This window comes from Cololabis saira, chromosome 12 (assembly GCF_033807715.1).
Source record: "Cololabis saira isolate AMF1-May2022 chromosome 12, fColSai1.1, whole genome shotgun sequence".
Classification (NCBI taxonomy): domain Eukaryota; kingdom Metazoa; phylum Chordata; class Actinopteri; order Beloniformes; family Belonidae; genus Cololabis; species Cololabis saira.
The window spans coordinates 15,511,710-15,583,798 of NC_084598.1; the positions used below are offsets into that span (position 1 = coordinate 15,511,710).

A 72,089-nucleotide genomic window follows, 5' to 3' on the forward strand; every position below is an offset into this window, starting at 1 on the left:
TGTATGGGAGCAGGGGCTCCCGGGGAAAAACCAGCGGCATTTCGGCCGGATCTGCCCCGGGGATGGTGCGCCCTGGCCCGGCAAACCCGCGGCGGGAGCCTGGCGGCTCCTGAGCGCATCCTCTGCATCTTGGTTACTGGAGATCAAACCGACAGATTTGCCTGAAAATCTCGCAGGTTGAAGTTGATCCGACCTGGGACAGACCCCTGAAATCTCTGCTCGCAAAGCGGCCGGGAACCAGGTCATCGGACCCCGCTTGGGGAACCAGGAAGTCGGCTGCAGCAGCGCTGATCACCGCGCTGCGCCAGCCGCTGCTTTAACCGGGGAACGTGGACGGTTCCGACCAGCCGGGACCGGAGGAGCCCGCCTGCACTGTTGTAGGGGCTCCCGGGGAAAGAGCACTGGAATTTCAGCCGGATCTGCCCCGGGGATGCGGCGATCGGACCCGCAAACCCACGGCAGCTGCTTCCTCGGTTCCCGACATGCAAAACACACGCGCGCTGCAGAACAAGTGTGCTTATTTAAATAGAGCGGAAGCAAAACTTAGTTTGATTGTATTTTATTTCACTTTACACATCAAGCAAATCCTTAAACGTTTTCATCATCTGTTTCGCATTAATCAGCTCAGTGGAGTCTCATTCACGTCGCAACTCACTGGGGCTTCCCCCGCCCCCTTCTCTTTTTACCATTCACATGGTGGCCGGCCTTACATTACCGTAATTCAGGTAATAGACACGGCGCACCGTTTCTTAAGGCGCCCGGCACATTTAAAAAAAAAAAAAAAAAAAGTTGCGCCTTATGGTCGCGAAAATACGGTACTAGTCAAAATCTTTATTGGCCAAAGCTGATTCAGCATCTTTTATGCAAACTGGCAGAGGACACCTTAGTATTTCCTGCAGAAGTCTAGGAGGCAGCTTGGAAGACCTTTTTCTGCTGCACAGAACCATGGTTGTCAGAAGCATGCTCTTTCAAGTAGTGGATGGCCTGAGAGTAGTCTTTGCCCTTCTCATGGTGCTGGCTGAAGGTAGTCTGGGTGCCAGGAGGGTACAGGCCGTAGAGGAGGTTGTAGTCAAAGTATGGATAGGGGGAAGCCGAAAAACCACCCACACCAGACTGGGGAACCACCACCACCCCACTTGTGAATCCCTGCTGTCCTTGGCCCAGTTGGTCGGCAGGGTAGCCAAATTCTTCCGTCTGCTGCTGGAAGTTGCCAAGTTCAGCTTCCCTCGTAACACTGGAAGCTTCTCCTGCCTGGAAGCTAGGTTCAGGTTGTGGTAGAGGGGCTGAGTGTAGAAAGTCACTGTCACCCATGGTCTGGGCATCATCTGCTGCTTCAGTCAGGCTTTGGGGAGGAACAGCCCACTGGGTTTCTGTGGAAAAACAAGTCAGAATAAACTACCCAACCACAATAGTACTATGGCTCTACAGAATTTGGTGGACGAGACTCACCAGCTCCAGCTTGTCCTGGACCAACAGCTCCTGCTTGAAAGGGTACAGCCGAACCTGAGACAACATAGCCAGGCTGAAGGGGTACAACTGAGACAGTGCCGACAGCTCCAGTCTGAAGGGGAATATCAGACCCAGTACTGACGGCTCCAGTCTGAAGGGGCATAGCAGACCCAGTACTGACGGCTCCAGTCTGAAGGGGCATAGTGAAGCCAGTACTGACGGCTCCATTCTGAAGGGGCATAGTGAAGCCAGTACTGACGGCTCCAGTCTGAAGGGGCATAGTGAAGCCAGTACTGACGGCTCCAGTCTGAAGGGGCATAGCAGACCCAGAACCAACATAGTATCCCACAGCAGGTGCAGTCGAGTCCAGGCTGCTCACTACTGGAGTTGTGTAGCCAACACGATGATGGGGGTTAGCATGTTGGACAAGTACTGGTGCAGAGACCAGTCTAGGAGCATTGTACAGTACTGGTGCTGAACGACCTGTGGATGCTCCCTGGTAGGAGGCAAAGTTACCACCAGCACTGCCGTCACCACCACTCTGTTGGTGAGATTTTGATCCTGAAGAAAGAAAAACAGATGATTTAAGCCGAGTGTGATACAACTACACATCGTATCTTCAGCAGATCAAAGCCTACCTTTCAAATGCATCCCACATGACGCTTCAAACAACAATGAACAGAGGGAAACCCTGAAAGCGTTAAAAACAAGAACACGATTGAATTAGAAACTTCCAGAACCAGCCGGAAACAGTTGCTTCAAACCAAGACCTCAACAAACCTCAGGAAGAAGCCTGCAGTCTTCATAGTGAAAGCCCGAAGTAAAGGAAGCAGCACGGCTGATAGTTTTTAGATGTTTCCAGAGACCAGTTCTGACCAATCACAGCTTAACGGGCTAACGACACACAGCTGCTGTTGTCTGCCTTCCAGTAACCGTTGTCACCTCAGCTGATGCTCCAACTGTCTACGTTTCAATTGACCACAATACTCCAATCATAGTCAGAACAAGGAAAGACTTGGATTAACAAACTTTCATGTAAATAGCAACTTTAAACTAATTAAGTCTCTTGGCCGTAACGTATCACCGCAATTCCTGTTTGTTGTTTGCAGTCTGTTGCTGTTTGCACGGTGTCACAGGCTCTGATTCTTCAAATCTTTTTAATCTAAACTTAGCTTTTGGACAGATAGAACAGTTAACTATTCATCGTTGATAGGCGATACAACATAGGCGATACAACAGTTTCTTCCCTGCTGCAGTGAGACTGATGGCAAAAGCAAAGTACCATCAGTCCTCTTGACTAATCTACCTCTGGTCATTGACAATCAACCAGGAAACGTGCAATATCCGTAGGTGAAATGTAAAGTGTCTGATATTTATTGTTATTTTATTAGTTATTGTTGTTGTTTTAGTTTTTAAATGTTTACTCCTACTCATGTTTGTACTCTAATTGTCCTCTGCACAAGAATTCCTATGTACTTCAACAAATGTACAAATGGCAAATAAACTTGATCTTATCTTATCTTATTCATGTATATGAGGTTTCTTTAGAACAAACGAGGGTCTGCTATGGTGTTCCGCAGGGTTCAGTGCTAGGGCCAATCTTGTTCAGTTTTTACATGCAGCCCTTGGGAAGTATCACGGCATAAATGTTCATTGCTATGCTGGTGATACACAGCTGTATTTGTCTATGAAGCCAGATGAAAGAGAACCGTTAGCAAAAATTCATGCATGTCTTAGGGACATATAGGCAGGGGTGGAGCAGTGATTTTAAAAGTGGGGGTGTTCTAGGGGTGGCAGATGAGCACCGCATCCTGGCTGCCAAAATATACATTATAGCACCACGCCCTTTATTCCAAGATATGTAGCTACTAATGTTTAACATAAATAATACAATGCTCCCAGACTGTATTCAGAGGCTCTTCCAACACAGAGTCAGTAATTATGAACTGAGAGGAAATTTTCAGTAATGCAAAAGTGTCATGCATTCTGTATTCATTACAAATCAACTGAAATATTGCAAGCCTTTTATTATTTTAATATTGCTGATCATGGCTTACAGCTTAAGAAAACTCAAATATCCTATCTCAAAAAATTTGAATATTCTGGGAATATTCTTAAGCTGTAAGCCATGATCAGCAATGTAAAAATAATAAAAGGCTTGCAATATTTCAGTTGATTTGTAATGAATCCAGAATGTATGCCTTTTTTTTTTTTTTTTTTTTTTTTTTAAATTGCATTACAGAAAAATAAAGGACTTTATCACAATATTCGAATTTTCTGAGACAGTCCTGTAAACTTGCTTGCGTGGTTGTGCTTGAACCACTTCTGAATATCCATCGTTACTTTGTGTTAACGGAGCAGCAGAGAGCAGCGTCTTGCTGCTGCAGGAAACTGCTGGACGCAGATGAGTGACGGACACTGGCTGATTTATGGTTCTGCGTTGCACCAACGCAGGGCTTACGGCGTAAGATACGTGGAGACGCGAATGTACCTTGCGCCTCGCCGCGTACCCTACGCCGTGGGCTACGCCGTCGATTTAACGCGGAACCATAAATCAGGCTTAACGCGCACGCATTTGTCAGTTTTCTTTTCGTCTTTTCAACTGAGCAAACACATAAACTGAGGGTGAAAATACATTCATTTGGTGGGCAATCTGTTTAAATGTGCTTTCTCAACTTCTAGAATTTTGATTTGAAGGGGCAAAACATTTCTACATGGTCGTAGAGCTGGCTTCGTCTGCATTCACTTACATGACAACTTGACTTAAAAAAGTGGTCAATCCTCTGCTGCTGTCTCTTCCTTTTAGGCATCTCTGCCTCCTCTTTCTCTCTCTTGCTCTCTCAAAAAGAATATACTGCTGTTCACTGTCAGCCAGCCCAGCAGCGACTAACAGTAGCTCCGAGTTTACTTTCCCGAGCGGCAGCCGGGCTGGTTTTGGTTAAAGGGCTGTGATTGGCTGGATGGCCATTCAATCAATCTAATTTGACCAATGATTTTTCATGTAGCGTATGGGGACCTGAGGTGCGCTCCATTTGGGTTTGCTGATGCATCGCAAGGGTGGGCACAAAACGGTTTTACCTTGGGAAAAAGTGGGGGGGATGAAATCATCTTTCTGTAAAAGTGGGGGTGTCGCAACACCCCCATACCCCACGGGTGCAACGCCCATGCATATAGGACTGGTTGTCCACTAATTTTTTGCTTCCAAATTCTGATAATAAAGGTTATTTCTGGTCTCAAGCATCTTAGGAAGGGATTATATGGTGTTGCGATGGCCTCCACTACAACTGTGCGAAACCTTGGTGTTAGTTTCGATCAGGATTTGTTTAATCAGCATATTAATCAGGTTTGTAAAACAGCGTCTTTTTTTATCTCCGCAATATCGTAAAGATTAAGAACATCCTCTCTAGGAGTGATGCGAAAAAATTAACTCACACGTTTGTATGTTCAAGACTATATTACTGTAATGTATTATTAGCAGGATATCCAAGTAATTCTCTGAATAGGCTCCAGGTGATCCAAAATGCAGCAGCGCTGTGCTGACAGGAATCAAGAGAAATCACGTCTCTCCAGTGTTAGCCTCACTCCATTGGCTCCCCGTAAAACTTAGAATCCAATTCAGAATGTAATTACTTGCGTATAAAGCCCAAAACATCCTAGCTCCGTGATATTTGCAAGACCTGATAGTATCTCTGACTAAACCACCATCAATCTGCAAGCCATTGAAGTCAACATATAAGCAACATCCACGCTTGGACTGCACAGCTTTGCTTCCACCCTGGGGATATGAAATGCAACGCCCAACTTTCAGGACACGCATTGGTGCGTGGGGGAGTAGTGTAACCTACATTCCCAATGGTAAGTTTAGTTTACCTCAGCTAGTTTCAAGTTGTCTGTTAACCAAAGACTCGGGTCACAGGTGGGAGTGCCAACATGTAGCTGTAAGGCGAGTCCTTTCCAGACCCACTTGTTCTGTGGCCAGCTTAGGTGGAATTGGCCTACAACACAGCAGGTCCCAATACAGTCCAGTGACCTCTAGACATGCCTTGCCCAGGTCCTCACTGGTCCCCCCCCATTTCTGTACCTTGATTATAAATAAGAATTCCCAAAACCATGTACTAGTCAAAATCTTTATTGGCCAAAGCTGATTCACGATCTTTTATGCAAACTGGGAGAGGACACCTTAGTATTTCCTGCAGAAGTCTAGGAGGCAGCTTGGAACACCTTTTTCTGCTGCACAGAACCATGGTTGTCAGAAGCATGCTCTTTCAAGTAGTGGATGGCCTGAGAGTAGTCTTTGCCCTTCTCATGGTGCTGGCTGAAGGTAGTCTGGGTGCCAGGAGGGTACAGGCCGTAGAGGAGGTTGTAGTCAAAGTATGGATAGGGGTAAGCCGAAAAACCACCCACACGAGACTGGGGAACCACCACCACCCCACTTGTGAATCCCTGCTGTCCTTGGCCCAGTTGGTCAGCAGGGTAGCCAAATTCTTCCGTCTGCTGCTGGAAGTTGCCAAGTTCAGCTTCCCTCGTAACACTGGAAGCTTCTCCTGCCTGGAAGCTAGGTTCAGGTTGTGGTAGAGGGGCTGAGTGTAAAAAGTCACTGTCACCCATGGTCTGGGCATCATCTGCTGCTTCAGTCAGGCTTTGGGGAGGAACAGCCCACTGGGTTTCTGTGGAAAAACAAGTCAGAATAAACTACCCAACCACAATAGTACTATGGCTCTACAGAATTTGGTGGACGAGACTGACCAGCTCCAGCTGGTCCTGGACCAACAGCTCCTGCTTGAAAGGGTACAGCCGAACCTGAGACAACATAGCCAGGCTGAAGGGGTACAACTGAGGCAGTGCCGACAGCTCCAGTCTGAAGGGGCATAGCAAAGCCAGTACTGACGGCTCCAGTCTGAAGGGGCATAGCAGACCCAGTACTGACGGCTCCAGTCTGAAGGGGCATAGTGAAGCCAGTACTGACGGCTCCAGTCTGAAGGGGCATAGCAGACCCAGAACCAACATAGTATCCCACAGCAGGTGCAGTCGAGTCCAGGCTGCTCACTACTGGAGTTGTGTAGCCAACACGATGATGGGGGTTAGCATGTTGGACAAGTACTGGTGCAGAGACCAGTCTAGGAGCATTGTACAGTACTGGTGCTGAACGACCTGTGGATGCTCCCTGGTAGGAGGCAAAGTTACCACCAGCACTGCCGTCACCACCACTCTGTTGGTGAGATTTTGATCCTGAAGAAAGAAAAACAGATGATTTAAGCCGAGTGTGATACAACTACACATCATATCTTCAGCAGATCAAAGCCTACCTTTCAAATGCATCCCACATGACGCTTCAAACAACAATGAACAGAGGGAAACCCTGAAAGCGTTAAAAACAAGAACACGACCGAATTAGAAACTTCCAGAACCAGCCGGAAACAGTTGCTTCAAACCAAGACCTCAACAAACCTCAGGAAGAAGCCTGCAGTCTTCATAGTGAAAGCCCGAAGTAAAGGAAGCAGCACGGCTGATAGTTTTTAGATGTTTCCAGAGACCAGTTCTGACCAATCACAGCTTAACGGGCTAACGACACACAGCTGCTGTTGTCTGCCTTCCAGTAACCGTTGTCACCTCAGCTGATGCTCCAACTGTCTACGTTTACATTGACCACAATACTCCAATCATAGTCAGAACAAGGAAAGACTTGGATTAACAAACTTTCATGTAAATAGCAACTTTAAACTAATTAAGTCTCTTGGCCGTAACGTATCACCGCAATTCCTGTTTGTTGTTTGCAGTCTGTTGCTGTTTGCACGGTGTCACAGGCTCTGATTCTTCAAATCTTTTTAATCTAAACTTAGCTTTTGGACAGATAGAACAGTTAACTATTCATCGTTGATAGGCGATACAACAGTTTCTTCCCTGCTGCAGTGAGACTGATGGCAAAAGCAAAGTACCATCAGTCCTCTTGACTAATCTACCTCTGGTCATTGACAATCAACCAGGAAACGTGCAATATCCGTAGGTGAAATGTAAAGTGTCTGATATTTATTGTTATTTTATTAGTTATTGTTGTTGTTTTAGTTTTTAAATGTTTACTCCTACTCATGTTTGTACTCTAATTGTCCTCTGCACAAGAATTCATATGTACTTCAACAAATGTACAAATGGCAAATAAACTTGATCTTATCTTATCTTATTCATGTATATGAGGTTTCTTTAGAACAAACGAGGGTCTGCTATGGTGTTCCGCAGGGTTCAGTGCTAGGGCCAATCTTGTTCAGTTTTTACATGCAGCCCTTGGGAAGTATCACGGCATAAATGTTCATTGCTATGCTGGTGATACACAGCTGTATTTGTCTATGAAGCCAGATGAAAGAGAACCGTTAGCTAAAATTCATGCATGTCTTAGGGACATATAGGACCGGTTGTCCACTAATTTTTTGCTTCCAAATTCTGATAAAACAGAGGTTATTATTTCTGGTGTCAAGCATCTTAGGAAGGGATTATATGGTGTTGCGATGGCCTCCACTACAACTGTGCGAAACTTTGGTGTTAGTTTCGATCAGGATTTGTTGTTTAATCAGCATATTAATCAGGTTTGCAAGAACAGCGTCTTTTTTTTATCTCCGCAATATTGTAAAGATTAAGAACATCCTCTCCCTTCCCTTTCATACATTCTTCCACTCTCTCCAGTCCCTGCCTCCTGATTGACGGATCCCCCCCCCCCTCCCTCTCTTCTCTCATTCCTCTCTTTCTTCCTCCTTTTTATTTATCTTTTTATTTACTTTATTTATTTACTTTTCTTTTGTTTGCCCTAATAAAAATATCAAAACAAAAAAAAAAGACTGTTAAATCTTAATAAGACCATTTAAAGCTCAGGAAGTTAATTTTTAATGCTCTTTAATTCACTTTTTATTGCTCTTGGTTGCGAGTGAACAGTTTAGAATTTTAAATTATGCTCAAACAAATTCACACTCTTACAAAGCAAGAGCACAACTGTGTTCTTGTCTTCTATTTAACATTTCAGATTATGATTTACATTGTTTATCTACAGATGAGATTATTCCTCTTTTGAAATCATTCACTGACTTTCCTGTTTCTTGTTTCTTTCCTGTTTCTTGCCATGTTCAAGGCTGGTTTAAATCCTTGCTGGGGCCTTTTTCTGTGTGGGCTTTATTTGTTCTCCCTGTATTCCCTGTCCTCCTGCATCCTCTGACAGTCCAAAAGAACATGCATGCAAGGTGTTTCTACGATAAATTGACCCCAGGACAGGGGCGAGTGTTTGCAACAGTTTTTCTCTGTGTTGCAAAATAACACACGTGATTGACTTTGATCTCTCCAGGATGTACCTCTGCTTTTGCCCTGCTGATGGCTGGGAATGGCTCAAGAAAACTCCCATGAACCTGAAAACGACTACAGCAGTTGATGTCAACTTAGTTGATGAGGATCCACATCAAATTGTGAATCATATTCCTCTAAAAATAGTATCATCATCCCCCAAAAGTTTTAACATTAATACAAGCAGACCAGCCTGTGCGAATTTAATATGAATTTTAGATTTCTGTACTTAAAAAAAAATAAAAAAACTTCTACAAATTATTTTAATTAATTCTCCTAAATTAACTGCATTAAAATGAAATGAAGTCAGATTAAATCGGTGTAAATCAATTGACACTCTACAGAAAGTTTGGATGGGTAGACTGCAAACATTTCAGACATATAATTTAACCTAACTTTTATATTTAAGTAAATGAATGTGAACAATATTAAAACATGTTTCAGGAAGAGTGACTGTCTCACCAATTAAAAATAAATAAGCTGATATTTAAATGGGGAAGTAGTGAGTAATTGCAAGAATCTATTTGGAGTCATGCTGTGATGGAGACCTTAACAACAGTTCTTTAACTGTTTCCAGTCTGTTTTTTTGTTGTTGCTGTTTTCTTGAAATAATTGGACAAAATAACACCACAAATGTTTCATTTCTTCATATCATCCGTGAATGTAAAATGGTATAAATGCCATGAGAAGGAATGGCAACATTACAAAATGGTGAAACTTTCTCCTGTCCAGCTTTATTTGAAATGTATTTCATTATTCTTTTTTTTCACATAAATAAATGTTACGTGAAATATATAATATGAAATATCTGTTTCTGACTGTTAAAGAAAAACATATGAATCCAAAAAAAAAAAGAACATCCTCTCCCAGAGTGATGCGAAAAAACTAACTCACATGTTTGTATGTTCAAGACTATATTACTGTAATGTATTATTAGCAGGATATCCAAGTAATTCTCTGAATAGGCTCCAGCTGATCCAAAATGCAGCAGCGCCGTGCTGACAGGAATCAACAAGAGAAATGACGTCTCTCCAGTGTTAGCCTCACTCCATTGGCTCCCCGTAAAACTTAGAATCCAATTCAGAATGTCATTACTTGCGTATAAAGCCCAAAACATCCTAGCTCCGTGATATTTGCAAGACCTGACAGTATCTCTTATTCCTAACAGAGTTCTCCGTTCTCAGAAGGCAGGTTTACTCGTAGTTAAACTTCCAATCTGGGTTAAGGAGGCTGACACCACCTCCACCTTTAAAACCAAACTTAGTTAGTGTAAACTCTAATGGGCCAGTAATCATAGCTGCAACAACAGGCCAGGACTTAAATAGTTCATCTTAAAGATAGCTTAATTGTAGATATACTGCCATAGGCCTGCTGCTGACATCCTGGTCTGCAGTCCCACCCTTTGACCACCGCAGTGTCTGCTGTGTACATGTGTTTGTATAGTCATCCCTGTAGTGCACTAGTTAGCCATTGTGTCTGTGTCTCTCCTTTCTCTGTTCTTCATTCTCTCTGCCTATTCTCTTTTCCTGCTCTGCCCAGCTGGCCTTCGGCAGACGGGTCCCCCCTTATGAGCTAGGTCCTGCTCAAGGTTTCTTCTCTCTCAAGGGGGAGTTTTTTCTTAGCACTGTTTGGCTTTAGGTTTTTCTTCCACTAGGGGAGTTTTCCCTCTCCATTGTTTAAGTTTATGTAATATTTGCTTGGGGTCATGTTCTGGGTCTCTGGAAAGCGCCTGGATACAATTGAAGTTGTTTTTTTCAGTAAGTAACAATCACATTAAGGTAGGTGGAGCATACTGATCATAAAGTACATTTACATGGACAACAATCTGATTGACTGTAACCGAATTAAGACAACATTCTGATGAAAACTTTTACATGACGTGGTTTAAATGTATTCCCTTCATAATCCAGCTTTAGATTTATTCTTGAGTGGCAACAATTTTAGCACACTTTCCAAATCTCGTGGATGAGACAGCTTTTCAACAACTGAGGGTCAAAAATGAATAAAATGTTAATATTTCACCTCAGTGTTGGCGTTAATGCACTAATCCTCAGAAACGCTCACTCCTTTACATGCATCTTGCCCCCGTACGGGTCTTTCACTCCTGACAAATTCACATTTTTAGGTTTAATATTTTCACGTTAGTTCACTGCTGTCTGGATCTACACCACCATGGCCAGCTTTGTGAAATGTCTTTTTGAAAGAAAGCCTGTAACTAGGTGTTGTGCTAGCATAAAAAGGAGACATTTTAATGGAAAAACTAAAACGGGATGGGCATTCCCCATTCAGATATATGTGTGTAGGCATAGCTCCATAGAACATTTGAACCATTGCCTGCCCATGCATGTGGTAGTACACCATGTACAGTGCTGTGGTAATGTCTGCTTTACTAGTGAAACTCTTGACGTGTAGCTATCCCACTGCAGGCTTATATTAGCCATCTGCTGCTCCCCATTTGACTAAACCACCACCAATCTCCAAGCTAGTCAAGTCAAAGTATAAGCAACATCCACGCTTGGACTGCACAGCTTTGCTTCCACCCTCAGGATATGACATGCAATGCCCGACTTTCAGGACACGCATTGGTCTGTGGGGAAGTAGTGTAACCTACATTCCCAATTTGCATTGGTAAGTTTAGTTTACCTGAGCTCGTTTCAAGTTGTCTGTTAACCAAAGACTGGTCACAGGTGGGATGCTGGTCACAGGTGGGATGACAAGAGTGCCAACATGTAGCTGTAAGGCAAGTCCTTTCCAGACCCACTTGTTCTGTGGCCAGCTTAGGTGGAATTGGCCTACAACACAGTAGGTCCCAATACAGTCCAGTGACCTCTAGACAGGCCTTGCCCAGGTCGACCCATTTCTGTACCTTTATTATGAAAAAAATTCCAAAAACCATGTACTAGTCAAAATCTTTATTGGCCAAAGCTGATTCAGCATCTTTTATGCAAACTGGCAGAGGACACCTTAGTATTTCCTGCAGAGGTCTAGGAGGCAGCTTGGAACACCTTTTTCTGCTGCACAGAACCATGGTTGTCAGAAGCATGCTCTTTCAAGTAGTGGATGGCCTGAGAGTAGTCTTTGCCCTTCTCATGGTGCTGGCTGAAGGTAGTCTGGGTGCCAGGAGGGTACAGGCCGTAGAGGAGGTTGTAGTCAAAGTATGGATAAGGGTAAGCCGAAAAACCACCCACACCAGACTGGGGAACCACCACCACCCCACTTGTGAATCCCTGCTGTCCTTGGCCCAGTTGGTCGGCAGGGTAGCCAAATTCTTCCGTCTGCTGCTGGAAGTTGCCAAGTTCAGCTTCCCTCGTAACACTGGAAGCTTCTCCTGCCTGGAAGCTAGGTTCAGGTTGTGGTAGAGGGGCTGAGTGTAGAAAGTCACTGTCACCCATGGTCTGGGCATCATCTGCTGCGTCAGTCAGGCTTTGGGGAGGAACAGCCCACTGGGTTTCTGTGGAAAAACAAGTCAGAATAAACTACCCAACCACAATAGTACTATGGCTCTACAGAATTTGGTGGACGAGACTGACCAGCTCCAGCTGGTCCTGGACCAACAGCTCCTGCTTGAAAGGGTACAGCCGAACCTGAGACGACATAGCCAGGCTGAAGGGGTACAACTGAGGCAGTGCCGACAGCTCCAGTCTGAAGGGGCATAGCAAAGCCAGTATTGACGGCTCCAGTCTGAAGGGGCATAGTGAAGCCAGTACTGACGGCTCCAGTCTGAAGGGGCATAGTGAAGCCAGTACTGACGGCTCCAGTCTGAAGGGGCATAGCAGACCCAGAACCAACATAGTATCCCACAGCAGGTGTAGTTGAGTCCAGGCTGCTCACTACTGGAGTTGTGTAGCCAACACGATGATGGGGGTTAGCATGTTGGACAAGTACTGGTGCAGAGACCAGTCTAGGAGCATTGTACAGTACTGGTGCTGAACGACCTGTGGATGCTCCCTGGTAGGTGGCAAAGTTACCACCAGCACTGCCGTCACCACCACTCTGTTGGTGAGATTTTGATCCTGAAGAAAGAAAAACAGATGATTTAAGCCAAGTGTGATACAACTACACATCGTATCTTCAGCAGATCAAAGCCTACCTTTCAAATGCATCCCACATGACGCTTCAAACAACAATGAACAGAGGGAAACCCTGAAAGCGTTAAAAACAAGAACACGACCGAATTAGAAACTTCCAGAACCAGCCGGAAACAGTTGCTTCAAACCAAGACCTCAACAAACCTCAGGAAGAAGCCTGCAGTCTTCATAGTGAAAGCCCGAAGTAAAGGAAGCAGCACGGCTGATAGTTTTTAGATGTTTCCAGAGACCAGTTCTGACCAATCACAGCTTAACGGGCTAACGACACACAGCTGCTGTTGTCTGCCTTCCAGTAACCGTTGTCACCTCAGCTGATGCTCCAACTGTCTACGTTTACATTGACCACAATACTCCAATCATAGTCAGAACAAGGAAAGACTTGGATTAACAAACTTTCATGTAAATAGCAACTTTAAACTAATTAAGTCTCTTGGCCGTAACGTATCCCCGCAATTCCTGTTTGTTGTTTGCAGTCTGTTGCTGTTTGCACGGTGTCACAGGCTCTGATTCTTCAAATCTTTTTAATATAAACTTAGCTTTTGGACAGATAGAACAGTTAACTATTCATCGTTGATAGGCGATACAACAGTTTCTTCCCTGCTGCAGTGAGACTGATGGCAAAAGCAAAGTACCATCAGTCCTCTTGACTATACTACCTCTGGTCATTGACAATCAACCGGGAAACATGCAATATCCGTAGGTGAAATGTAAAGTGTCTGATATTTATTATTTTATTAGTTATTGTTTTAGTTTTTAAATGTTTACTCCTACTCATGTTTGTAGTCTAATTGTCCTCTGCACAAGAATTCCTATGTACTTCAACAAATGTACAAATGGCAAATAAACTTGATCTTATTCATGTATATGAGGTTTCTTTAGAACAAACGAGGGTCTGCTATGGTGTTCCGCAGGGTTCAGTGCTAGGGCCAATCTTGTTCAGTTTTTACATGCAGCCCTTGGGAAGTATCACGGCATAAATGTTGATTGCTATGCTGGTGATACACAGCTGTATTTGTCTATGAAGCCAGATGAAAGAGAACCGTTAGCAAAAATTCATGCATGTCTTAGGGACATATGACTGGTTGTCCACTAATTTTTTGCTTCCAAATTCTGATAATAGGTTATTTCTGGTCTCAAGCATCTTAGGAAGGGATTATATGGTGTTGCGATGGCCTCCACTACAACTGTGCGAAACCTTGGTGTTAGTTTCGATCAGGATTTGTTTAATCAGCATATTAATCAGGTTTGTAAAACAGCGTCTTTTTTTATCTCTGCAATATCGTAAAGATTAAGAGCATCCTCTCTAGGAGTGATGCGAAAAAATTAACTCACACATTTGTATGTTCAAGACTATATTACTGTAATGTATTATTAGCAGGATATCCAAGTAATTCTCTGAATAGGCTCCAGGTGATCCAAAATGCAGCAGCGCTGTGCTGACAGGAATCAACAAGAGAAATCACGTCTCTCCAGTGTTAGCCTCACTCCATTGGCTCCCCGTAAAACTTAGAATCCAATTCAGAATGTAATTACTTGCGTATAAAGCCCAAAACATCCTAGCTCCGTGATATTTGCAAGACCTGATAGTATCTCTGACTAAACCACCATCAATCTGCAAGCCATTGAAGTCAACGTATAAGCAACATCCACGCTTGGACTGCACAGCTTTGCTTCCACCCTGGGGATATGAAATGCAACGCCCAACTTTCAGGACACGCATTGGTGCGTGGGGGAGTAGTGTAACCTACATTCCCAATGGTAAGTTTAGTTTACCTCAGCTAGTTTCAAGTTGTCTGTTAACCAAAGACTCGGGTCACAGGTGGGAGTGCCAACATGTAGCTGTAAGGCGAGTCCTTTCCAGACCCACTTGTTCTGTGGCCAGCTTAGGTGGAATTGGCCTACAACACAGCAGGTCCCAATACAGTCCAGTGACCTCTAGACAGGCCTTGCCCAGGTCCTCACTGGTCCCCCCCCCCCCCCATTTCTGTACCTTGATTATAAATAAGAATTCCCAAAACCATGTACTAGTCAAAATCTTTATTGGCCAAAGCTGATTCACGATCTTTTATGCAAACTGGGAGAGGACACCTTAGTATTTCCTGCAGAAGTCTAGGAGGCAGCTTGGAACACCTTTTTCTGCTGCACAGAACCATGGTTGTCAGAAGCATGCTCTTTCAAGTAGTGGATGGCCTGAGAGTAGTCTTTGCCCTTCTCATGGTGCTGGCTGAAGGTAGTCTGGGTGCCAGGAGGGTACAGGCCGTAGAGGAGGTTGTAGTCAAAGTATGGATAGGGGTAAGCCGAAAAACCACCCACACGAGACTGGGGAACCACCACCACCCCACTTGTGAATCCCTGCTGTCCTTGGCCCAGTTGGTCAGCAGGGTAGCCAAATTCTTCCGTCTGCTGCTGGAAGTTGCCAAGTTCAGCTTCCCTCGTAACACTGGAAGCTTCTCCTGCCTGGAAGCTAGGTTCAGGTTGTGGTAGAGGGGCTGAGGGTAGAAAGTCACTGTCACCCATGGTCTGGGCATCATCTGCTGCTTCAGTCAGGCTTTGGGGAGGAACAGCCCACTGGGTTTCTGTGGAAAAACAAGTCAGAATAAACTACCCAACCACAATAGTACTATGGCTCTACAGAATTTGGTGGACGAGACCGACCAGCTCCAGCTGGTCCTGGACCAACAGCTCCTGCTTGAAAGGGTACAGCCGAACCTGAGACAACATAGCCAGACTGAAGGGGTACAACTGAGGCAGTGCCGATAGCTCCAGTCTGAAGGGGCATAGCAGACCCAGAACTGACAGCTCCAGTCTGAAGGGGCATAGCAGACCCAGAACTGACAGCTCCAGTCTGAAGGGGCATAGCAGACCCAGTTCTGACGGCTCCAGTCTGAAGGGGCATAGTGAAGCCAGTACTGACGGCTCCAGTCTGAAGGGGCATAGTGAAGCCAGCACTGACGGCTCCAGTCTGAAGGGGCATAGCAGACCCAGAACCAACATAGTATCCCACAGCAGGTGCAGTTGAGTCCAGGCTGCTCACTACTGGAGTTGTGTAGCCAACACGATGGGGGTTAGCATGTTGGACAAGTACTGGTGCAGAGACCAGTCTAGGAGCATTGTACAGTACTGGTGCTGAACGACCTGTGGATGCTCCCTGGTAGGAGGCAAAGTTACCACCAGCACTGCCGTCACCACCACTCTGTTGGTGAGATTTTGATCCTGAAGAAAGAAAAACAGATGATTTAAGCAGAGTGTGATACAACTACACATCATATCTTCAGCAGATCAAAGCCTACCTTTCAAATGCATCCCACATGACGCTTCAAACAACAATGAACAGAGGGAAACCCTGAAAGCGTTAAAAACAAGAACACGACCGAATTAGAAACTTCCAGAACCAGCCGGAAACAGTTGCTTCAAACCAAGACCTCAACAAACCTCAGGAAGAAGCCTGCAGTCTTCATAGTGAAAGCCCGAAGTAAAGGAAGCAGCACGGCTGATAGTTTTTAGATGTTTCCAGAGACCAGTTCTGACCAATCACAGCTTAACGGGCTAATGACACACAGCTGCTGTTGTCTGCCTTCCAGTAACCGTTGTCACCTCAGCTGATGCTCCAACTGTCTACGTTTACATTGACCACAATACTCCAATCATAATCAGAACAAGGAAAGACTTGGATTAACAAACTTTCATGTAAATAGCAACTTTAAACTAATTAAGTCTCTTGGCCGTAACGTATCACCGCAATTCCTGTTTGTTGTTTGCAGTCTGTTGCTGTTTGCACGGTGTCACAGGCTCTGATTCTTCAAATCTTTTTAATCTAAACTTAGCTTTTGGAAAGATAGAACAGTTTACTATTCATCGTTGATAGGCGATAATAAAAGTAACCCACGTTTTGTTGTTTTTCAACACTGTAGCCAGGCTGACAAAGAGTCACAACTCTGTTGAGCCATGAATTCCTGCAGCTCTCAGTTGTGAAGACTTCATGAGCTTGTTAAACAGAAAAAATAATCAATATTAGAGAAGAAATCAACCAGGACCACCCTGTAGCAGCTGTGGGCATTTCTTCAGATCTAGCGTCTTCCTCAGGCTCTGACTTGACTCTAGACTGTTTCGATCCTGTAGACCTCCTTAGCCAAGCATACAAAGGTTTGGTGGACAGCATCCTCCCAACCAGTATCACTGTGTGGTACGGTAATACCACCCAGGCAGTGAGGATGGCTCTTCAGAGGCTGATCAAGACTGCAGAGAGAATTATAAAAGCAAAACGTCCCTCTATGGACATCATTTACACACAACGCTGCATGAAGAAGGCACATAGCATCATCAGAGACACACATCACCCAGCACACAAACTCCTCAAACATAAACACTACATTACAGCCTTAGACAAAGCAGAACGGACAGTATCATCACACGAAAGACACAATTTTACAACAGTTTCTTCCCTGCTGCAGTGAGACTGATGGCAAAAGCAAAGTACCATCAGTCCTCTTGACTAATCTACCTCTGGTCATTGACAATCAACCGGGAAACGTGCAATATCCGTAGGTGAAATGTAAAGTGTCTGATATTTACTGATATTTATTGTTATTTTATTAGTTATTGTCGTTTTAGTTTTTAAATGTTTACTCCTACTCATGTTTGTACTCTAATCGCCCTCTGCACAAGAATTTCTATGTACCTCAACAAATGTACAAATGGCAAATAAACTTGATGTTATTCATGTACATGAGGTTTCTTTAGAACAAACAAGGGTCTGCTATGGTGTTCCGCAGGGTTCAGTGCTAGGGCCAATCTTGTTCAGTTTTTACATGCAGTCCTTGGGAAGTATCACGGCATACATTTTCATTGCTATGCTGGTGATACACAGCTGTATTTGTCTATGAAGCCAGATGAAAGAGAACTTCAACAAATGTACAAATGGCAAATAAAATGTATCTATCCATCGATCTATTGTTGGGGCTAGATTCACTCTCCGAGACGCTCCGTACGTACGTAGTTGAATAGCATACGTAGTTGAATATATGTCGGGTCGGTTGTAATGCAGCATATTCCTCTCTGCAAATAAAAGCCCCCCCCTTCAAGTTCGACCAGATTGAACGAAATCTGTGTCCTGCTTTCCATTTCCTGTGGTTGTGATGGTATTGCATGAGTTTCTCGCATCTAGCTAAACACTGCACTTTGGGTGCAGTTTTTGGTCAATGTGAAAAAGAGGATGGAGCCTGGTCAAACAGCCATTAAGGAGATTACACCTAGCTTCAAACTCCCCAGTAAGTGTTTGAAGGTTCCTATCCAAATGGTGGTGCAGACGGCAGCCTAGGTATCATCATGTACACGCTGGTGAAGCCAACAGTAACAGATTACCATACACTCGTCTTTTGATGGTCTGAGGCAGTGTTTCTCAATCCTGGTCCTCGTGGGCCCCTGTCCTGCATGTTTTAGATGCTACCCTGCTTCAGCACACCGTGGTAAAAGTACCTGTGTCATTAACAGAGCTGTGCAGACCTTGGTGACAAGCTAATGAGGACCTTTAATTAGAATCAGGTGTGTTGGTGCAGGGAAACATCTAAAACATGCAGGACAGGGGCCCACGAGGACCAGGAGTGAGAAGCACTGGTCTGAGGGAAGGCCCACTACAAAAGCCTGCTCCATGAGAGGGTTGAACTAGATTATGAGATTGATGAGCTATGTACTGTGCCAGGGACTGCGCGCATTAGTCGATATAACTAATCCAGAAATTATCAAAATCAACAGCGATATCAAGCACGGGAACTGCACGAAAAAAAGCAGAATCAAGCGGGAGTTTGCGAGTTTGAGCCCAGAGACTGTCCATAACGAGTACGTGTATGTAAGAGTAAAACAAATGATATGGTAGAAATAAAGGTTCATTCTATAAATAAACTTGCCTTGCCTAAGATATGTCCAATTTGGGACGGTTAGCCTTGTATAGATTCTAACTCTATTTGAGTTTGTAACAATGGAATAAGAGGAAGAAAGTCATGAAATCACTTATAAACATATCATTTTAATGAAATAATAACAATAACAACAATAGAAACAGTACAAATCACAATAAATGCTTACTCATATTTATAAACTTCTATTAACTTATATAAATATATATTTACATAGTAAAATAAAACAGCAATAACAACAATAACAATTGTAGCTGTAAGTTTAAGATGTAGAAAGGCACGTCATTACTCATATTTATACTTACACTTACAATACTAATATTTTATACTAATATTTTACAATAAGATGTAGAAAGGCACGTAATTAATATTTAGATGAAAATTGGAGGAAGCAAAGTCCTAAAAAGCACACGGAACACACTTGCTTCACGTCTCTAAATGTTTTTCCCCACTCAGCAGCACACCCGCTGAGAAACCGACCCTGGTGATTGGTGACTCTATAGTGAGGCACGTGAGGCCGACTCCAGCGACCATAATTAGGTTCATCCCAGGGGCCAGAGTGGGCGACATCGAAGCAAATTTGAAGTTGCTGCAAGTAAATTTGGTAGTTATCATATATGTCTGCGCTAATGACACCTATCTATGCCAGCCGTTTCTGTGGAATTGGGATGGGGTCTAACAGACACGTGGATGATTTAGCTCCATTGACGACTGAGGTCAGCTCAGGGAGGTCTGCAAGGAGGCACTGAAGGAATGCACAGATCAACAGAGTTATGATTTTTTGTCAGCCTGCCTACAGTGCTGAACAGAAAACGTGGGTTACTTTTATTATCCTCTTATCAACGATGAATAATAAGCTGTTCTAGTTTTGTAAATTGCTTTTTATATACTATTAGAATATCTTTCCATTCACGATAAGAGTCTACAGACTTACAAGAGTCCTACTTCCTTTCCATTTTATGCACTTGTTTCAACATACGGATATGTGAATTATACTAGGGAGTTCAGCTCCTATGGTTGGAGACCCTCCTTCTCAAAGGAGCAACTGCATCTAAAGCTGAGTGCAGCAAATCTTCAGTGTTACTGAAGGATATCAATATCTGCAGAGGTAAAACTGGTTCACTATGTTCCACTGTAGTAAGGTGAGCGATGGCCCTTTAATTTAGCACTAGCTTTATCGGACAAACATCTGCTAAAATAATACTAATAATATATAATATAATATTTTGTGCTTGAACATCGACAAAGTTAAATTCAAACGTTATTAAATTATCAGATAGGAGGGAGTTTACAGGCAACACTAACAGATTATCGGGTTCAACACTGCAGGTGAAGACAAGATTGAGGGTATGAATAAATCAGTGTGTCGTTCATTTCTTGATTCCAGAAGAGAATATAAAGCTAATTAAGATTATCGCGATCAACATCCATCTGAATGTTAAAGTCACCCACTATGATGACCTTATGTGTAGTGCTCAATAAACCAGATAGGAAATCTGAAAATTCAGACAGGAACTCTAGATCAGGTCCAGATTAATCAAGATCATGGACAACCCTAGAACATCCTCTTCACAACACAGTGATTCAGCAACATAGTCTCAGTCAGAGGTTCTTCAGAGACCGTCCCTCCCACCTACAATTAATCTTTCGGACAACTTAAATTATGACGACTCGAACAGTTTGTTGACCACGGTAAGGAAACATGATTCAGATTCATAACAGCCACAAAACAAAACCTCAAGGGTTATTTAACTGTTTATTAAAGAACCCTTCAACGGTTTTATTTACCTCCAGCAGACGCCGGTGAAAGGGGCCTCATTTATCAACCGTATACGCACAGATCTGTGCGTAAAGCATGCGTATGAACATTCCCACGCAAAGTATGGAATTTATCAACATGTACCTGTGCGCAGAAACGCGTGTAAATGTAAGCACAACTCCGACCATGCATACACACAAAACCTAGTGGTAGAACAGTGAAACTACAAATAGAACCCAGTAAAAGAGTCAGTGTTCAGCGATCTCAAACTTCACACATGTGCCGTTTCCTCCAATTAATAAAAATTCTCCATTAGTAATTTAGACATTTTGAATAATTGGTGTGACAAGCTATAAAAGACAGCTTTGGCAGGACGATCTGAAAAGAAAATACAAGTACCATGGCTAATTTTGCACTGTTGGAGGATTTAGACCGTGCGCTCCGCAAAAACACGCTCCGCAGAGAGCGCGTCTTCAAAGAGCGTGCTGATCTGTTGATCTGTGAGAGCACGGAGCGGCTTCTCAGCAGGAACCGCTTCCCCCAAAACATTCTGATGGATCTATGCCGTGATTTACAACCTACTGTATGTTGGAGCGAGAGACAAAACGCACCACCATCCCAGTTAAAAAAGGATTTCACGCCATCGCCGGATTCCCAAACATAATTGGAGCTATAGATTGCACCCACATCGCCATAAAATCACAATCACACAATGAATTCAGTTACGTGAACATAAAAGGATTTCATTTAATCCATGCACAAATAATCTGCGATGCAACTATGTATCTGTCAAACGTTGTTGCCCTGTGGCCTGAACGCACAACTCATGTATTCTGCAGAACAGCTCTGTTGGTGTGAAACCTCCAAGCAGGAGCTTTTGACTCCAACCAAATCTTAATTTATATGGATAATCTTCCAAGAAATATATCAAACATGGTCAACATTATTATTTTACTAGGTAAATATCATAAATGAAAATGGAATAACAGCAAACCCTCCATTGTACATCTGAAAAACGAATGTAAACTGTACTTAGCGTCTCTAAAACTGATGTGTGAAAAAACGATATTGCCAAAAGCTTATATGAAACGATGTCTTTGTTTAATTTTTACCCCCCCCCCCAAATGTTGAATATCTGTAGATAATTGATGGTTTCGTTTCATTTGCCTTTTGTTGTAAACCCTACAGAATTTTGTTCAATAAAGTTTGAAAACCTCCAAGCAGGAGCTGTTGTTGCTCCATATATGGTCAATTGAGGCGTTTCTGAATGCAAATGACGCTAACCGTGCACGACAGTTAAGAACAGGTGGGATTTATCATCACTGATGTGCATACGACCGGTGTCCGCATGTTTGATAAATCCGGATTTTTTTGTACTTACACACATTCTAAATTTCATTCCTACGACAGAATTTAGAACCTTTTCTACGAACGGTTGATAAATGAGGCCCCAGGATTCCTGTCACAGTTCCACCTCTATTTTTAATTGTTTTCGTGGATTTTATTTTCATGCAGATGTAAAACAGGACAAGATGCAAGTTGACAAACTCTTTTATTTATGCGGATCTCCTTTGTTCTGATCCAAACTTTCTTATTTAATGTAAATAAACAGTACCAAGTGACGAGGAGCCACTTTGATGAAGAACCACGGAAGAACACACCTCCTCTAAGAACAGAGGAACGCCGCGCTCGAGAACATCAGACTCTGTTCCCTGTTCCATCTTATCTTCACTGATCGTTCACCTGAACGCAGTCCGAGCTTCGGGTCGGTCCAGGCCCGGCCCGGTGGCCAGTCTCTGCTGCAGCCCGCCCACAACGCATAAATAATCAATAAATAAGGAGCTGATCAAGGATCAGCAGATGAACGACGCCAGGCTTCAGTCTTTATTCTGGTTGCGAGACCGGCTCGGTTCACAGCGAAGGGCTGGGCAAGGTGCGTCCCGCCTCCTCTTCCTCCTCTTCCTCCTCCTCCTCCTCCTCGCCGCCTCGCTGCATCCAGGGGTGAGACAGGATCTCCTCCAGAGAGGGGCGGTCCTCGGGCTGGTACGACAGACACCAGCCAATCAGAGAGCGGCATTCTGGGAGGAAACAGAGACGGGTCACTAAACAGGACAAGCACACACTCTGACCAATGAGGCTAGAGGGGTGGAGCCTCACCATTAGAGACCCGCCTGGTGAAGGTGGGTGTGGCTTTGACGATGTCTTGGTCGCGCTCGAATGGGATGTCGCCGCAGACCATGTCGAAGAGCAGCACGCCAAGGGACCAGACGGTGAGCGGGACCGCCGTGTATGACCGCGACTCGATCCACTCAGGGGGGCTGTAGACCCGCGTACCTGAAGGGGGGGACGGGTGTTAGAGGCATCGCCTTAAGCAACTCGTGCTTCAGCTCGGATCAGAATCTCCTTCTTCCCGCATCGTACCTTCAAACTCGCTGTACGCCGTCTCTTTGAGCGACGCCCCTGACCCAAAGTCGATGACCTTCACCTCCAGCGTCCTCGTGTCCACCACGATGTTCTCGTCTTTGATGTCTCTGTGGACGACGCCGTGCGCATGGATGAAGCACAGAGCCTCCACGATCTGCCGGAAGACCCTGCAGAGACGAAGCAGAGAGGAGGTCAGTGAGAGGAGGAGGAGCAACGCCGGTGGAGAGGTAGACGGGTCCGAGCGAGCAGTCACCTAAGGGCGAAGCGTTCGGGCAGCGCTCCTCGCTCCGTGATGAAGTCGAACAGATCCTGACACTGCGGTGGCCGCTCCAGCACCAGCAGGAAGCCCAACCCCTCCACCTCGAACCAGTCCAGCAGGCGAATGACGCCGCCATGGCCTCCGACATCAGACAACTGCTGCAGGAGGGCGATCTCCATGGGAACAGGGCGGAGCTCGCCCGGCTGAGGGACACAAAGGAAAAGGGAATTATTAGTGGAGGTAAAAAAGAAAAACCTGAACGTTAACGCTCACTTCCTGTGATGACGTGATGGATATCAGCAGGAAGTGGCCCCCGTTGTCACCACATTCATGAGTCATTATTTTCTTAAAAATGTCAGGAACTCCCGCCGGGTTATTTTTCACCCATTTTCTGCAGGTGCTTTCAGGTGTTTATGCTCTATGTTCTTTTATTATTGTGGTGGCGGGAATTTTATTTTGTCACTGGGGGGAAACCCTGTAACTGAACCGTGATGTCACAGGTTTCCGTGGGAACCAAGGGACCTCCCCCACCCTCCACCCCACAGCTGCAGTTCCCCTCCCAGTCCAGCAGAGGGCTCTGTTTACGCCCTAAATGCAGCTCAGCTAGACTGGGAACCATTGTGGGCTCTGGGACGGGTCTGAGGCGGGACTCACCAGTCTTGCCCACTGCTGAACTCTGTCGCTGGGAACCTGCTTGATGGCGACCTGAAAGAACAAACGGGGACACAAATGTGAGGATGTGGGTCTCCAGGTGTAGCCTGAGAGGACATGTGACCCGCAGGGGTGACGGATCCTCACCTGTTGTCCATCTGAGACTCTCTGTCCTGAGAACACGGAGCCGAAGCCACCGCTGCCAAGCAGAGGGCCGCAGGCGTACCGGCTGAAGAACAGCTCCTTCCCTGAGGACCAAAACACAGGTCATGAGACTCAGACAGCTGCGCCCAGGGTTTCTCTCACACTTTCAAAACCACCAATTACATGAGTGTGGGGGGGAAAAGCACTTTGGTGTCAAACACCACATTTTAACTGATAACTCAGTGATATATACCACTACAGTCACTCTGCTGTAGATTTTTGACATTCGTATATTTATATATTTTTTTTTTTGTACATAAGGAGACATGCCCTGTTCATTTTTATTCTACTTTATTCTTGTTCTATTTGAGATTTTCAACGTCTTGTCCTGCAATGGCCCCTCGGGGATGAATAAAGTTTTCTGAATCTGAATTTCAGAATTTAATTTTCACTTTATTCTCGACTCATTCCCTTTCATGACACGCTAAAAGCTGGTGGTTATTCTGCAGGATCGCCTCCTTTATGTGCGACCTGTTTATAAACGGGGTCACACTGCGACAGCGGCGAAGTTGGTTTCAGGTTGGAGAACCTCTCGGATCAATACAGCTTCTGCTATCTATGGAGGTAGATGCGTTTCTTAATTATTTAATTTAAAAAAAGATTGCTTCAATCAAAAAAAATATATTTTCAATTTAAAAAAAAAACCACTTCAATAAAAAAAAAATGTATTTCAATCAAAGAAAAAGTGTTTGAACGCAAAAAATATTTGAGACTCAAAAAATGCATTTGAACAGTTTTTCGACCGCTTCTGAATCACGTTGTTGAACCAAGAGACCAGACCAGATATTGTTATTGCACCAAATCGTTGTTCGATAATTATATCACCTTATTATTACAAACTAAAAAGCAGTCTGTCAGAAAGTTCGAGTATGAGCCTGATCCGAACCTGTCGCAACACGACTGAACATAACTCAAGCTTAAACTTCTTTTAGAAAAAAGAAGCTCAATTTTTATATAACAACGCAGTTTGTCTTTTGTAATATTTATAATTTGTCTCTTGAAATATTCGGCTTAAGGTTGGAAGACGTCTCTCAACCTGAAACACGCTTCACTCTCGGCGGGACTCAAACTCAAACAGTAAAACACGTGGTATATCTGATATAAAACCACTTTCTAAAAAGCATGCAATTGTCCTCTTGTTCTTACCGTTTTTGCCTCCGACCTCGTCCTCCTTATGAAGCTCCACGACTTTTATATCCAACATTTTCGTGAGTTTTTTCAGTTAGTTGAAGCTGATAAAATGCATCCTGTGTTTGACGTAAATCCCCTTTATAGTAAAAAATTTCTCCGTTTTAATCAGCAGTTTATTAATCCACAGCCAGACAACAGAAATGTAGTTTCCTGCTGTTTAAACCCTAAAGCCGACCCAGACCGAGTCCACTATCTTGTCTCTGATCTGCGTTTGTTTTCTTCTGCTTTTATGCGCTCAAGCCACGCCCACTACGGACTTGTTGTCCAATCAGAAAACAGACGTGGCCCAATGTTTTGAATCGTTGAGCCAATCAGACTCGAGCTGCGCTTCATGAATATTCAAATCTCGCGGGAGTAATTCGTAGTATTTCGACCGACGAGGCGGAGCGCGTGCGCGCGAGGAGGAGCTGACGGGAAACAGGCGCGCGTTTCTCATCAGAGACGCGCCTGCGCGCCCGCACACACCGCCGGTTTCGCTGTGACGCGCATGCGCGGCCGCACTGTCGTTTCCTGCGGCTTGTTCCCGCGGAGATGATGCTGCGTTCAGGGACAACTGAGCAGTCCGAATTACCGAAGTTCCACCCTAAAAACCCTGTAAATACTCCGAGTAAGCACAATTCAGATTTTGAACTAGACATAAACCTGGGGAGTTTCCAAAATTTAAAGATTTTTGCGTCCGAAATTCCATCCTTCCACCCTAATGAGTAGCAAAAACAGTATGTGAGATTTTTTTAGCGAAACATTAGTACGTACACAATAGTATGCACTATCCATACTCAATCGGGAGAAATTTATTAGTATGGATTGATGGACACTAGCTAAGCAGAAACTTCCCACAATGCAATGCAGCAGTGTTTGGTTGCTAAGTGATACGTATATGTCATAAGTATAATATTATTATTATTATATGGTAAATGGCTTACACATATAGCACTTTACACTGTAGACACACACACACACACACACACACACACACACACACACACACACACACACACACACACACACACACACACACACACACACACACACACACACACACACACACACACACACACACACCGGTTGTCGGCGGAGCTGCCACACAACGGCGCTGACCTCACAACCGGGAGATTCAGTGTCTTGGCCAAGGACACAGGAGGAACTAGGGTTCGAACCACTGACCTTCAGGTTCATGGGCGAACACTCTACCAACTGAGCCACCTTCCCCTATATAATAATATTATATAATGTAATCTTGTTTTGGCCAGGATAAACGGGAAAGAGCAGAGCGGTGCTGCTACTGCTGCTGCGACAACTCCCCCTCCCAACGGCAGGAAGTGCCGTATGCGCTCTGAGTAGTACGTCCAAATTAATGCATACAGTACTACTGATATTTACTCAAAAATGTGCCGAACTTAAGTATACTTTTTGAGTATATACTGTTTAGTATGGGATTTCAGACGCACCGCCTGTTAATATTCCGAGTAAGCACAATTCCGATTTAAAACTAGACATAAACCTGGGGAGTTTCCAGAATTCAAAGATTTTTTTTTTTGTCCCATCCAGGGTCTCTAGCTTTTTGGGGCCAGCAAAATTTAGTTTGGAAGGGCCCCATTTTGTTAATAAAATAAAAATAAAAAACTCACAGTGGTGTTGGAGGTCAAATTCAAGAATAAAATCAAAGAGAAACGGTTGGAAAGTCAAAAGAGATTTATACATTTACAAATTTGCAAAAAAAAAAATTCGTTTCTGACTTAAACTTGTTTATTTTCAAGAAAAAAAAACATTGAAATGTAAAAGAGAAAAGACAGAAACTATGACTTTATAAATGATTAACCTTTGCAAGATTACAACATAAATGCACCATATTGATGTTTCAGGCTAACGTGGCTACCACATCTGTACGAACTGACGTACGTAGAAGAGTTGGACAAACCAACTGTTCGGTTTCTGAAGAGTGGTGTTGAAGCCTCGTTTTTGTCTCACCACATGGTGCCACGTTGGTTAGAAATTACCCTGTCCAACCCTCCAGGCACTCCCAAAAACAGGAAAGTGGGCAGTCCAAGAGTTGCTGGAAGCCAGATTGAACACGGTTACCAGAGTTCAATAATTAGAAGTTTTTCTGGCTTGTCTTCGCTTATTCTAACCTATGATGCTAATTCATGTTATTTAACATTTATTCTGAATAAATCTGTCCAAAAGTCAGTATTTCAGATGCTGCCAGCAAAACTGCATCGCAAACAAGTACTAGCAGAGATGAAAAGAGGACTAGTGACGCTCTGCTGGGACCTGGGATCACGCATGGCCTGTGGGTCGACTAAACCTCGGAGCAAACGCCATCAAGTAACAAGTAATGGTGGTCATTATGAGCTAGCTGTTGGCCAGTGGTCCGGTTAGTCGACTTGGCAGGAACCTGAAATAATCCAATGTAGCTCGATCAGAAAATCCAGCTGCAATAAAGACGAATATCTAGAGACCGATGATCTATAGACCGATGATCTAGAGACAGTTGATCTAGACACTGATGATCTAGAGATCGATATAAAAATATGTTCTGGTAGGTCTTTATTCAGCTTACAAGTCATGCTAAGAACCGAGGAGCGAATGCTGACCATTAGCTATTGTCAATGCCAGTTGTCAATCAAAACCCCCCTAATTATCCATCAATCCATCCTCTATAATTAAAATAATAATAATAACAAAATTATTTTCTCTGCACTCAGTGGTTTATAGCATCATTTAGAAACATTTGAATTATTCTACATATACTCTGTTTGAGCAATTCTTAATATAAGAATAGAAATTAGTCAAACATAGTGTGTTTCTATGGATAAACGTGGGAAAGGTGAATTTAAAAAGTTGCAAAAAGGAGTGTTTCTGCTCCGTCTGGCTTCTGGGTTTGAGTGTGTGGTACTCTGTAAATGGATAAATACTCGTCTTTTCTTGAACAATTGAAAAACTGATTTCCATGTAACTCAGAATAACCACATCTGAACCCTGATCTCAACGTCGCACGGCTCCTGCACAGACAACAGTGAAGCCCCTCTGAAGTTGCGGTTCTCGATGGAGAGGGAGGTCGCCACGTTTGAGCCAGCTGTGGGCTGCTCGCATCTTTTTCTCAGATATGAGGCCAGTTTCCTGTTCCTGACACAAAAATGTGTCATGATGACAATTCACGACAATTCGGAGAAGAAATGTTACTTAAGTGGCTATCTTTACACTCCCCACAGTCAGCAGCTAAAAAACAACCCCACACCTCTGTCATCATTTACGTCCTCACCGTAGTTCTTAGAAGTTTTAATGAGTTATCATCTTTCATATTTTTTTGGGACCATGTAAATCTTTCAGCTTCATTAGGTGATGATCCAGAGATCAGAAACATACACATTTTTAGTTGTCAATGACTGTAACGAGGAGGCCACATCTGGCGTTCTGGAGCAAATATTCCAACTTCCACGCCGAAGCTTACCGAGAAAAAGTGCGGCCCCTCTACAGACCACTCGGGCCTGGTTCTTGAGACTCAGGACCCGTGGGACGCCTGATGACTGCTGCAGACCTAGCGCCACGAGTGACTCTTGTTTTGGACACCAATTTGATCACAGCATATGAAATTAGGAAGTTTGGACAGATTTGATCAGAAGAAAAGTAAAATGATATTAATTAGCATCATAGGTTAGCATAAGCTGAATCAGCTGAGTGAATGAGTTGGCCGTGTTCTATTTGGTTACGGCTTCTTGCAACATGTCCAGGGAAAAGACTTCAAAAATCAGTCTTCCGACCGTGGTGCATAATTAAAACAAATAAAACACATCATCGTATCCCTCCCCTATGCAGTCTTAGAGGTCACATGTGCTTCCTGAGGTTTTAATGACATGTCTTGTTGAAAATCTACAGAGATAAAGTACAACAACTCCCTGTTTAATGTGACTTTACAGCCCGGACCAGAGCAGCTGATTTTATGGGGCGGAGTCGCACATTAGACTCCACCCATCTCTTCTGTGAGGCGTGCTTCTTTTGAAATCAGTGTTAAAATGTTTTGCCAGCCACTTATGGAGTAGCAAAAGCAGCATGTAAAGTTGTGGGAGGAGCTAAAACGTCTACTCTTGTATTGGTCTGTGATGTCACAGGCTGCTGCAGATGGGATTTTGTTAAGATTTTAAACTGCACATTTTTACCCTCAAACACTTTCTGTGTTTAATGGTAAAACTTGCCTGTTTGGGTTTATTTAACCCGATGCAACCATGTTGCCATGACTACGGCCTTCTTGTCCAGTGGAGGTTCTCCACGGATCCTGCTTGAGTTTGTGTCTCGTTGACGTAAATGCTGCTCTTCTTCCTCCTACGGGATCATGAAGATCAACCTGACCTGACCTCCTTTCTCCAGCTCCCATCTTCACCTCCTGTTTGGTTTAAGAAAATAAAAGCTTTGTTCTTCCATCTGAGGATCTGTCCAGCAGAAGTCCTGCTGAAGAACACACTGCAACCCTCCTGGTCCTCCTCTGCTGTCACTTCAGTAACCGTCTCATCTGCTCAACCACAACCACACAGAAGAACTGGACTAACGCTCTGTGACGCCCCCTTCGGGTGTCTGGACGAAATCTTTGGAAGTTCCTGTTGGTGCCATCTTGTCAGGAGCTGACTCCACCGAAGAGTGTGGAACAAACAAACGTGGAAGTTGGTTAGACCACGTCCACCTTACCTCTTTTACCACCAGCTAAATTTCATAGTTAAGATTGGCTCATGCTAATCGACGCTGCAAACTAACGTTGGCTGACGTTGACTGGCAGATTGGAAACACAGACGTCGTTATGGAAACCATCTGAAACCAGGACCGCTGAACTGCTGCCAGAGCTACCGGGCTGGTCTGGCCGCTGACCAGCAATCATCAGCTACAGACCGCTGGGCTTCAGACAGAGCTAATCTGGAACGGGCGTCAGCGAGGGCAGAAGCTGACTGCTGCTGCACCTGAACCACCTTCCCCTCCAAACCCGTCCAACCTAAAACCTGAAACAGCAGCAGTATGCAGTTAGAGCACGTGTGGGACTCCAGTCCTCGAGCACCGCTGTCCCACATGTTTTAGATGTCTCCTCGCACCAACACACCTGATTCAGAGGACTTGGGTTCCACACCCCTGATTTAGAGTTTAAAACAAAGACGGATGTCGAGGAGAAAATGAGCGACTGCGGAGAAAGAAGTCTGGAAAAAAAAACCAACTCTCAAACTTTTATCAGAAACATTTTCCTCTTTTTATTCCAAGAAAAAAAGTTTTTTCATCCCAAACGAGAAAATAAAATAAAACAAACTTATATTATTAATAATAACAACAATAATCAATCATTAAGAGGATAAGTATGACAATTCTCTATTTTCTTTTTAATTTGTCGCTTTTTCTCTATGATGATATTGGCTGTGATCAATTAAACATGCAGCTAAATAAGTCTGATGAGGAAGGTGATGGAGGAGGAGGAGGAGGAGGAGTTACAGCTGAAGGCTCTTCATCCGTCAGATGATGGCGTGCGCTGTCGACACAAAGAGGGCGGCTAAGCTAACAGCAGCTAAAAAACATAAGACTTCTTAGTGAGACGCCTTGATGAACGCCACCGTGGCCGAGACACACAACTTCACTTCTGACTAGCATTCTTCACTGAAACCAATGGATCTGTTAGCCACAGAGCTAACTGCCTGATTGTGACCACAAAAGGGTTAAAATTCAAACTGCTGGAAGCTGCCAATAATAACGTTGAGATCGACGACTGATCCCGGACCAGCCTGAAGACGAGCTCCGTGTCAGAGGTACCAGGAAGTGGGAGGAAGAGGAAGTGAGACAGGAAGGAGGAAGAGGAAGCTGATGAATTAAAAAAAATGCTGCGTCTTTGTTGGGTGTTTTATTTGTTTCCCTGTTGGAGCTCTGAGTGAGGGTCAGGCGGGTGTGCGTGAGTGTGTGAGACGCTCAGGTATCAGCTGCTGTCGGGCGACGGCTCCCTCTCTCGGTGCATGGCGGCGGTGGCGGCGCTCTGGTGCTTCATGCTGTCCAGATACTCCTGCTGGGAGACGGCCAGCACCGACGCCAGAATTTCATCGTCCTCCCAGTCTGTCAGACCTGAACACACACAGAGGACAGCGTTCAACCACATCCGGTGCTGGCTCTGCAGCGCTCGCTGCTCTCAGGACATCATATGTTCGAGAAATAACTAACAGCTGACTTTAGCTGCATCTGCTTTAAAGGTGTAGATCCACATTCAAGCAATAATTAAAAAACCACAGAATTTACACATGCAGATCCTCACGCATGGAGCACCTAATGCATGGAGCTCCTCACGCATGCAGGTCCTCACGCATGCAGGTCCCCAAACTGGGACTATAAATGATTATTTCTCTTCTCTCCTTGGTTGCCAATTTTGTTTATATGTGACTTGATGTGCACATGTTTGATTGTGTTTATATGTTCACACAACTTCAACACACAAAGACGGACGAGTCTGAGGACTAGACTTTAGCAACAGGAAGCAGAGAAAGAAAGAAGAAGTAGAACGAGCTGAAAACTGAGGCGAGCAGCTTGAAGTTGATGTGCTGCCCGTTTCTCCAGTTGCAGGCGTGAACCTGGACCCAGTTACATAAGAGGAGTGAATGAAAAGGTTTCTCTAAAATTAACAGAGAAGGGAGTGGAGCTGCTTAAAACAATGACCTGGATTCCTCCCTGACAGTCTGGGTGGTGCAGGGATTCACAGACACACAATCCTCAAGATGAAATGATGAGTTTCATGCTGCCTTGTTTTCTGATGTAAACTTAGACCTGAGCAGAAGAAACTGCTACTAAGAGTGAAACCAAGTATGCGCTTTCAAAGGGTGAAAAACTTAGATAACCTCTCTCACGCTTTGGCTGCTTCCTGTTGACTCAGGTTGAGGCTTGACAGTAAATAACTGAAAGTGTGTCGTTGTGGGGATCAGGTGGGGCTTCAGACCAGGGGGGGCGAGTTTGTGTGTGTGTGTGTGTGTGTGTGTGTGTGTGTGTGTGTGTGTGTGTGTGTGTGTGTGTGTGTGTGTGTGTGTGTGTGTGTGTGTGTGTGTGTGTGTGTGTGTGTGTGTGTGTGTGTGTGTGTGTGTGTGTCTTACCAAACGCTGTAGGCGACATCTCCTGCATGATGGCTCTGTACTCCAAGTGATGACGACTCTGATTACTGGGACCTGCACACACAAACACACATAAACACATACGCACATGCACAAGTCCGGTCAGAGAAGACAGGTCAGCGCGAGGAGCTGTGTGTGTGTGCGTTCATGCGCAGGTGTGTGTTACCTGGGGCGCAGGGCGAGGGGGGTTTACTCAGGATGAGGGCCGCTCCTGCGGGGGAGGGGGGCTTGTTGTGGGTTGACGGGGCGGACGTGAGGTCAGAGTGTGAGGGGTCGGCGTCTCGTTGCCGTGGTGACCTGGCGCTCCAGTCATCCAGCCCGCTGGAAGCCGCCGCCGTCGCCGAGCTGCAGGTGGCGCTGGCCTTGCGGGGCTGAAACAGAGAGCAGGTTGATGCTTCCAGGTGTTTCTCGATGGTCATGTGACCGTCAGGTTTGTTGTCGTTTGTGTCGGACCAACCCCTGGGGGTCATGTCAGTCGGGTTACAACAGCTCCAGATTTTTATGATAGCTACACAATGTGAAGACTTGCTCTAAAAAGCAGCTGGATGAGTCAAAAACACAAACATCTGGATTACTGGCACCTGTGGGCAGGATTTAAGATTACTAGACACTCTTCTCCAAACCATTGTGAAACGGTTTGTACGACGGAGTTTCCAAACATCAGGTTTGGTTTCAAGTCAATTTCAAATGTTCCTAAAAGCAGCTGCATCAGTTCTGAACACGACTGATCACGTAACCGATCAGCTGTTTGGGCAGCTACACAACAAATATGGCAAAATGACGACAACGGCGTCATGAATTCATCCAGAGCGTCTTCTTCCTACAAGTCCCAACAATCATTTTTGGAAAGACTACTTTGACACGTGTATGTTGGGCACTATGTTGAAGTGCAATCTGATGACTGACAGTTGACAGCGCCGCCTACTGACCACACTACACACTCCAAGCTAGCTGACAAAGACGAGTCTGGCGGCTTCTATAGGCCCATTTCTGTTTGCAGCGGTCTGGAGTAGGTTTACTGGGCCTAAGTCATGACCCCCACCGCCACCTGTATAAAGTCCTGGTGGTCCTAATGGTCAGCCTCCAAGGTAGAGCCAAATGCATCCCTGTAACATTTTATAAAAACTGAAAACCAATGCATCCAACGGAAGAGCTGGAACAGGCCCCTCCCCACAACACACCTGTCTGGCCTGCTTCTCCTGGTCCTGCAGCCACTGCAGGTAGGACTCCCGGGCCACCTGCTCCTCGATGGCTTCATTGGTGGCCTCCCAGTCCGTCGCCCTCTTCTTGTCCTCCAACATCTGCTGCTCGATCCATGACTCTTCTGACGTCTTGATGGCCGACTTCATCAGAGACTGGTCTGCATACTGGGAGGAGGCAGTTCACCATCAGTACGCATACCCGCACAGCGAGTTTTCTTTGATGTGGATCGATGCACAAGTGTTGTGTGTGTGTGTGTGTGTGTGTGTGTGTGTGTGTGTGTGTGTGTGTGTGTGTGTGTGTCAGTGGTCCTGGTACCCCGGGTTTGAAGGCAGGCAGCCCCAGTCCCACCCCGATCGTGGCTTTGTTGGGGTTCACCACTGAGTTGTAGTGGATGTTGCGGTGGTAGCTGACTCTGATTGGCTCGTCGTTGTTCTGGTGGATGCCGTGGAACGTGTTGATCGGCTCTACGGGAGCAGGAGGAGCGTGGTGAGTATGGTGGGATGTGACTGGCTGAGTTTTGAAGCAGGTGGACCAGCTGACTCACCTGTGCTGTACTGGTACACCTCCACCGGTCTGTTGTACATCTCGGCCATAGCCTGCATCTCGATGTGGTTGCCATGGCAATTGTTTTTCCTCTTTCTGTTGATGTATGTGGTGAAGTCTTCTGTCACGTAGTTGGAGAAGTAGTCAGCGTTCTTCATCTAAGAGGAAGAAAATGGCCTTAGAGAGCAATCTGGTAGCTGGAAGATACCCTGTTTCAGGTGGGAGTGACTCACCAGGTAGTCCATACAGTGTTTCCGCACCACTTCATGCATGTCCTGGTCTCCATACACCTGATCAGCTGAAACACAAACACCATTCAGGTTAGCAGGGTTCAATTTTGCTCCTGTTACATGTATGTGTATACAGTACAGACCAAAAGTTTGGACACACTTCCCCATTTGTTTGAATGAGAAGGTGAAAACACACACATTATTACCAATAATTATATACGAATTTCATTATTTTTTAACATAAAATAGGTGTTCATTTTGTTTTCTAGCGACGATAGATACAGTGTAGTGAAAGTATTTTCCTCTTTGATACAAAGAAGGCATACGTTTTAAATCATGCTGCTGCCTGAGTCATCACAGAAATCCCTCCCCCTCCACGTTGGGATTGGTTTGGTACATTCTGTACTGGTGAAAAGGGCTGTGAAGGGCAGGGGTCCCAGACCCATGTGACCACGGAGAATTTTTGCGACCTTAAGTGAAGGTGAGAACATCCCAGCTAGGTCCCAGAATACTACGAGACGTTTTTTCTAAGGTTCAGATATAGTATAAAAGCACAGTTAAGTTTGTTCTTATGGTGTCTTAAAATAGCACATTTGATGTGACTTTAACGTATCTGAATAGCTAAAGACTAGTGTTCAGTTAAGAGTGGTAGAAAATTAGTGACCAAAGTTAGAGCACAATCAGTATGTTTCAGAAGTGTGCTAAGTGGACTTCATTTATTCTACCTGAGTCGCTAATACTTCAAAAATGCTGACAGAAAAGTTCGGGGATGATCGGAAGGTACCACTATGTTTTTGTTGATTAAGAGAAACCTTCCTGAGTCCTGAGGGAGGAATTGTGGAATTGATGAAGAAGTGTGGTGTCAGAAAAGTGGTCCAGGACACGCACGAGGTCCAGGACACGCACGAGGTCCAGGACACGCACGAGGTCCAGGACACGCACGAGGTCCAGGACACGCACGAGGTCCAGGACACGCACGACGTCCAGGACACGCACGACGTCCAGGACACGCACGACGTCCAGGACACGCACGAGGTTCAGGACACGCACGAGGTCCAGGACACGCACGAGGTCCAGGACACGCACGAGGTCCAGGACACGCACGAGGTCCAGGACACGCACGAGGTCCAGGACACGCACGAGGTCCAGGACACGCACGAGGTCCAGGACACGCACGAGGTCCAGGACACGCACGACGTCCAGGACACGCACGACGTCCAGGACACGCACGACGTCCATGACACGCACGAGGTCCAGGACACGCACGAGGTTCAGGACACGCACGAGGTCCAGGACACGCACGAGGTCCAGGACACGCACGAGGTCCAGGACACGCACGAGGTCCAGGACACGCACGAGGTCCAGGACACGCACGAGGTCCAGGACACGCACGAGGTCCAGGACACGCACGAGGTCCAGGACATGTGCGGGGTGTAGTAATAGTAGCATAGTTTGAGGTGGAAGTAGGACTGCATCAAAGACCCAACCTGGGCTCCTTCTAGTTGCTATAGTGACAGATAGGTTGACAGGTGAGGTCAGGAATCTCCAGGGGCTATGATGTTTGCAGATGACATTGTGATCTGTAGTAAGAGTATGGAGCAGCTGGAAGAACAATGGTCAGCACAGTCCCTTAGAGAAATTCAGTAATCCGGGAGGACTTGGAACTGAGCCACAGTTCCTCCACATCCAGAGGAGCCAGATGAGGTGGCTCATCTGGTTAGGATGTCTCCTGGAACCCTCCCTGGGAAGGCATTTAGGGCCTTAAGTCGAACCCAGAACATGCCGAAGATGTTGCATCTTTGACCTGGGCTTGAAAAGCCTCAATAGTGCCCAAGAGGAGTTAGGTGGCCGGAGGAGGGAGGTTTAGGCCTCATTGGTTGGACTACTTCTACCTCACCCTTAACCAAGATAAGTTAATGGATGGATTCATTTATATTTATTCTACCAGCTTTTGTTCAGTTCAGTTTGCAAATTAACATTTTTAGGGGCATATTAAATTTGAACCATCAGTGAAGAAGCACACGTAGAAAAACCACAGATAGACTTCTGCAGAATTAATAATGAACCACACACACACACACACACGCACACACACACGCACACATGCACACACGCACACACGCACACTTCCTCTCTGCGGGAGGTGGTAATATGTAAATTAGCCTAACTTCAGTCCAAGTTCCAGCAAATCACATGACCTGTCACCACGGTGATTCTCAGAACCCCCAGCAGCTTCCTTTTCTCACCAGCGGTTAGCGAGTTGCATGTTGAGTGTGTTAGGGTGTGTGTGTAACTGTAGACACACTCAGCAGCACACTCATGACAAAACTAACACACTCAACTCAGCAATGTGTCAGAACCAGAGGGAATCTCCCCGACACACAGAGAGCATCATGGAGAACATCTGGCTCTAAACTGGAAACTCTCCTGCCCCAGTACTGACAAATGTTGTATAGGCCAGATCTGGTCCAAGTCTGTTGGTGTCTGAGTTGAACGCTGTCATACAAACATGGACCAAAGAAACCTGCAGATGTGGGCCAGGTTTCTGGGCTGCTCCACACTGAGACCCCAAAACCTGGTCCAAACACAGGCCTTTTCCACCAAAGTGGTTCCAATGCTGGTTCAGAAACCTAAAACTGTGCTGGGCCAGATGTAAGAACCCTGTCAGGGGTGTAGATGCACTCAAAACAGCAGTTAGAAAATTTGTTTGAAGCAGCGCTCATAAATACTGCTAAGATACAAGCATTTCAAAACAAAACGGTACGGTGATATGAGGGAAAACTGGATCAAGACTGATGTGTCCTTCACAGAAACTCTAGTTCACTAAGGAGGTCTGAACCCCACTGAAAAGACTGGCTGACGTAGTCACTTAGTAGGTCTGTGGATGTGGAAAAGAAACTAGTTTATCAAGTCGTCTAAAGTTTAACTGGTCTGAAGTGGATCTAGAACCAGTGCAGCACCAGATCCGATTTGAGTCGGTCAAAAAGGAGTAGGTGAGACATCCCGCATCAGGTCCAGGCCCCGACTGTGTTTTGATGTTACACAAACAACGTTTTGCTCAGTGATGGTGGGATGTTCTGCAAAAGGATGACCTAATGATCCACCTGGGGCTGGTTCAACTCTGGAACCTTTAAAGTACTTTTACGGGATATGAGGTGAAAAAAACTACATCTTTAACTTCTGCAACCGAGAAGACAGATTACAGACAAGAAAAAGTGAGGAAAGGAAACTTAAAACGTTTCTGTTTAGTAAAGCCTATAGTTTGTGTTTAGTAAACCTCTAGTAAGTGTAAAGTCTAGTGTGTTAGGGAAAGTAGTCATAGCTGCAGCTATAGAACAAGACTATAATACAAGACACTGCTGCTTCCACCTGTCTGTGTAGATGTCTGCTGTTTGCTTGCTGACATCCTGGCCTGTGCCCCCCCGACCACCTCAGTGTCTGCTGTCTACATCTGTTTATATAGTTATCCCTGTAGTGCACTAGCTAGCCATTGTGTCTGTTTCTCTCCTTTCTCTGTTATTCATTCTCTCCGTCTGTTTTCTTTTTTCCTGCTCTGCCCAGCTGGTCTTCAGCAGGAGGTCCCCCCTTATGATCCTGGTCCTGCTCATGGTTTCTTCCCTCCTAAAGGGGAGTTTTTCCTTGCCACTGTTTGGCTTATGGTTTTTTTCACACTAGGGAACTTTTTTATCTGCCATTGTTTATGTTATGTTTATGTAATAATTGCTCAGGGGTTTATGTTCTGGTTCTCTGGAAAGAACCTAGAGACAACTTCTGTTGTAATAGACCCTATATAAATAAAATTCAATTGAATTTAATTGAGAGGAGGTGAAGAAATGAAGGAAAGAGGTGAGGTAATAAGGAGAAGAATTTAGCAAAGAAGGAGAGGAAGGGAGGAAATGACCTGGTTTGAAAACCACAGATAGACTTCTGCAGAATTAACACACACACACACACACACACACACACACACACACACACACACACACACACACACACACACACACACACACACACACACACACACACACACACACACACACACACACACACACACACACACACACACACACACACACACACACACACACACACACACACACACACACACACACACACACACACACACACACACACACACACACACACACACACAACCGCACCAGGCTCTCTGATTGGTCAGCCAGGACATTATTCTCAGAAAACGAGGGGCGGTCTTTGTTCATGCGGTGTGTGACACTGGTAATGTCGATAAAGTTTTATCTTGACCTCACAGTCTGAACCCACCCTGACCAGCAGCAGCAAGGCATGCTGGGTATTGGAGGTCAGCAGCAGCTGCACACAGTACTACTGTCGCTACTACAGTCAGTACTACAGTTAGTACTACTATCAGTACTACTACAGCCAGTACTACAGTTAGTACTACAGTCAATACTACTGTCAGTACTACTACAGCCAGTACTACAGTTAGTAGTACTATCATTTATTTATAAAACCCTTCTCGGATTGGTCCCTGCTTACCTATGTACATATCTCCATAGAAGCCAAAGCCATTATGGCCTGCGCTCACATGATGCTTTGCACTTCATTATTCCGCGTGTTCGCACTGAGCTGGGAAAAAGAGCTTTTAAATTTGCTGCCCCCTTTGCTTGTAACACCTTTCAGAAAGACTTTAAACTGAAGGACCTGATATCCGTCAATTACTTTGGTTCGATCTTGAAGGACCTAGAGCGTGAAAGCATTGGACAGTGTCTCTGTACCTTATGGTAGTTATGTCTTCCTCAACATCTGCACTTTATATGATTGATGTGATTACCTACTGGTAACTGGCTGTGTCCTCCTATGCATCTGCACTTTATAAGGTTTTATCATTTTATTGCTACTTTGTTCCTCTGTTATTGTTTTGTATTCTGTCTTTTAACCTTGTGATTTTATTTGTTTTGACGTGCGCTGCTGCCTTCCTGGCCAGGTCACCCTGGTGAAAGAGATCCTTGATCTCAATGGGCTATTACCTGGTTAAATAAAGGTTAAATTAAAAAAAAATTAAAATCAGTACTACTACAGTCAATACTACTGTCAGTACTACTGTCAGAACTACAGCCAGTACTACTGTCGCTACTACAGTCAGGACTACAATCTCAACTACAGTCAGTACTACCGTCAGTACTACAGTTGGTACTATATCCTCTGCTACAGTCTCTACTACAGTCAGTACTACTGTCAGTACTACAGTTGGTACTATATCCTCTGCTACAGTCTCTGCTGCAGCTTCTACTACAGTCAGTACTACTGTCAGTACTACAGTCAGTACTACATTCTCTACTACAGTCGGTAGTACTCGTAGTTGTACTGCTCCACAGTAAGTGGATCTCACTTCTCCCGACCAATCAGACACCAGAGAGTGATGTCGTCAGCTCTTCTTCAGAAGACTATCAGCTCTAGCCCCGGCCTCTCTTGTCTGATGGGGTTACAAACAGTGGCGCGCGGTCACTGCGTTTTTCACATCATTCTTCTTCTGTGGTACCTCTTCCTGTTTTACAGAAAGCTGTTTTCTGGTCAGAGGTTAGCCCCAAGGTTCTGAGACCCGTTCCGCCGCTGATGGACCTCTTTCGGGACATTCTCTTGGCATTTTACATATGAAAGAAGATGAAAGTAGCTGATCAGTTTCCTGATGTCATTAATCATCAAAGCTTGGCAAAGCTTCTCTGGACCTCGCAGCGCCAACGTCCTCATGTTCTCACTTTCATCTGCATTTTGGAAACATTTCTGGATGTATTTTTTGTAAATATGATTCATTTTTGGGAACATGATTGTTTTCAGCCTCATCCATATTTTTCTGGAGACTTTTTTTTTACTTTCCACACATTTCCTGACTTTTATCATCACTTATCTGAACAATGCAACAAGTTCTTTAAGTGTTAGTGTGGCTCCGTCTAATTCCTGATAAAGCACACTAAGCTATGGTTCTGAGCATGTAGTTGATGCGTACTTCAAATAAAAGTCACAGTCCGTGTTCTTCTTTCAAAAGTTTAGTGAAAAACTTTTCTTTCAACAACAAAAACAAAAAAATTGTGCGATTATATGAAAAACTATATTCTCGTGCAAGCACGGTCAAAAACTAGTGTGCTCTCTCGGTTACATAGCTTCACAAAAAAAACAATAATACACGTACGTCACGTGGCATATATGCAACCAATGAGAAAGCTGCAGTTATTAATATTATTAGGCAAACACCTTGCGCACTGATATTAAACTGCATATTATTCGAAATACACTTAATCAAATATTCTACAATCTAAATTAGTAATCACCTTCTATACATGACAGATGGCTCTAACATTAAGTGTTCACACATCAGCAGCTCAGGACCCCTCTGACTCTTTAGTTTCATGCACAAACAACAGAACTACGACGTTCCAAACTTCCTCTGATTATTTACAGCTTTAACTGTCATGAAGGACTTCCCCACAGCTCGCAGGTCTGATCCTACCCGTTCAGTCATTGTTGCTGACGAAAAGACAGAAAACCGGATCCTCAGACATGATCTCCTACCTTCCACCTGCCAGCCATGTCACATGACCCCATCTGTCTCATTCACGACTTTTCCAGGTTTTCCATGACTCTGAAAGCCTGAGCAAAACAATGTAGACCAGATTTGCTGCTGAATACAGAATCGATCATTCACAGCTCAGCTTGCGTGTGTTTACGTGTGTGATGACCTCGGGTCAGTCCTCGTTGACCGGCTTCAGGTCACGGGGCACCGTGGCCTGTTAAAAAGCTGAAGACCTTTTATCTGTTGATCTGAGCTGCCAAACATCTGGCATGATTAAAGCCAGCCGGCAGCAGCTCCTTTTAGGTTCCAGTCCTGAACTGGGCCACAGATGGGCAATATGAAATTGAATTGACATGTGAAATACTTGGCGTAGACGCCAGTAACGTGTGAATTTAATCTATAAGACAAATGTCAAGACGTCTTGCTCATAATGTAATATCATAACATGAGACATTTTTATTTAGACTCATGTTGACTAACATCTCAGCAATGACTTTACACGTGAACGGGTTATTTATGATTCGTCAATGAGACAAACGAGCTTCCACGCCCAGGACAGATTTGGTCTTTACATGAAGAAGAGTATGGCTTTGACCCACTGTCCACCCTCGCTGCTGACCTCACATCTGTGACAACAAACACACCCGAGGTCAGGCTGACAACGGCTGAATCTGGAGCGCTGACAGTCTGTGAAACCGCTACAGTGGGTCATGAAGGCTCTCATCTCTCCATCTGACCCGGTTTGCTTCAACTTTAACAGCCACATGACTACAGTAGGAAAGTCAGCCTGGTCTCTTGGTCTTAGCGAGGACATGTGGAGGATTAAAGGACTGATGTCTCAGCAGGACTTAGAGAAACCTGTCCAGCTTTCATCTTCAGTAGACCGAGAAACCCGTCTCCTCACTGAAACCAGGAGACCCGAGTCCTCACTGAGACCAAGAGAGTGGACCACATACGTTCAGTTCTAAAATCTTGGTTTATAAATCTCTGAATGGTATCGGACCAAAATACATCTCTAATCTCCTGGTCCATGATGAACCAACCAGAATCCTCAGGTCATCAGGGTACTTTCTGTACCCAGAGTTAGAACCAAACACGGGGAGGCAGCTTTCAGCTTTTATGCTCCTCCCCTGCGGAAGAACTCCCACAATGCAACAGGGCTGCTTTAAGTCAAGATTGAAAACCTTTTTATTTACTTATTTATTTATTTTGAGGTGGGGGTGCGGATCATGTGAAAGTGAGTTCAATAAAGTTGTTAGTTTGTGGTGATCTGCGCATGCGCACAGCTATGTTACAGCGGAGGTAAATAAATAAAAGTTAAGTTACAACGGTGATTGAAAACTGAGCCAAGCGTCTGTGTCGTCTTCCTCAGCTGAGCGTTCAGAGAAACGCCACTGGCTGTGTCGCACGTTCTTGCCGACTTTGCAGGAAGGCTTGCTTTCTCAACGCAGCGTGATGGACACCCGGCTACTGCGAGGAAGATTGTAGGTCAGTTTGAACACAAACGGTAAGAAGTAAGAGTACGGTCTAAAAAGCACATTACTGGCCTTACTTCATGACACGGTTGCTGCCTGCTGGGTATTTTAAGTTAAGCTGCTGTTTTTATTTAACTCAAATTTATGTTTAAATTTATGTTCAAATTTATGTTGCACCATTTTACTAGTTAATAGTTGCACTATTATTACTTGATTGTTCAAGCTACCTCAAAGAGAACTGCACTGTTTAAGTGCTAAATGATCAAATAAGGTGAATAAAATAAAAATAGGGGACAACCTGGATCTATTTATTTTGCATTTATCCATTTTTTTAATGTGTTACGAAAGTATCGGATCAGGACTCAGCAGGTATCGACAGATACTCAAAATCAAATGACTCGGAATCAGATCGGGGCCAAAAAAACCTGATCGGGACATCCCTAGTGCTGATGAAAGAAAACTGGTCAAAACTCTGGTTAGAACATGTACCGAAACAAAACCAGACTTGTAGGTTCACAAGTATGACAACTGATCCATCTTAGTTCACCACCTGTGGTCTACGAGGGACAGATGATCCGTATGGGTTCAGCCTATCTGTGTTCTGAATGATACACCCCCCCCCGATATACAGCAACTGTACCCAACTACAGGTACGAGTCTTTCCTCCAGGTAATATTTAGGTGTTTCTGTCCAGAAACATTGCAGGGCTAATCAGTGCAGCGCTACAAGCATTTGTTCTCAGACTGAACGTCAAGCTCAGCTCTGAAATGTTGTCTTATGGAAGTCGTCACATGAAGTGAAAGCAGCTGAAACATCCTGACAGGACTGGTTCTTCAGGTCCAACTGGACTCCAACTCTTTGAGCTGGTTGTCAGAACAAACAACAACAACTAACTTCAATTGTGTCTGTGGAACAACTGACACAAGAACATTCACTTCATCCTGGGGCCGTCCAGCTGGACAGAAACAGGAGTGAAACCAGTTCTTCAGACTGACGGGAAACCGGAGTGAAACCAGTCCAGCCAGCTGCATACCAACTCCCCTCAGACACCGTCACAGACACGCCGCAGTTGGACTGCTGAGACAATATTCACCTTTATCCTCCAATTTATAAAATATATTTTGTAAGATGTGCTTTCTTATGTCACACTAAACATTAGGAAATGTCTGCCCTGGCAGATGTTTCCTAATGTTCAAAACACTCACACGACCGGCTGACCCACCACATTCACACAGAGCATGTCTGCCGTGACGTCTGCCCTTTACTCTGGATGCTCAACTGGGACAAGTGGGACCAAGTGGGACACAGTGGGACAAAGTGGACCTCAGCCTTCATGTTTCTGTGATCAGCTGAAGCTCTTTCATCTGTCACAGGCTGTTGAGCGAGAAACACCTGACGGACAGCCAGCATCACACAGAGATGCTGCTAACAGCGCCACCTGCAGGTTTTTTTATTCTGATCAGATGTCCCACTCAGGAGTTAAGTTCTCTCAGCTTCATGTAGTAATCTGTAACGTCTGATATCAGAACTGCTGGAGCTAGTTCAGCTTCTTTATTCACTTTCATAAAGCATCTGTTTTATAATGTTTGTAATAGATCAGGGAAGAGTCTCTGCTGACAAATGGCTGCAGAGCTAGTTTGCAACCCTAAATCAAGGTGGAATAACATGAAATACACACAGAAAACAGTTATATTATATTATATTTACAATGTGTTTTACTTTGCAGCATAAACTGAAGAAATTTCACGTTTCAGTTGAATTTCATTCGTCAATATATTTCCATTTTTACATTTCAAAACTGGAACACATTCCAACACATATTCGTACTGGTAAGGAGGTAAAAGACCAAACAGGGAGGCCAGATGATGTCTGAAAGTGACTGCACCCTTTAAGGATCTCCGCTTTGTCAATTAAACTGTGAGAAAATAATTGAAATGTTTAAAACAATCTTCCTCAAAGAAGGACTGGAAGAGATCTGCATCTTTCTCCTTCTACAGCCGATAATAACATTAAACCATCCTATGAATCTGGAGGAGTGTCAGCGTGTAAAAGACTGGACACCTGTGATCTCTGATCCCTCAGACGACACTGAATCAAGAACCATAGAACCACATGAACAAGGGATACCATGGAAAGTTTTATCAGAATAACAATACAGAGACACATTCACTAATGACAACTTTACTGTGTTTAGAAAACAGACATAGGGATCAAAGACATCCTGGATGCTCCGTCACCTTTGAAATGTGGATTGTATTAACTGAGGAGTACCACAAGGCTCTGGATGAGGACTTCTGCTTGTTTACTTCTACATGCTTCCACTCAGCATTATCACGCGTCCGACCTGTTCCCCATCTATTACAGAATCTTTTTTGGAACAAATTGGCACCATTTGCTCTGGTCACAGCACCAGAACCCAGACTGTGATGGTCTGGGGTTTTATCAGCATCCTTGGTAATGCCCACTTCCACGTGATGATAGCACTAATGAAACAATGTAAACGTCACATTCTGGACACATTACGAAGACAAAATAACACCTGAACCCTTCATAATCCGGCTTCCTTGCTGCTTGGAAACCTTTTAAGTGCTGTGATAAAAATACTTTTCTGTCACAACTAGTTTTGGAACATGCTGCTGGTCAGAGATGAAAAAGTGGATACGTATTTACAAATTAGCAAAGCTGGTAAATGTCATATCTGGTTCATTCTGTCTGAAGAGAAATAAAAGTCAAAGGAACTTCTGAAATTACTGCGTTTGTTGTTGATCTGCATTTCTTCCCCCTCATTCATGGTCTCATGAGCGTTTGGGGGTACTGAGCCACATGTTGGACAACCTCTTGCAACATGATTGGACATCAGAAACAGAAACACACACCTGCGGAGCTGAAACAGAAAGTGTTCAACTCAGCGGTGAGTCGGTTTTAACACGTCGAGGTGCAGACGACTGTTGGCGGTCTGAGGGTGATACAGTGCAACGACTCGGGTCTTCACGGAGACACAAACACAAGTAGGTATGTTTAAACAGCTGATTTATGAGAAACGGCCTCTGAGAGAAGAACTGAGATGAGACTCTGATGGATGCTAAAGTCCTCCGTATGTCTGCATCCAAAACACGAGCAGCTCTGCTCGTGTCGCTGTTCACCAGCAGCTTGCTTCGTGTTTTAATGTCCATAAACTTAAGTTAAAATAACTGCGAGGAGGATGTTGTGGAAAAAGCCCTGTTTTGGTCTTTGCCGTTTTACTTCACATCCAAAACATATATAAAGTGGTCTCCCCCTCAGCCTGGCAACTCAGAGAAGGAGGAAAGCAACCAAATTCTGCAGTGTCTGTACAGCTGCCCGGATGAGCCATCCAGTGTGATGTGGCTTCTACGAACCGTTCAGATTCTGCTCCTGTCGTGACGTCACGACAGGAGCGATGCGTGAAACCACGCCCACAACTAACTCCGCATCACACAGAGATGCTGCCAGCAGCGCCACCTGCAGGTTTTTTTATTCTGATTACATGTCCCACTCAGGAGTTAAGTTCTCTCAGCTTCATGTAGTAATCTGTAACGTCTAATATCAGAACTGCTGGAGCTAGTTCAGCTTCTTTATTCAGACTTTCATAACGCATCTGTTTTATAATGTTTGTAATAGATCAGGGAAGATTCTCTGCTGACAAATGGCTGCAGAGCTTGTTTGCAACCCTAAATCAAGGTGGAATAACATGAAATACACACAGAAAACAGTTATATTATATTATATTTACAATGTGTTTTACTTTGCGGACAGCATAAACTGAAGAAATTTCATGTTTCAGTTAAATTTAATTCGTTAATATATTTCCATTTTTACACTTCAAAACTGGAACACATTCCAACACATATTCGTACTGGTAAGGAGGTAAAAGACCAAACAGGGAGGCCAGATGATGTCAGAAGGTGACTGCACCCTTTAAGGATCTCCGCTTTGTCAATTAAACTGTGAGAAAATAATTGAAATGTTTAAAACAATGTTCCTCAAAAAAGGACTGGAAGAACTCTGCATCTTTCTCCTTCTACAGCCGATAATAACATTAAACCATCCTATGAATCTGGAGGAGTGTCAGCGTGTAAAAGACTGGACACCTGTGATCTCTGATCCCTCAGACGACACTGAATCAAGAACCATAGAACCACATGAACAAGGGATACCGTGGAAAGTTTTATCAGAATAACAATACAGAGACACATTCATTAATGACAACTTTACTGTGTTTAGAAAACAGACATAGGGATCAAAGACATCCGGGATGCTCCGTCACCTTTGAAATGTGGATTGTATTAACTGAGGAGTACCACAAGGCTCTGTATGAGGACTTCTGCTTGTTTACTTCTACATGCTTCCGCTCAGCATTATCACGCGTCCGACCTGTTCCCCATCTGTATTACAGAATCTTTTTTGGAACAAATTGGCACCATGTGCTCTGGTCACAGCACCAGAACCCAGACTGTGATGGTCTGGGGTTGTATCAGCATGCTTGGTAATGACCACTTCCACGTGATGATAGCACTAATGAAACAATGCAAACGTCACATTCTGGACATATAACGAAGAGAAAATAACACCTGAACCCTTCATAATCCGGCTTCCTTGCTGCTTGGAAACCTTTTAAGTGCTGTGATAAAAAATAATTTTCTGTCACAACTAGTTTTGGAACATGCTGCTGGTCAGAGATGAAAAAGTGGATGTGTATTAGCAAATTAGCAAAGCTGGAAAATGTCATATCTGGTTCATTCTGTCTGAAGAGAAATAAAAGTCAAAGGAAATTCTCAAATTACTGCGTTTGTTGTTGATCTGCATTTCTTCCCCCTCATTCATGGTCTCATGAGCGTTTGGGGGTACTGAGCCACATGTTGGACAACCTTGTGCAACATGATTGGACATCAGAAACAGAAACACACACCTGCAGAGCTGAAACAGAAAGCGTTCAACTCAGTGATGAGTCGGTTTTAACACGTCGAGGTGCAGACGACTGTTGGCGGTCTGAGGGTGATACAGTGCAACGACTCGGGTCTTCACGGAGACACAAACACAAGTAGGTATGTTTAAACAGCTGATTTATGTGAAATGGCCTCTGAGAGAAGAACTGAGATGAGACTGAGGGGGTGGGGAGGATCTGGCCGGATTAACGTGATCTTTCCGTGCGCTATGTCCGGCCAGAGAACCCCTACCCAATCTGGTGAAAAGAAGCGGCCTGCTCACTCCTCAGGTTAAGAAGGAGACCTGAGCTCAGTGCAGGGCCCTCCCGGGGTTGGTAGAGGGAGCAATGCCCAGGACTGTTACTTAGGTAAGAGCACTGGGTGATGAAATGGGGGGAAAAAAATCGGGATACAAATATTAAAAACAAAAACAACTTGGAGGGGCTGAATGTCTTTGTATCACAGCAGGTGTATTTATATAAAGCAATACATTTATTTCTAATATGAAGCATATCCTTTGGATTGATAGTCGGCTCAACCAACGGCTAGCCGCTATCACCATCGTTATGCCACAGACACAAACTAAGTCATCGGCAGTTTACAGCAGCTCAGTGTCAGCCAAACACAGCCAACGCCGGGCTGATTTTGCCACTGAAATGACATCTGAAACAGGGTATTCTGCTGTTGATTGACAGCAGAATGACAGAGGATATAGTACCGACTGGACCTAAAACCCAGGAACTGAAGCTGCAGGACCAATGGTGGCCACCAAGGGCCATAAGTGAATAAATAAATGCCACCAGGTTCTAGACCACAGTGGTAAGAGAAACAGAGGCTGGGGGGCGGGGGGGTTTGTGCACAACCGACACCAGGAACAGGGACCAGAGAGTTGAGGTGGACGAGGCGCTCTCCCGTGTGTCCTCATTCCTCCATCTTTGTTTGAAAGTGTGTGAAAACGCTCGCCCGGTCTATTGTGGCACCATTTCCTTCATGTTTGTGCTCGGCTGCAAAGTGGACATTGCTGTGGCTGCAAACCCCAGCACCCAGTCCATTTGGTTTCACTGCGTCGATGTGGTTTTCAGCTCTGCGTTTCTTTCAGGGAGAAGTGACAGAAATTATGTTGTAATCGCTGCTTAAGAGACAATTTCAATGAAATAGCTGAGAAGTAGAAATCACTTCTTCCTTCCAGTGCTGATAAATCTCAGAAAGTTTTCTATTGTTTCATTCCAAAGTGAATGGATTTCTGACACACACACACACACACAGTGAAACTGCTGCGTTGTTGTAAAACAACGCTGTTCTGTATGTGTTTGGGCTGAAACTGGGGAAAAAACCAGGTTCATTACATAATAACAGGAAGACAGGTGTGAGTTTACAGGTAACACACACACACCTGAGGTCAGTGTGACATAACTGCAGCAACACAAAAGCTGTTACCTGAAACACAACCTGGACTCACTGAATGAACCTCTGTGCCTTCCAGGAACACACGCACGCACGCGCACGCACGCGCACGCACGTTGGCATCAGTGAGCTCTTCAGAATGTTCTGGCGCCTCCATGTGGAGCAGCTGCTGAAGAAGGACGCATCTCAGGAAGGATGGTGGACCTGGATGATTGACAGCTCTGTGGAACCCTAACAGCCAATAGGATCAATGGTGGTTCTCAAATCCACGGGACTTCAGCAACGATCCAATCAGAACAAAGAAAGACGGTTCCCTCAGTATTCAGATTCAGATTATTTTATTGTCCCGCTGTGGGGAAATGCACTCGTACTGCTACCATGGATCAGACCGGGTCGGTCAGCATTAGAGATGCACCAATTGATCGCAATCGACTGATAATGCTCCCATCGGTTTTGATCGGGGTTCTCAAACTAGTTCAAAGCAGGCCGATCAGATGATGTTTACAACAACAAACCGCTGCCAGGGAGTGCATTCCCACATCTCAGACCCAGGTCCCCTAAGGCAGTCTCTACAGAGCATCAACACTGAAAATGGCGTCACCGGTTTGGGAGTTTTACAATGTCCGAAAAGGACAACAAATTTGCAGTTTGCAAAGGAGATACCCCGAGGAGTATGTTACAAAGGAATTTCAACACAACGAACCTGATAAGACATTTGAAAGTTTCTCACATCAAGGAGTATATTGAGTTTTCAAAGGCAGAGAAAGTTAAGGAGCGTGCAGCAACGCTGCTAACTCAGCTGAGACCTATAAGAGACAGCAGCAACAGCAAGAAAAATAAAGAACTACATCGTAAGGTAATGGATTCATGCTTTGATCATCAGCTGCTTTTTGTTTTAGTAGACGTCAGGTTTAAACGCCTCGTTAGCTGCTTGGATCCACAGGGCACGCTGCTGAATCGTAAATATTTCACTGATGAATGTCCGCCGGAGCAATACCAAACTATTTACAGTCACATCCAACCCTAACCCTTATGCAGGCGGAGAATCGTGTCAGTCGGCTTCACAAGTGACATTTGGAGCTCTAGTGTGAAGAGTTGTGCTTTACTCACAAGTTTCCACACACGCGGCGGATGCTATCGCTAAAGCTTTCGTCAAGCTTTCATGATTAATTTTTATTTAAAGATTTAATTCCTTTTTCCACATGAAAACTAAGGTTTATAGTTTACAACTTGTATCAACTTTAAGAGAGTGAAATGTCTGCTGTTGTCTGTGTTGGTGCACTGCACATGTTGTGTTGTACACGTAATTATTGCCACAGGAAAGCTGAAGCTACTAAGCTACATTTACTCTTTGTAAGCTGAGTCTAAGTCGTCTGTAAGAATCTCTAGAGGGTGAAATATTGCACTTTGCCTCAGCCTGCAATAAAACAGATATTTCAAGATACTTTCTAATCTCCTAATGTTTATACCTAATAATACAATGTCAGTGTTGTTTACATGAGACAACACTATTGACGAATGTATGGACTTCACGCTGTGATCAGTGATCGTCAATATCGGGATCGGCAGATGCTGCTTTTGGTGATCAGCCCTCAAAATCGTGATCGGTGCATCTCTAGTCAGCAACTAAACATTTACATTGATCAATTTTCTTCCATCTCTGAGGAACTGAAGACGATGAGAACCAGGACTTTTGTGGCATTCCTCGGTACCTGACTTAAATGAGTGGCGCCCCTCCAGAGAACCTAAACCCTGACCTCCTCTGAAGAAGGACTGACCGCGTTTCCTGCTGGAACCATCAGAGACACTAAAAACGAGCTCAGAGCTCCTCTGAACACCATCAGTCTCAGAAACCAACTCTGAACAGAACCAGAATCCTGGTTCTGCTTGACCTTCCAACCTCATCAGAGCAGAAGCAGGCAAGATGAAGTACATCCACTTTGTCAAAAAAACTAAAAACCTTTCAAATAAAATCATGTTTCTCAACTGTGAATGGCTTCTGAAAATAACAAAAACAGTTATTGTATATCAGCACCAATAGTTGAATGTGATTCCATTTTCACCTTAAAGTTTATTTTGTTTGGTCATGTTTCTAACACGGCTACAACTGAGCCCTGAGTGCACATACTCCATGTGTAAATGTGTGCTGGACGGAGCACAGAGCAAAAACTCAAAGTTTTTCCATTTGGATTTATGGTGTTTATGTTTTTATGAGGCACAAAACCTGTTTCTGAAACGATGACAGTTCCTCAGCAGCTCTGCGCTGACCCCTGGTGGCGATCAGAGAAACTGCGACGACTCACTTGAGCAGCCCGTGTGCATGTTTGTGTGTGCGTGCGCAAGACTCACCCACAGCCCTGAACAGACAAGCTCCGTCCTCCTTCATCTTCTTAATGACGAATCCTTTCTTCTCCCCCAGAGCTTTTTCAAACCAGTGCTCCTGCTGAACACACACAAACACAGTGAGGCATGTACTACACACACACACACACACAGTCAGACGTGTACTACACTTGAACACACACAAAAATAAAGAATTTCTGGTCCAGACAGAACTTAATCCATCTGAACATCTTGTAATGTTATTTTGGAGACTAAAGCTCAAATATCTCCGATATCTCTCCACATCTTGACCAAATGCTCCATAAACCCACCGTTCTTTGCTCCCTCAACCTCAGATGTGATGATACCATTTGCCACCAGAGAGCCTAAAGGGGACCTATTATGAAAAACATGTTTTCTCTTGCTTTAACATATATAAAGTGGTCTCCCCTCAGTCTGCCAACTCAGAGAAGGAGGAAAGCAACCAAATTCTGCAGTGTCTGTACAGCCGCCCGGATGAGCCATCCAGTGTGATGTGGCTTCTACAAGCCGTTCAGATTCTACTCCTGTCGTTACGTAACGACAGGAGCGATGCGTGAAACCACGCCCACAACTAACTCCGCATCACACAGAGATGCTGCTAACAGCACCACCTGCAGGTTTTTTTATTCTGATCAGATTATTAAAGGTTTATCTTATCTTATCTTATCTTATCTTATCTTATGTCCCACTCAGGAGTTAAGTTCTCTCAGCTTCATGTAGTTATCTGTAACGTCTGATATCAGAACTGCTGGAGCTAGTTCAGCTTCTTTATTCAGACTTTCATAACGCATCTGTTTTATAATGTTTGTAATAGATCAGGGAAGATTCTCTGTTGACAAATGGCTGCAAAGCTTGTTTGCAACCCTAAATCAAGTTGGAATAACATGAAATACACACAGAAAACAGTTATATTATATTATATATATATATTCAGGCTGTCAATCAGCACAGTGCCTCATTATCATAGCCGCCCGCCCACTCAGAATCCTACATAGAGAAGGAGGTTAGAAACGGGGACGATAAAGACATGGCTTAGAGACTGAATTTCTCATTTATTTAGCAAAAATAATCAAAAGCTTGTTTTTAAGACATTCAAGGCTTGTTTAAAATAGGTATTAGATGCCATAAAAGGTCCCCTTTAAATGCCGTGCACGGCACCACCTTCGCAGGAGTAACGGGACGAAGAAGCCCGTGGTACTGGTGAGTCGGACAGCGTCCAGCGCAGCTGGAGCGCTCGTGTGACTCTACAGAGACTTCGAACCGGGTCAGGAGGTCTTTGTGTTAAACCTAGTTTATTCTGCTTCCAGTGCTGCTGCCATCTTTGTACTTTTATAAAAACCATTGTAATTAAGGGTACTTTTAAATTGAACACCATTTTGTGGTGGCACCCAAATCTAATCCAAGTTTCAGGTTTCAAGCGTTATTGTGAGATATGCTACATGTTCCACAATCAGCACAAATTAAATTACAGTCCTCTCTGCCCACGGTAAAAAAAAATACATAAAATAGATGCATAAAAATAAACTTAAACTAAACTTGAATATTCACAGGAGTATTTACATGATGAAATAAAATAGGAATAGATTTTAAATAACTATATAAACAGGTGAGGTAGTGCAAATAAGTGAAAGTGAAATGTGGAGTCCCTGAGTTCTTGAGGGGGGTGCAGTCCTAGTCTGTAGTCCAGGGCAGAGGGAGGGATGGTAGAGCAGGAAAGGAGTTGAGTCTCCTGAGTCCTGACATCAGGTGGAAGACATTGTCCTTGAGCCTGCTGGATTTGGCCCGGAGACTGACGGCAGCAGGCTGAAGAGGCTTGTGAGATGGGTGGGTGGGGTCACCTCCACCCGAGCTCATATCTACTACCATTACTGTCATTTTTATCCAAAACGACTTACATCTGAGACACGCACATCATGGAGCAATTAGGGTTAAGGCCTTGCTCAGGGGCCCAGGGTGGTTCATCTTGGTTGCCATTCCGGGGCTTGAACCTGGGTCCTCCAAAAATGTCCAAGCCTAGCCATTTACATCCACTTGGCAAGAACATTCGCCATCCTCTATGTCGCAGACGTGCTCATGCGCGGGCTGCTTTCCTCGAGTCTAGTTTGGGGAAGAGCGTTGCTGTGGTAACATCGTTGCTGTGGCAACATCGTTGCTGCTAACGTTAGCTGTGGCTCGTGACCGGGTGCTTTGCTTTTATGTAGCTAAACTTGAGCTGCTTTGGTGGTGAGCAAAGTCCTTTCCTCAAACAACACATATCACTCTACCTTTATCAATGGTGTCGTTTTAGAAAATGTAAATTCCCCATTCACTGGACCGGCAACTTTCACATGCTCCTCCATTTTCACCTCTCTTCTCTGCTACCCCCCACCAGTCCAGCTACAGGGGAGTCTACCAACGTAGCTAAACACGCCCACACACAGCCAATCAGTGTCCACTTCAAAGTGTGACTGAGTTGTTTTCCGCCCCTAACAATTCAAGCACAAACAAAGATTTCATAAAGAAGGCAACTTGCAAACAGAAAACATAAAGTTAGAGATTGAAAAATAGATTAAGCGGTTAAAAAACATAACACGCTAAATATGCCTGTAATTAATTAATTGCAATGAACGCGCTAATTTGACACCCCTACAATAACACAGAAGTAGTGTCAAAAAAACCAAGTACCTCTAAATGCTTCCACAAGGTTATCAAGTGAGCTTGATTTGATATTGATATTAATAATATATATATATATATATATATATATATATATATATATATATATATATATATATATACACACACACACACACACACACACACACACACACACACACACACACACATACATACATACATACATACATACATACATGCACATTTTTTAGAATTAATTAATTGATTATATATTTTATACATATATGAAATATAGATTTTATATTAATGTTATTATATGTTTGTGATCTTTTTAGATGGTTTTCTGCTATTAGTTTTGAATTAAGTTTTATCCCTGCATTTGTTTGAGTCCAAAACAATGTTTGAATTCGCGCTGCGCATTTTTACTTCTCTCAGCACTTACTGGACCAAAACAGATTTTTTTTAGTGGTTCATGTCCCACGTCAACAACTATGAATATAATGGACATAAAAGCAGAGGAAACCGAGAGACTCAACAACGTAATGATGGAAGAGGAAGCGAGGGCGTGGCTAGTAAGAGACAGAACGAGTAATCCTGGACCGCATCGTGAAGCTGATTCCACCTCCGTGCATGTAGGAGACTCGGAGCTAAAACTGACCAAAGTTCCTATGTTTTGAGACCTGTTTTCTGTCTCTGGTCCAGAGGTGTTCATGATGGACCTCTTCAGTTGGAGACGTGACGTCCTCCAGTCAAACATCCTACCGTGATTTCATTGGCTGTGATGCTGTCAGCAAAACCGACGTATCGGTTACTGGAGCTCCACTGAGCTGTCAATCAAACAGAGGAGGAAGTCCGGTCACATCTGAGTTTATCAGAGAATAAGTGGAGGATCGGGCTGTTTCCAGTGACGATGCCTGACTTGAACCTCCCAGTGAAATGTCTAGAAGTCTGTTGTGAAAACAGACTAGACACTCCCCGATGTTCTCTGTTCCTCTGTTAAGGCAAGAACATTAAACAGCACCATGTTTCAGCTTCCCACACGTGAGGACAACTGTCACTCCGAACTGTACTTTGGGAATCGGTACACGTTTGGTTCTGTGCATCAGTGATAGAGGGGAGCTACACGATGCTCCATCCCTGTATCTTTCTGCTCCTGTTGCATAAACTGGATAGGTAATTGTTGTTGGACACTAAAGCTGGGCAATGTGGAAAAACATGAATATCCTGACGTGTTTTGACTCAGTCACGATATTCATCTTGTACCCTGGCCTTTTCCTGCACCTTCAGTTCAAGTCATCATGTGATATTACAAGAATATTTACCAGCACAGATCTAGAAGGGAAAAATGTAGAGCTGGGACACATTTTTCTTGGTTTTAAGCAATGTTGAAGTAAATTATAAGTAACTATTATGTAGATAAATGACCTTTAAAAACAGCTCAACAGCACCCTTAACAGAAGTCCATAGCTGTGGAATATTAATGCAATTCAAATAAAATATTAAAAAAATACAGGAAAATAAACATGAACAAGATTAAAAAGCAGAAAACATCCAGCTGCCAACATGATGCACGTAAATGAAATCGGTACAAAATAAATTACCTCTTTAAAAGAGATAAACGTTAAAAAAATAGGGACGTCTCTGAAACCCTTCTTACGATATAAAACAATACAGGAATTCTGTTGTCCAGATATGATCACGCTTAAAGCCTGATTCATGCGTCCGCTTTTTGTGGGTTACGCACAGCACCTTGGGCGTCTCAGGCGATTGGAAAGCTCCGCTCTGGACCAGAACCACGTGACTTCTAGCCAGGGGAGCACCTTTCCAGGCGACTCGCCCCAACCCTACTAGACACTTGTGTGCTCGGCACTTCAGGGATCTCATACTCTGAATAACAGTCATACTTCAGGTGATAACTTAATATTATTTCAAGTGTGAGTCATTGCCACCAACAATGGCGCGGACGTTCCCAAGTGCTTTTGGTCAAACCCCCCACTTACTTTTTTGCCATTATTATTTAAATTTGTTTCACATTTTTCCCTGTTGTTTTTGGTGTGTCCCACCCCCGTCCCAGCCAGTCTGGAGAGTCTGGTCAGAAGGAGGTTTCATCCTGATTTTCCTCTCAACTGTCATCTCATGCTTGTTTTGTTTTATTATTCAATTTTTGGTTTTTTTTTGGCGCTGGTTTTGTATTTATTTAAATTGGGCCGAAGTGGAATGATTTTCAATAGAATTAGCCAGTAACAAATTATAAATGAACAGCATTGAACTTGTTTATCTATAAAGCGTCTTGAGATTACTTTTTTGAAACAAATAAACAGAATTAAAATGTTTTTGGAGCCATATTTCCGACTACCTGCCGGATCCACCTGCTACTGCTGTGTTTAACCTTTAACCCCTCCACGCACAGAACCGGTCTGGTTCGGTTGTAGGTGGTCACCTGAGCACCGTTGCCACGGCTACCTGACGCTTGGTGAAAGCGGGTCGGGCGTTGATATCTCCAAATAAAACGGTGATATTTGCACTAATTAAAATGATTCTCACCGCAGCAAGACAACCAAGACCTGGTGAACACATGCCCTCGTACGGAACAGGGCCGTGCTCCCCGCTGCACGGTTCTTCACACTTTTATCGGGGAAAGCAGCACTTTTGGCAAGGCAAGGCAAGTTTATTTATATAGAACAATTCAACACAAGGTAATTCAAAGTGCTTTACATCAACATTAAAAGTGGCAAGACATAATTAGACAGTAAATAACAAATAAAATGAAATAAAAATTATGAGAAAAGAAGGTAAAATAATAAAAAGCACAAGCTGAAAACTAAAGGCAGTAGAGTACCACAGGTAGACATCTCATTCGCGGTTTTCAGAAAGTATTTAATTTAAAAGTACGCTTAAATAACAAATAAATTAAATAAAATGATAAGAAAAGAGGTAAAATAATAAAAAGCACAAATAAGGGCAGTAGAGTACAGCTGGTAAGTATTTAATTTAGGAGTACGCTTCAGTAAACAGTAATGTTTTTAGGCCTGATTTAAAGGAGCTGACAGTTGGAGCAGACCTCAGGTCTACAGGAAGTTTGTTCCACCGGTTAGGAGCAGAATAACTGAACGCTGCCTCACCTTGCTTGGTTCTGGTTCTGGAACCACAACAAACCAGATCCAGATGAACCTCAGGGGTCTGGGAGCTTCATAGGGAACTAACAAGCTTGTATTTTGGTCCAAGACCATTCAGGTCTTTGTAGACCAGCAGGAAGATTTTAAACACTGGAAGCCAGTGTAGTGATGTGTTTGGGGCAGTAAACCCCCCAGAACCCCCCCCGGTCCTACCTGCTCCACGGTGGCCGGGTCCACGGACTGCAGGCGGGCTGCGTTCTCGTACTCGTCCTCGCTGTTGTTGCCGGCTCCCTCCTCCGTGTCCTGGCTGGAGCCCACGCTGCCCGGGCCGGTCGCCCCGGGCTGGCCGCCCCCGGCCAGCGCCGCCGCCACCCCGCCGGAGCAGCTGCCCGCCTGCCGCCGCCTCTTGCTGAGCCCGGGCCCGGAGCAGCAGCCGCCCAGGCCCCCGCCGCAGCCCACCACGCCGGCCGACACCACGATCTCCCCGCGGGACCCGGCCCCCATGCCGCCGCTGCCGTCCCGGCCGTCGCCCGGCCCCGCCGGCGGGCCGGAGCCGGCGGGCGGCGGGGAGGCCTGCTGCGGCCGGGAGCTCGCCTCGATGCTCCGCCGGTCGTCCCTGGAGGAGGGCGGAGCGGGCTGGTAGGACCAGGGCGGCGGGGACGCCCGGGGCCGGGCTCCGGCCCGGCCCGCGTGCGGGTGCTGGTGCGGGTCGGAGCCGCTGCGGCGGTCGCTGTCATCGGCGTGGTCCGGGACCCCGACCCCGGAGCCGGGCTTCTTCTTGGGCAGGATCGTCATGGTGGAGTGAGCGGGAGCGGGGAGGGGGTCCGGGGGGGAGCGCTGCTCCGCGGTTCAGGCAAATGTGTCGGTCCTCTCGGCCTCCAGCGCGGGCGCTGGCCTCCGGTCGCCGTGCTAAGGCGCTTAGCGACCCGTAGCGGGGCACGGACGCGGCGGCGCGGTTCTGCTCGACGGTTCGGTGGAACAAAAACAAAAAGCGTCTTTTCCCCAAAACATCAACACAGCCTGACGGCCTGACGTCACTTCCTGGTGGCGGCGGGGCTGTGACGTCAGGCCGTCGACACAACCTTTGACACAAAAACGCTCGATTACGCGATGTAAACACGTTTTTATCCACATTTATCGAAACTGAAAATAACCGAGGATTTTGCAGTGAGGACCGCTAAACCTTAATGTTTTTATTTTTTCACAGCGCAAAGTCAAATGTTGTTTTGGACTCAAACAGACGCAGGGATAACACTTAATTCAAAACTAATAGAAGAAAACCATCTAAAAAGATCATAATCATATAACAACATTTATATATAACCTATATTTCATATATGTATATACTATATCATTAATTAATTAATTAATTCTACGGAATGTGTGTGTGTGTGTATACATATATATATATATATATCAAATCAATATCAATATTGCTGGAAGTGCCTAAGAGACAACTAAAAGAGATGGCGAGGCAGCTTTCTGCTTCTACGGCCCGAAAGACTGGAATAAACCTTAGACAGGCATCCTCAGTTGACATATTTAAAGCACAACTCAAGACCCACCTTTTTACTCTTGCTTTTAGTTGAATTTTAAAGGTTTGTTCTTACCTGTGTGTGACCCCATTTATGCTTACTGCCGTGCCTGTTTTACTCTTTTACTCTTTTTGCTCTTTGCTATTGCTTTTATTGTTGGTTTTATTCTGTTTGCTATATTGTTTTTCACTGTCTTAAAGCTGCTTTGTTTTTGTTTGCTTGCTTTGCTTATCTTCTTTTGACATGTAAAGCACTTTGAGTTGCATTCTATGACAGGAAAGGTGCTATATAAATAAAGTTTATTATTATTATTATTATTATTATTCATATCAAATCAAGCTCATTTGATAACCTCATAAATACTGTGGAAGGTAGGCCTACTTGGTTTTTTTGACACTACTTCTGTGTTATTGTAGGGGTGTCAAATAAGCGCGTTCATTGCGATTAATTAATTACAGGCATATTTAGCACGTTATGTTTTTTAATCGCTTAATCTATTTTTCAATCTCTAACTTTATTTTTTGCAAATTGTCTTTATTATGAAATATTTGTTTGTGCTTGGGTTGTTAGGGGCGGAAAACAACGGTCAGTCCCACTTTGAAGTGGACATTGATTGGCTGTCCCTGTGTGTGGGCGTGGTTAGCTACGCTGGTAGAATCCCATTGTAGCTGGACAGGTTGGGGGCGGAGAAGAGAGGTGAAAATGGAGGAGCATGTGAAAGTTGTCGCTCCATGAATGGGGGATTTACATTTCTAAAACCCCCCGACGGCACCATTGATAAAGGTAGAGCAATATAGGTTCTTTGTGGAAAGGACTTTGCTCACCACTGAAGCAGCTCAAGTTTAGCCACATAAACGCAAAGTGTCACGAGCGCAGCCACAGCTAACGTTGGCAGCAACGATGTTACCACAGCAACGATGTTACCACAGCAACGATGTTACCACAGCAACGATGTTACCACAGCAACGCTCTTCCCCAAACTAAACTCGAGGAGAGCACCTTGGGCATGTGCATGTCTGCGACCGAGAGGAGGGGGAATGTTCTTGCCAAGTGGATGAAAGTGGCTAGGACTGCATCTGTTCAAGTCTGTTAAAAAAATTAATAAATTACTTTATAAAGCGACTTTTATGTTGTTATATATGAATCTTTTGATCTGCCACAATAATGTAATGAATTTAAAGGAAAACACCTCAAGTTGTGGGTTTTTGTCAGCAATTTTTAGGTGAGATTATAAAAGAGAATAATTAGATTTATTAATTACAGATCTTAATTAATCTCCATTTTTGTAATCACTTGACATCACTAGTTATTGTATTGATTTTTGTTCAATAAATTATATAAAATAATACCGTGGTAGAATATATCATATGTTGTTGTCTCCCCCCAATTTTTTTTTACTCAATTTTAAGATGTGTAAGGACAATTTTACTTTGATATTATCTTCATACACAAACATTTAAAATGAAGAAAGGGTGCATTTTCTTTTTCAAAGAGCCGAGCTACTGTTGTTGCATGCAGCCTTTAAACCTATATTCACACACTTATCCAGCGTAAATAATTCAGTGTAAGCCTTCCACGTATGAGCGGGACACATTCTAGCTCCAGCAGCGGCCTGTCATCGCTGTCAGACTATGCCTGTGTCCATCCGTGCTTGAGGTTTTCTTCTGAACTTTTTACTATTGAAACTTTGAATTTTGAAACATGTTTCCATGCTGGTTTTGATGCCATTCTGCCTGAATGATTTTTACTGGCAATTCTGGTAGTTTTAAATATTTTTTTATGATGAGTATCCATGACAACAGACTGTTGTTTACATGTGGAAGCAGCAGATTAGCTTTGCAAAGAGCAGCTAGTGATCAGAAAAAAAGACCTCAGATGCAAATGAGTTGAAGAAGAGAGCTCAAAGGTGTGGAGGAAGACATAAATGCAGCTCATTTAGTTTGACATCTTTGAGAGGAAGCTGGATGAGCTTGTAGCTATAGAAGACAAGAAGGGTTTTTGTTTTTCAAGACGTGCCTGTGCAGCGTGTTCTGGACTGTTGCACTCGCTCTATTCTGGGATGGATCAGTTGTTGCTCCGTCACTTACAAACTGTCCATACCCCCCCGCGCTGGCTACCCTCCATTGGCTTCCTGTCCAGGTTAGGGTCCAGTTTAAGATCTTAAGATCCACTTTGTTCATCAGCGCTTTTAAACGTTTGTGACCCTGCCAGAGCTCTGAGATTAACCACTCAACTGCTCGTCTGCTCCCAGAGCTACACTCTGAAGCTGAAGTGATGGAGCTTTTCTGTTGCTGCTCCCAGACTGTGGACCATCATCAGACCCAGTTAATTTCAAACCTGTTTCAAACTTGACTTTTACTTTATAAATGTGTTGATCTTTTAATGGATTTCATTTTTTTCATCTGTTGTCCTTACAATTGTAGTAGATGTTGCTCGTTCTTTTTTATGCTTTTATTTAGTTTTATTAGATTTTCTTTGGTACTAATGGTACTAACCATAAATATATATGCAGACAGCTGGATCCAGACCCTAGTGTTCAGGAGAGGGCCTGCAGGTCTGGATCCGGACCCCAGTGATCAGTAAAGGACCTGATGTAGTTCTCACCTCAACATCTCACCATTGGCTTCAACCAGGAAGTTGTAGTATTGATGATTTGTTTGACCACGACAGACAACACAACCAGACTGTGGAGTGACAAAGTGTTTTTATTTAAGCTTACAATCCCTCACAGACTGACAGACACACACGCACACGCACTCACACACACACACACACACACACACACACACACACACACACACACACACACACACACACACACACACACACACACACACACACACATCTTTTCAGCTGGTGCTCAGTGTTGAATAAATAACAATATTAATATAAGCAATTTTTCAAATATAGAGTGAATCACTTGATAGAAAATACCCTGGACATGACAGCGGTGCTCGGTGGAGAGCTGGGATGTGTCTGGTTCCTGACACCAGGGGGCGCTACCAACGCTGCTGAAGGTCTGAGGGTTCCTGTCAAATCAAAGTGTGCTTTTAAAGCTCCAGTTTCTGCAGAGCCTCTTTCTGAGCGCCTCGTCTGACAAAGGTCCGACGGGTCCTTCGGGTTCCTGGAGTGTTGAGCGGTTGAGGGAACGTTCGTCTGAATGATTAAACCCGCAAACTGTGAATCCAACATGCTAAACGAAGGATGCCAGTGAACATGCAGTGCTTTTCCTTCAAGTCTGCCATATGATGTGATTAATTCACATTTCCCTGGCTCTCTTAGAGCATTCAGATTCCTGTGTGCTGTGGTGAGCGACATGTTACTCCCCCCTTTCCCCCTGCTCTGCGCTCACTCTGCTGTTACTGGCTACTGTCATGAGGGTAGATGCATGGGCGAGGCTAATCTGTGACTGGAGTTTCATTTGACTCCTAAGCCTATTCGCTTGTATTTACATTGGCTTGTCGACGCCCCTCAGACCTGGGGACTTTATGGTTGATGTCCAATCTAACTCCACACTTCACCGGGTGAAATCTGATCTAAGAATCTGAGCTCAGAGTGCAGACCAATCAAACCAACTGCTAGCCAATTACCAGCAGCCCCACTGGTTACATGACCCTGCCACCTGCTTCCAATGCAACTGTCTTTGTTTCCATAATTCCAGCACTTTACCCCAGTTTACAGCTGGAAATGTAAATTAAAACAAAGTACCACTGTTTCCACGAGAGGGTAAGCTGCCGATTGCTGGTCTGGAACATTCAGGTGTGTGTTAACACAATGCCAGGAAGACATCAGCAATGATCTTTGGGCGGCAATGGATGGTGCACATCAATGTGGGAGTTCCATTTTTAACGGTGAGAAAGAGTATTTACAAGTGGAAAACATTCCAAACATTTAGTTTTCAGGGGTGGACGTACCAATGTGCTCCATAGTCAGCTCATCAAAGCACCAACAAAATAGAACAAAACCCCAAAGAGCTTCATCGCGGAGCCTCCAGGCCTCGCTGAGCATGTTAGACGTGAAAGTCGAGGACAGCACCATCAGAAGAAAACTGGACCGGGACGAGTTGTCTGGAAGAGCATCCAGGAGGAAACCTCTCCTGTCGAAAGATCATGGAAGTAGGACTGAGGTCCACAAACCTGCATCTGAACAGACCAGCAGACCCCTGGAACCATGTCCCCTGGACACATGAGACCAACGTGGACCTGTTTGGTCTTCCTGTCCATAGCCGTGTTTGGAGGAAACCACCAGAACCAACTCACACCCACGGGAGACCACGGTGTTGGAGGGATGCTGGTCTGGACCGGCATCCCTCCAACAGATGTGATGTGTGTAGATGTGAATGTCCAAAAACCAAAACCCCTCCAGAACCATTTGATAGGTGATAAAAGGTGTAAACCAGTAATTCAGGTACCCCTGTAATTCTAAGAGTAGCTGCATCATGGGGGTACTTAGTATTACCCATATGTTTGGTCTTTTTGCCTTCATTTTTGTGAAAAAAAAAAAAAGATTCTGTCTTATCTTGCTGTTCATCTGAGATCACAAATGTTGAGATCCATTACGGTCTGTAGATATTTCTTTTTCAATAAAAACAGGTTTAAATGCAGGGTTGCTCACGTTTGTTCAGGACAAAAATGCAGCACAGAATAAGAAATGACTTCCGTTGAAAACAATTGATTCTGGAAGTATTTTGTCCTTTGAGGTTCAGTCATTCAGTTTGGTCCTGAAGAAGCCTCAAGGCTGAGCGTTAACAATTCAAGGTGGTGTTACGAGGCAACACATTTCTCTTTGGTGAAAACAGAACATTTACGTCATCATTTTGGAGCCAACAGTTTGCAAGGTTTTCACACAGACCTGATTGCAGAAAAAACAGTCTAAAACTTGAGTGCAAAGGTATGCAGCAGTAAACCCAGAGGATGGAGGGATGCGCACAAACAACAACGCTGCAGCAAAGGTGTTGGAACAGTGAAGATCACAGTGATGCGTTCATGCCGCTGAAGAGGATGATGTGTCGAGCGGTGCCATGTTCAGGAGGATTAAAGGTCTCCTATTCTCACTCATCATTTTATTTAGGGCTCCATTAAAGTTCCTTGTGGTCCAGAAAACAACAACAAAAGCGTCTTAAAGCACTGAGAAGTACTAAAAGCTTCAGTATCAGGTGTGAAGGTCAGTCAAGACTATTTCCCACTGGTTAAAAACCCATGATGAGGGCTAACCCTCAAATCAATGTCACGATTGAACATTTTACCCAATTATTTAATTAGTTTTTTTTTTACTTTTTATTGCCCTCACAGATCACTTACAAGGTTTTTGCTTTAAATATGCTCATCTAAAATGGATAAACCATTGAAATACCACATGACTACACATGCAATAACAAGTAATAACAGAATTAAAGAAAAAAATACAGGAAAAATAATTAAATTAAATTAAAGGGGAAAAAAAAGATATTTGAAATGGGCTAGACTACATTAGTTATACGTTATGACTGTCCATTTCAATTTGTTTTCAATCAATTGCCCGGATCTACCAGCTACCACGAGCGAAAATAATCAGTTAGGATCTACTAACTCCTGCTAACTCCTGCTAACACCCGCTACCTCCTGCTAACATTAGTGAACTCCTGCCAACATCCTACACCAAAACCACCAAAATCCAGTTGACTCCAGCTAATAGTAGCTAACACCTGCTAACATGTGCTAACACAAGGAAACACTAACAAATGTTGCCAAAAAAATGCCAACATCCACTAACACTAGTTATTACCCACTAATACCATCTAACACCAACTAATGCGTGTGAGTGCAATAAGAAAAAGCTTAAAATTCCTACAGTCGTCCCCTCATGGTGTCAAAACGTACTAGCCTTGGACATAAAAAGAAAGATTTAACGGCCTGTTTTGGCAGGTGTGTCTAAAATCTTTGAAAATACATAAATCCTTTCTTTTTTTAAAGCTATTTTTGGTTCAAAAGTCTCATGGGAAAGGGGTGAGCCGCGATAAGCTCGCAGACCGGAATAAGAGACCTTTAATCTCCTCTGAGGATGTTTACAGTGGCACATGCAGCTCCCAGTGCTGCGTGTTCATGCTGCGTTCTTGTCCATCATGTGGAATATGACAACAATCTGATGTTTACCAGTGCAGTTGCTTTCAGAGTGCCACACAAGTACAGGTGAGGCGATCTGAGAAGTCTCTTCAGGTGCTGCTGGAGGACAAGTCGTCCTGTTTGAGCTTGTTACGTCTGTCAATACAAACGTCAGAAACATACATAATAAACAAACTATTTTTTCCCCAAGTTTTAGGCCAGAATTCACAAATCCTCTTTCTTGTCATTGTTCACCCAGGATCTGATTTTATCCTCTTTCAAATCCCTGCATGATCCCCAGATCTCGAAACTTTCTTCACTATTTTGTATCTGAGAACATAAGGAAATAGGGATATAGGACACACAGGGTGATCTTGAATTTCTCATTCAAAAATGTCAATATCTCTGTCCTCACTGGAAGGATGTGAGGAATTGATGTGTGAGTGAAGGAAGTGAGGAATTTTGGGATCGAAGAGATTTCAGAGACTCTGACTCTGCTGGAAAAGGGGATCAATCAGGCTTCTGATAAAAACAAAGAAGGAAAAATGATGACCAAAATTCAGCAGGTTGATCAGCATCTGTGAGACAGGTTAGAACACTGACCTCCCCAGTCAGCAGTGACTGTGGTAATTTTCCCCTTCAGTTTGTCTGTCAGGCTCCTCACTGAGTCACATGACTTTGTTTTGGGTATCATTCTTCCGTCTTGCTGCTCTTCCTCCACTTCAACCACTTCCCCGGTCTGGTTACCACATGTACGTCTTAGAGGTGTTGATCTGACTACACCCTGCTGTGTCCTCCATCCTGCCTTCTCCCTCCCTAGCCTCCTCCTCCTCTTTATCATCTTTGTCCTTCTCTGCCTCACTTTCCCACAGCGTGATGAGCGGTGGGTACAGCTCGTTCAGGGGGATGGAGGTGGCGTGCTGCATGTACTTTTTTAGCGAGTGTCCGCAGGACTTGTGGTGTTGCACGCGGCGGCCCATGTATACCACCAGCAGCGCCATGATGGACAGCGCAAACATGGAGCCCATGACGGCGGCCAGCGCCACGCTGTTGCGCCGCGATGCCACTAGCTCCACTGAGAAACCCGCCTCTTTGGTGGTGATGTTCAGGCAAGTGGTGTGGGCAGCAGTGGAGGAGAAGGGTGGGGAGGGAAGAGAGGTGGGGGAGGAGCTAGGAGGGGAAATGGAGGAGGAGGTAGAGGAGAGGGTGAGGCAGATATGGTACTCTGTTGCAGGAATGAGGTGCGTCAGATTGTACTCCTGAACGTCAGCTGGAACCTGCAGAGAGGAGACAGATGCATCCGAGGTGATGAACACACCAACATAGACACTACACACCGACAAGATGGAAGGACGGGTGATGCACGGACAAAAAGGACGGACGGGTGAACGCACCGACAAGAAGAACGGACGGGTGGACACACCGACAGGGAGGACGGATGGACACACCGACAGGGAGGTAAGACGGGCGGACACACCGACAGGGAGGACAGACGGTCAGACACACCGACAAGAAAGACGGGCGGACGCACCGACGGGAAGGACGGGTGGACACACAAACGGGAAGGACGGGTGGACACACAGACAGGAAGGACGGGTAGACAAACTAACACAAGTCAGCACATAGAAAGTAGACCTGTAGAGGATTAGGAATGTAAAACTAGATAGATAGATAGATAGATAGATAGATAGATAGATAGATAGATAGATAGATAGATAGATAGATAGATAGATAGATAGATAGATAGATAGATAGATAGATAGATAGATAGATAGATAGATAGACAGACAGACAGACAGACAGACAGACAGACAGACAGACAGACAGACAGACAGACAGACAGACAGACAGACAGACAGACAGACAGACAGACAGCTGCGTAATAAAACATGAACCGCCACCTTATTGTGGTGGAGGGGTTTGTGTTACCCGAATGATCCGAGGAGCTATGTTGTCGGGGGCATTACGCCCCTGGTAGGGTATCCTGTGGCAAGCAGGTCCTAGGTCTCAGGCCAGACTAAGACCAGTTCATAAGCCAATCATGGATAAAAGACAATCAAGGGGCCATTACGTTGCCTGGATTGGCATCACAGGGGCCCTTCCCTGGAGGCAGGCCTGGGGTTTGGGCTCTAAGGGGAGCACCTGGTGGCCTTGACTTTGCCCATGGGACCCAGCCGGGCTCAGCCCAAAATGCGACGTGGGCCCACCATCCAGTTGGCTCACCACTCGCAAGAAGGGCAATGAGAGGCTGGTGCAATGTGGTTTGGGTGACAGTCGTAGCAGGGTGCCTCGACGACCCAATCCCTGGACCAGAACTATAGCAATAGGGACCAGGAATATCACTTGTGCGGGAGGTTGAGAGGTGCCAGCTAGAGATAGTCGGACTCACCGTCATGCATACTGTAGCTTGGGCTTTGGAACCCAGCTCCTTGAAAGGGGCTTGACTCCTCTACTACTCTTGAGTTGCCCAGGGTGAGCATCAGCAAGCTGGTGTGGGCCTATTTATAGCTCCCCAGCTCAGCCGTCATTGGTTTGAGTTCACCCTGGTGAACAAGAAGGTAGCTTCCTTGCGTCTTTGGGTTGGGGAAAGGTCTCTCATTGTTGTTTGTGCCTTCGGGCCGAACAGCAGTACAAACAACCCAGCCTTCTTGGAGTCCCTGAGAGGAGCTTGATAGTGCTCCACCTGGGGACTCCATTGTTTTACTGGGGGACTTCAACGCTCACGTGGGCAATGACAGTGATACATGGACGGGCGTGATTGGGAGGAACGGCTTCCCCAATCTGAACCCGAGTGGTGCTCTGTTATTAGACTTCTGTGCCATTCACAGTTTGTCCATAACGAAACCAGGTTCGCGCATAAGGGTGTCCGTCAGTGCACGTGGCACCGGGACACCTTAGGTTGGAGGTCAATGATCGACTTGGTTGTTGTTTCATCTGACCTTCGGCCGCATGTCTCGGACACTCGGGTGAATAGAGGGGCTGAGCTGTCAACTGATCACCACCTGGTGGTGAGTTGTATACGCTGGCGGAGGAGGAAGTTGGACCAACTGGGCAGACCCAAACGTATTGTGCAGGTCTGTTAAGACCGTCTGGCTGAGCCCTCTGTCAGGGACGCCTTCAACTCTCATCTCCAAGAGAACTTCTCACAGATTCCGAGGGAGGCTGGGAACCTTGAGCCAGTGGACCATGTTCTCTGCCTCCATTGTCAACGGGGCAGCTCGAAGTTGTGGACGCAAGGTCTCTGGTGCCTGTCATGGTGGTAACACCCGAACCCGGTGGTGGACACCGGAAGTAAGGGATGCTGTCAGGCTAAAGAAGGAGTCCTTGTAGGGTTGTCTTAGTTTACACGCCTCTGCAATATTGCATGGACGAAGGGGACAGTGTCGCTGGAGTGGCGAACCGGCAGTGTACTTGAAAGTCTATGCCAGGGTAGTGGAGAGGAAAATTTGGCTGATAGTTGAACTCCGGATTCAATGCAGTTTTCGTTGTGGTTGTGGAACATTGGGCCAGCTTTATACCCTATAAAGGGTGCTTAAGGGTTCATGTGAGTTTGCACAACCAGTCCACATGTACTTTGTGGATCTGGAGAAGGCATTCGACCGTGTCCCTCGTGGCATTCTGTGGGGGATGCTCTGTGAGTATGGGGCCCGGGGCCTTCAGGTAAGAGCAGTTAGGTCTCTGTATAGGTCTGTGTAGCTCTGTGTAGGTCTCTGAAGTCAGAGTGTCTGACACGCGGCAGAGACTATGTCTCTCGGCTGGCCTAGGAACACATCAGAGTCCCCCCGGAAGAGCTGGAGGAAATGTCTGGGGTGATGGAAGTCTGGGCGACTGCTGCCTCTGCAACTCTGTTCCAGATAAGTAGACAAAGATGGATGGATGGATGGATGGATGGATGGATGGATGGATGGATGGATGGATGGATGGATGGATGGATGGATGGATGGATGGATGGATGGATGGATGGATGGATGGATGGATGGATGGATGGATAGATGGATGGGTAGACATTAAGTCTCCCTGTCCTTCATCCATCCATTGCCATGCCCATTCACCCATCCATCCGTCGCCATGCGCAGCCATCCAACCATCCATCCTCTATCGCCACATCCATCCATCCATCCATCGCCATGCCCATCCGTCCATCCATCCATCGCCATGCCCATCCATCCATCTGTCGCATGCCCATTCATCCATTCTTCCCTTGTTCTTCCTCTCTGTCCCTTTCAAACAATATCTGAGGTTCAACAGTCAGTTACCTCCTCAAATATAATTTCCACTTCAACCTCCAAACATTAGATTTCCCAGAGAACCCTAATCACAGGACTTTCACATTCATCTATACCTTCAGGCCCCAGGTATCGTTTACCATTCCTAAGCCAGTAGACTTAGATTAGTTAGGTTACACTTGTGATATGGTACTGGCACAATGATCAAATTCAGTTGAAAACAGGAAGTCACAAGGATTGTAGCGCGTGTTTCCTCCCTGATAGGACCTCTGTGTTGGTGGACGTGCTCACCTTGGCAGTGTAGCTTATCTGAGGGTTGTCAATGTGGACGGTGGCACTGGTCCACCAAGGGAGGGGGAGGGGAACATCATGCTGGTACTGTCCTTTACTGGGATACAACTTCCACTCCAACACCAATGACTGAGCGTGCACCACCTGCACAGGAAACAGGAAGCAGTAGCAGTGAATCGTACAACGAATAATTATATCATTAAGTGTGTTTGTAGGGAGCATTTTACGCAAAATGAAAATCTAGAGGTTCAAAAAAGTCACAGCAGATACCTTAGCGAGGACCACCAGAGAGGCTTCAGAGCTGGACCAGTTCCCCATCCAGAGCTGCTCTCTGCTAGGCTCATCTTCCCACCAACTCCCCCTTCCAGAACCCCGAGAGTCCACAAACACAGACACACTCTTGGTGTCTGCTCCCTCCAAATTCCACGCCACACAAGTGTACATACCTGGGAGGAGCAAACAGACGTATCTAATTTAGTGAAAAGGTAAAAGCCCAGTTTTAAAGAGGTTTCATGTGAAGCAGCAGATCACACTGACCCGCATCTGATGGTTCAGCATGTTCAATCACCAACACGCCAGGTTCCAACATGCGATGCTTCTTCTTCCTGGTGCTCAGGCCACGCCCCTCCTGTGATATGATAGGTGCGGCCTCTGCCTCAGAGCTCACCTGAGCAGGAAGTACAGGAACAACTTAGTCTCTAGTGTGTTTTAAGATGTGCATTTCTTGATGTCTATTTTCAGGCAGCCTCCCCTGACAAACCTAATTCATGGTGGAAAATGAAATATTAAGGTTTTAATGGCAGGTAATGCAGATTGACCTTATAAACATAGAGACTGGCACCAAAGTTCATTTTGGCTCCTGGTTTAGTTTTAAAAGGGAATAAACATCAACTTTGTGACCATTTAAGCTCCTATAAGTGTTTTTAGACAGCAACCATAACATTTTGTGAAAACGATGATATGATTACTCAAAGTTAAAAGTTTTTTGTTTTAGCTTATAGTCAATGAGTTGTTTCAGACTGGATTTTGGGAGTAAATACAAGAAGAATACATTTTTTTTTAATTTTTTCAATTCAATTTCATGAATATATCATCTATTAAAATACAAGTTGTCTGTAGGGTCTTTCGCAGGAAATGACCCCCGATAAATTATTACATTAACAACAGCTGGTAAAAACTCCCCTTTAAGAGGGAAGAAACCTGGATCAGCACCAGCATGGGGCCGGTACACTACCACGAACAAAACGGGCTTCCCTGGTTTCCAGCTCGGGAGTTTTAGACTAAGCCTGAGGCTTTCCAATTTCTTATCGCCGCTACTCCTCGGCCATGCTTCAGGGCATATATGATCATTAAAGTAACCGAATGAAGGAACTAAGGACCATCATAGTTCGTAGGAACTATTTAGGGTCTTCTTCAGTTCCTACACACGGTTGGGTAGAACAAGACTGCAGCAGCAGAACTCAGTGTTACCAAAAAGACGTATAAAGAGAACTTCTGTAAGCCAATTTAACTAAATATAGTAACGCAGCTTAATGGAGCCATAGTGATGCTGATGGGTGAATAACGATTTTGATGGTAGGATCGTGACATGGTTCTGTCTATTTTTTTATTTTTTTCTCTCTCTTATCATACGCATTTTACAGATGTTGTGGAACTTTGCAGGTGCTGTGTTTGATGTTGAGAACCACCTTGTCTCCAGTTGGCGTCACCCAGTAAAACTGGGGGGTAGGGTCAGCATCTGCCCAGCACTCCAGTGTGATTGGCTGCCCTGCAGTGATGTTCATGGTTGGTGGGAAAGCGTGAGGAGAGATGTGAGGCAGGCAGCTGTTGGCTCCGCCCCCACCCCATCCGGCCACCACCTCCTGTAGTTTCCGGTCAATCAGGTGCGAGGGGGAGGAGCATAGGGTGATGGAGGACTCCTGCAGCTTGAGGTGTGACTGGTTGCCGAGGTGAGGCGCCCAGGAGGAGAGACAGTCACAGCGCAGGGGGTTGGAGTGCAGGGACAACTCCTCCAGAGACGGGAGGGAGGACAAGATGTCATCGGAGAGGAGACTGAGCTGGTTATTATAGAGGAGGAGGGTCCGGAGAGAGGACAGGTCACTATGGAGAGAGGGGGAAAGGGAGAGACGAGGGAGGGACAAATGAAAGCATGAAAAATAATCAGAATCCTTTCTCAGAGTGGGCTCAACATGAACCAACAGAATAAAACACGATAAAAATGATCTGATCATCGTGGGTCAGACAGATACAATCAAAGATGTAAGACAATCTACAACGTTTTTCACAGTTCCATCATTTATTTATGGGTGGATGAATGGATGGATGGATGGACGGATGGACGGGTGGACGGATGGACGGATGGACGGATGGACGGACGGATGGATGGATGGATGGATGGATGGATGGATGGATGGATGGATGGATGGATGGATGATGCATGGATGGATGGATGATGGATGGATGGATGGATGAAGCATGGATGGATGGATGATGGATGGATGGATGATGGATGGATGGATGGATGATGGATGGATGGATGGATGGATGATGCATGGATGGATGGATGGATGGATGGATGGATGGATGGATGGCTTTTCTGCTGTTGTTGGACTTACAGTGGGGCAAAAAAGTATTTAGTCAGCCACCAATTGTGCAAGTTCTCCCACTTAAAAAGATGAGAATGGCCTGTAATTTTCATCATAGGTAACTTCAACTATAAGAGACAGAATGGGGGGAAAGAATCCAGGAAATCACATTGTAGGATTTCTATTGAATTAATTGGTAAATGACTCGCTAAAATAAGTATCCGGTCACCTACAAACAAGCAAGATTTCAGGCTCTAACACAACTTTCACAGAGGAAGTAGTGTCTATCATGTTCAACCACAAAGCCTGGCCACACGGTTTGAGGCAAAGAAACCAACCAAATGACTCATTGCAGGGTTTATTCATTTGCAGCTGGGTGTATAAATGATGTCACCCACGTCTGGCAACACACCGACAGTCAACTACTGATGCATCGCTGCATCCTTCATCTCCTAGGAGACCGAGAGAGGATGAGAGCGAGGACCACCAGCGGAGCATAACTACCCAGCTGTTTACTCAAACTGAGAGGAACACTGGTCTCCCACGGACCAAACTCCCA

General features: G+C 44.8%; 3 protein-coding genes across 4 annotated transcripts in view; all 3 read right to left on the reverse strand.

The window, feature by feature from the left end:
- Positions 1–22,059: 22,059 nt before the first annotated feature.
- Positions 22,060–26,204, reverse strand: pim2 (Pim-2 proto-oncogene, serine/threonine kinase). Its single transcript, XM_061735687.1, has 7 exons — positions 25,213–26,204; positions 24,010–24,110; positions 23,866–23,916; positions 23,206–23,414; positions 22,950–23,119; positions 22,686–22,862; positions 22,060–22,606 (listed from the first exon to the last, which is right to left on the reverse strand). The coding sequence occupies exons 1-7, from the start codon at positions 25,268–25,270 to the stop codon at positions 22,440–22,442; spliced, it is 933 nt and encodes a 310-aa protein (XP_061591671.1). The 5' UTR covers positions 25,271–26,204; the 3' UTR covers positions 22,060–22,439.
- A 4,256-nt stretch (positions 26,205–30,460) lies between these two features.
- On the reverse strand, positions 30,461–57,850 carry otud5a (OTU deubiquitinase 5a). Of its 2 annotated transcripts, none has more exons than XM_061735686.1 (9): positions 57,027–57,850; positions 51,067–51,157; positions 34,349–34,413; positions 34,117–34,273; positions 33,888–34,036; positions 33,551–33,736; positions 32,536–32,740; positions 32,352–32,423; positions 30,461–31,338 (listed from the first exon to the last, which is right to left on the reverse strand). In XM_061735686.1, exons 1-9 carry the CDS (start codon positions 57,606–57,608, stop codon positions 31,196–31,198), a joined length of 1,650 nt encoding a protein of 549 aa, XP_061591670.1. In that variant the 5' UTR covers positions 57,609–57,850; the 3' UTR covers positions 30,461–31,195. The 2 variants fall into 2 exon arrangements, with proteins under 2 accessions (XP_061591670.1, XP_061591669.1); XM_061735685.1 differs by having other exon boundaries at positions 51,067–51,160.
- Positions 57,851–61,096: 3,246 nt separating this feature from the next.
- The window catches only part of si:ch211-180f4.1 (uncharacterized protein LOC100144405 homolog), a 20,000-nt gene continuing 9,007 nt past the window's right edge, over positions 61,097–72,089 (reverse strand). The window contains exons 9-13 of the mRNA XM_061735688.1: positions 70,634–71,045; positions 69,483–69,612; positions 69,216–69,391; positions 68,946–69,089; positions 61,097–65,705 (exon numbers count right to left, since the gene is read on the reverse strand). Of these exons, the coding sequence (XP_061591672.1) occupies positions 65,172–65,705; positions 68,946–69,089; positions 69,216–69,391; positions 69,483–69,612; positions 70,634–71,045 (1,396 nt within the window). The 3' untranslated portion in view covers positions 61,097–65,171. The remainder of the gene's footprint in view (positions 65,706–68,945; positions 69,090–69,215; positions 69,392–69,482; positions 69,613–70,633; positions 71,046–72,089) is intronic.

What these genes read in the sequence shown, in the direction of transcription:
- pim2 (XM_061735687.1), bottom strand. Translation starts at nt 25,270, where the DNA reads ATGTTGGATATAAAAGTCGTGGAGCTTCATAAGGAGGACGAGGTCGGA. An exon ending in TTCAGCAGTGGGCAAGACTG is followed by an intron (nt 23,415 to 23,865) that starts GTGAGTCCCGCC and finishes TGTGTCCCTCAG; the next exon opens with CCGGGCGAGCTCCGCCCTGT. An exon ending in CACCAGGCGGGTCTCTAATG is followed by an intron (nt 22,607 to 22,685) that starts GTGAGGCTCCAC and finishes GTTTCCTCCCAG; the next exon opens with AATGCCGCTCTCTGATTGGC.
- otud5a (XM_061735685.1), bottom strand. Translation starts at nt 57,608, where the DNA reads ATGACGATCCTGCCCAAGAAGAAGCCCGGCTCCGGGGTCGGGGTCCCG. An exon ending in AACACTGTATGGACTACCTG is followed by an intron (nt 34,274 to 34,348) that starts GTGAGTCACTCC and finishes TCTTCCTCTTAG; the next exon opens with ATGAAGAACGCTGACTACTT. An exon ending in GGTGTACCAGTACAGCACAG is followed by an intron (nt 34,037 to 34,116) that starts GTGAGTCAGCTG and finishes CTGCTCCCGTAG; the next exon opens with AGCCGATCAACACGTTCCAC.